Below are 59,609 nucleotides of genomic sequence, written 5' to 3'. Positions count from 1 at the left end.
TTAGCCCAGCTTCCCCATTTTACAGCTGGGTACACAGAGTCTCCAAACCACAGTCCTGACTCGTCGGGAAAGCAGGAAGCCCTATTCAGTTCTTATCCAAGGGCACAAACACACCAGACTCCAGGCAAGACCGCTGAGCTTACAGCCCCCAAGGGAACCATCACTACCCTTACTTTACAGACTCATCCAGGGTCCCGAGCTGGGAGGCTGGACAGCGTCCCCCTCACAGCAAGCAGCACGGGGCACTGTGTCGTGAGCATGTGGCCTTTGCAGTCAGACTCAGGGAGGAGAGCTATGTCGCACCTGATAGGCATGTCTTTGTTGGCATGGGGCTGGCCACACCAGAGACCAGCCATGTGATTTAGGATGGCTGCTCTGGGTCACACGGCATTAGTTGGCTAGTAACCATGGGGGGGGAGCGCATCAACGAATCAATCGTGCGTACGGAATGGAACCCCAATAAAACCGTGGACACCCAAACTGGAGTGAAAATCCGGTTGGTGACATTCCATGCATTTTGTGACACATCAATGCCAGGTCATCACACATCCTTCTCATTTGGACCCCGAGACTCTGCCCCCTTCATCTTTTCCTTCGGCTGATTTTAATCCGTATCCTTTGCTGTAATACACCATAACTGTGACTATATCCGCTTTCAGTGAGTTGAGTCCTTCTAGCAAATTATCAAAACTAAGGGTGGTTTTGGGAACTCTCCAAACTGGCAGTTGGTTTCAGAAGTGAGGCATGTCTTGGGGAATGTGCCCTCAGACTTCTGGCTACCTCCAAGGAGCCACAGTGCCCTTTCATGCCCAGAGTCTGCCGTCTCCTGCAGTCATGTGGCAGTTTGTGGTCTTGTGTTCCACTTACTACTGCTCCATTGGCCAGAGCCGTCATGCGCAAGCGCAGAGACAGCAGGTGGGATGGAAAAAGGCACGGATATGGGGAGGTATGGATACAGGGCTGTGGCTGTGACAATCAGCAGACTTCCAGAATGGGGAAAGATTTCTTAACGTTCTGGGCTTTCAAAGGATGTTCTTTGGTCAGCCAGTCAATTCCCTTCCTCCCTGGTGGGCACAGGGGAGGGGATGGAGGTGGGCAGCTGGGAGAGGAGGGGCACGGAGGCTGAAGACCTCCTGGCATCCTCAGGGACCATCCGTGTTAGTGACAAAGGCCAGTGGGGCAGCTGTTGGAAGGACGGGCTGCCAGTCGCGCTGCCCCTGCACCTGGGGAGAGAAGCCACCTTTCTTCGACCTTCAGAAGCAGGCCTGGGCACGGAAGGGACAGACCCTCACTTCCTCTCCTCTACCCTGCCAGCTGCTCTGAGCTTGGGCTGCTTTTCCCAAAGCAGAGACCCTGGACCAGGCAGCTTTCCAAGCCTCAGTCTCCCTGTCTGCAGAGGGAGGAGTCATACTTCCCTCCAGGGTGGGTGCCAGGACTATGCTGGGAAGGGGGTGTTCACAGCTGTAAGCCAGCTTCCTGCCCTTCCTATAACCTGTCCCCATGTAGCCTGCCCAAGTCCCCTTGGGGGGCTGTCACTCACCCCACAGCCACAATGTCTCCATCTTGCCTGGGTAGAGGCCGACCACTGCCTCCCCATGTGGTCCTCAGACTCAAAGCTGGGCTCGGATAAACCTCACACAGGGCAGCTTCACGGGTGTGTGTGTAGGGGTGGAGGGTCCAGGAAGGCAGGATAAGCCAGCGTCTCCCTCCCCAGGATGGGCTGCCTCTCCCAGGAATCCCCTGATTCGTACTGCTCCCCTTGGCTCCTGAGGGAAATGTCATCCCACCCTCCTCAAGGTTGCTAGGAGCATGGGCAGGAAGGGCTGTGTCCTCAGCCGTGAGCTTCTGAGCAACTTGGTCTCTGCAAGGGAACCTGACCTGCCATTCCCCTGCTGGCCCCTCCCAGGCTCCCAGGGCCTCAGGACCAAGTCCAAGTTCGCCCACATCTGCCCTCTCCACCCAGTCTCTCCCAGAGGTGATGGGCGGGCAGGGGTCAGGAAAGGAGCAAAGTGGAGGCTTCTGGAAGCCAAGCCATGACAGTGCTATCACGGCAGGGCCCTTGGTGGGTGCTCCATGGGTGTTTTTAGAACTCTCTTACAGAGTTCCCCTGGCTGGGAGAGGCCCGCCCTAGCTACCAGCTCACAGCCACCCAGACACACAGCCATAATCACTCCCTTGTTTACAGATGGGGAAACTGAGGCTTGCCCCAGCTCACCAGCCAGGATGGGCTGGCTGGGGCCCTCAGCCCAGGGACCCTTTCCTCCCCAGATAGCCCAGATGGCTCTGCAGAGTTGGCGGGGAGCATGGGGGAGCAGAAGGCCCTACCATGCTACCTCCTTGTCTGCCCAGGGCTGAGGTCCCAGCTCCGTGGGCACACTCGGCTCTGCAGACACCCTCCACCTTCCTGCTTCACCGGGGGCCCCAGAATGCACTGGGCTCACTGAGGAGGGATGGCTGGGGACGCCCCCACCGGAGGCTGCTGTCCTTCTCGTGGCCAGGAGCCGGCCGGCCCCTCTTTCCAGGGTCCTGGGATGCCTTGAGCGCTCTATTTGCTGCTGGGTGGCTGGCGGGGGCTGGCTCCACTGGGCTCCAGTGGGCACCAAGGGACAGGCAGCACTCACAGGGTTCTTCACTGGCCTGTGAGCCATGTGCACCAGTCACCCCTCCCCCCCAGCTGCCAGTGGGTCCTTCCACCTCTGAAATGCAAATCTGATCCTATCATTCTCCTGCCAGCAGCTTTCCCTGTTCCCACTGCTGCCAGGGTGAACCAGACGCCTCAGCGGAATGTGCAAACCCCGCACTCGGCTCTCCTTCCCTCCTGAGACCTGTGGGCCCCAGACTCCATGCTGTCCCTGGGGTGGGGACTAATGGTCCCATGGACAGGAAGACCCCACCGCCCCACCCGTTCAGTCCCAGCCCCTATTTCCCTCCTCTGGGGGGCAGGGACAGCGTGTTCCTGAGCCCCTGTCCACTGTCCCCCAGTGCTTGGTGCCCCTGGGCCTCTCCTGCCTAGGCCCTTGCCACCTTGGCAGGGAGCACTCAGGCCGAGGCCCCCTGCGGTCCCTCCCATGTGGCAGGTGGATGTTTCCGTGGGTGACGGAATTCACTCCAGTCTGCACGGAGCTCAGCCTAGGGGAGAGACAGACTCACAAATAGATGAAACAAACCTTGGGATCCTCATGCACAAACGCCTTCTCTCTCAGTGCCTGGTACACAGCAGACGTGCAGGAAATATTAAAACAGACGAAATGAACTCATTTTGTGAGCACACAAAGAAAAGAAGGGCTGATCCCAGAGCTTTTCAGTAGCGAGGCCATGTGGGCTGGCTTGCTGAAAGGACATTCCTGGCGGGGGAACAGCTTGTGCAAGGGGCCAGCTGGAGGTGGGGAAGGCCTGGTGTTTCTGGAAAGGGCTGCAGTGGTCAGTGGTCGCTGGCCGGGCTGCGTGTGGCTGGAGGGGAGGGCTGGGGTCAGGGCAGGCCAGGGGCCCAGCTGGGGCACACAGGAAATCCAAGTGCTACGTGGAACCTATGAATTTGTTGAGCGAGGAGAGAAGGTGTGTGCTCACGTCACAGTGGGTCTTAAGAAAGGAGCACAGCAGCAGGGTGGGAAGCAAGGACCGAAAGGCCTGCCCCTGGAGTCAGGGCTGCCAGGAAGGGGATGAGAAACCAACAGGGAGAGTGCTGGTTGGCCCACTGGACCTATCTCCTCTTCTTCCTTAGTCACAGACCCTCCCACTTTTATCAAGTCTATGGCCACCTAGAATAAAAGGCAACACAGTTTAGGCTCCCTTGCAGCTGGATGTGCAAGTGACTACTTGTGACCAATGGGATACAAGAGGAAGTGTCCTCAGGTGAGGGGACATCCCCCCTCCGTCCGGTCCTGCTGGCTGGAATGTGCATGTTGTGACGAGCTCAGGAGCCATTCTGTACCATGAAGCGTTGTGTTCAGGAGAGTGAAACAACAGTAAGAGCACAAGCCTTTGAAAATTGTGGGAGCACCGTGCCTTTGCCATACGGTTTCCCTCTGGACTTTGGAAATCTCTAACTAGTCTGGGTTACTGTTATTCGGGGTGTTCTGGTACTCCAGCCAGTCCTAAACCTGACAAATGGAGAGATGGGAAGGAGAACTCAGATGTTGAGGACGCTACTGAGACAGAATAAACAGAACTTGGTTCCTAATTTGCTGGGAAGACGGTGGGGAAGGGGAGAAAGCGGTACCAAGGCTGCCTCTGGGAGCCTACCTTGAGAGGCTGGTGGAAGCCTTTGCTCAACATGTGTCACACGCTTTCTGTGTGTTGGACACCGTTTGCTATGGAAGCATACAGGTGACTCACATGATGCACACTTTCTTCTAGGAGCTCATGGTCCAGCAGAGGAGTGACGACACAATGGACAAGCTCTGACGGAGAGAGGTGAACACTCAGCCTTTCATTTATCCATTCTGCACAGTTACTGCGCACCTGCCGTGTCCCAGGCACTGTGTTAGGTCTTGGGACCAGCAATGAGCATCACAAACCAGCGGGAGCTGAACTCAGGGAGTCTGACGGGGCAGTGAGACGACCGTCTGCAGTCCAAGAACCATGAAAACAGGACGCAGGAGACAGAGGGTCTAAGAGACACAGCTGACGGCAGACAGACCACTCAGCTCGTCAGAACCACTGAGGGGACAGAAAACATCTCGGCACAGGCCCTTGTGCTGTAGGACTTGAGTGGGAACCAGCAACACAAACTTGCAGTGGAAACCAGTGAGCACAGCTGTTGGAAATCCCTCCAGGCTCCTTCTTCTCCTACGTTCAAGGGGGATTAAATAAATGTAATATTTAAAATCAAAATAGCGTGTACCTGCTTCTCTTCACATGGTCGGACACTTATTTCTGGTGGCATTTACCTCCTCTCTTCCACCTGTATGCAAACTCAGACAGAGGCTTCTGCAACATTAACCGAATATCCACAGTGGTATTTCTAGGTAAAGGGGTGGTGGATGACGTGTGGCTGCTGTAAACTTTTCTATTTTTGAAATGTGTTAGATGTGGAGGAAGTGGTCTGAGGGGCAGGATCCTGGTGAGGTGGGAGGAAAGGTGGGAGTGGGGGTGCCGAAGCCTCAAGTCAGGGGTGTTTCAGAGGCTGGGAACGGGATGGGGGCATAGGAGGGGGGAGCCCGGCCTTTGCTTCACTCTGGGACAGTTCAAATACAAGAGCAGGGTTTCTCCACAAAGTGATCCCTTGGGAAAGAGGGCGCTGCCTTCCACACAAGTCCTTGCACAGTGCCTCACACCACGGCTCTCAGGTGACAGCCACACACTGTTGGGGGAGACGCCTGGAAGCCAGAAGCGATGCTGATGGACACTATGGGCCAGAATCACTGAAAAACGGAACTACGTTTGCCCTTTATCCGGGACTAGAGCTTCAGCCTCACCACCTCACATTGGGTGTCACTGACTCAGCCTTTGGAAAACCGTGCATAAATGCCGCCCTGGTAACTGTGCAGTAGGGACACAGACACCCAGGGCGGGCCCCAGCAGAACCTGACGTGTACCGTCCTCGGCACTTGGGAAGACACGCTTCCTAAGACAGCATATCGTAGATGGAGTTTTACATCACCGATGAGTCTCAAACCAAGTAGCTGGAAGTCAGGTTACATGCCTTGGATGATTCAAAAAGGGGCAACGTGGAGACTGATGTGAACTCAGGAAACAGATAAACTATATATGCCATTTAAAATTTGTGTGTTAGCAGGAGCAGCGCCTTGGGGCACACACACCCCTGCCACACTGGCCTCCCTGGGGGCCTGGGAGGAGAAAGCCACCACACGGGCTCCCTGACTGGCAGCCCGAGGTCTTGGCACACCTCAGGCCCTGTCCTTTGAATCCCAGGCTTTCTGGGGCTTAATTAGCGAACAGCTCAAGGACACCCCTCACCCTATTCAGAAAGGATACGGCACCATGGAGACTTCCTGCAGATCCCTCAGGCAGCCACCTCTAATGGAGCCTTCATTCTGGGAGGCCGGGCTCCCAGGATATTAATGGAACATGCTGGCCACAGGCCATTAGCTGGCACCCAAGCCAGGAACCGTGGACTTACTGCTCGTGCCCATTACTCATGCTCTAAACCCCACAGCAGTGCTAAAAGGAACCAGGGATTCGGATTCCGCCCCGTATTCCCTGGCGACTTTTGAGGAATCTCATTTACATCACGTGGGCCAGACCCCGGGGGGGGGGGGTAACTTAGATACCAGTTTTTAAGGAGACCGACATGCTCCTTGCAGACCAAGCTGGGTGCTGCTTTTACACCGACTTCCCAGAGCACCGAAAACCAGCGGCAGAAATGTGTGCATGTGTGTGTCCGACACGTACTTCTCTATTTACATGCTATGTACACCTTCCGTCCGGCATTCCTTTCGCTGAGTGGAGGCCCAAGGTTGGACCTTACCCTCTTCTCCTCCAGCCAGCTCCAGCTGAGACGCCCCCGCAGGCACTGCGTCTCCGCTCCTGGACCCCAGCCGCACAGAACTTGCACTGGGCTTGTGCTGAGGCGTCTGACGCACTCCACTCTGCAGCGTCACACACTCCGTGAGGCCCCACAGCCCCTGTATGTCAGTCTTCCAATGAAGCACTTGCCAGCACGACACGCGGTGATCAGGCAAAGATGGGCTCAGGCAAATGCTGGAGCCAGAAACAGGTCACAGATTCTTCCCAGAACTTAAGGGGCGGGCAAGCAGCCACGTGCAAACAAAGCCACAGACGCACCTTGCTCCATGCAAAATGCTGGAAAACGACACTTTCCTATAATAGCAAATACTGGATAGAGCAGAAAACAGATTTCCTAGAAATCAACTTTTTTTTTTGTCACTGGCATCTGTGTTGATTCCTAAGTTAATTATTCCTCCCCTGTTCCTTACATGAAAAGTAAATAGAATTTGGGGGAATATGTTCTCCCCAAAACACATACACATACTTTTGTTTCCTGATACTCAAGTCCTCACTCACACAAAGGAAGAGAAATTCGAGGGACGAGGTGTCAACAGATCCTGGCTACAAACTGAGGCCTGAGCCACCATGAAGCAGACTGCCAGGAGCCCAGGAAAGTGGTTTTCCGGAAAACAGATGAACTGACATGTGTGCCGCGTGACAGTCACCCACAGCTGGAAGTGACTAAGTGACTAGTTTATGGGCTCTTATACTTACAAAGGCCAGGGACGAGCAGTAGGGATACCTTGTCCCTCCCCAAAGGCTCATGTACGAATGATGTTCGGTTAGAATACTTCTAAATGTGGCCAATCCCTCTCCTGAACTACCTGGGGGTTTCGGGGTTCAACTCCCAGACGCTGCCCTTTTTCTGGCAGTGATCGGCTGCTCTTAGCCCTCGGGTACCCGGCAGGGGTGTGTGTGCCAATTGTCCGGTCCTCCCCGGGCCACAGGAGAGCAGACACTGCTTCCAAAACTGCAGGAGGTTTTGAAGGAGCTTAGGTGGGTTCTAATGGGACCTCACTTCACTCAGATCTTGAAGGCTAGTGGGCTTTCCGCAGGGTGTTCATTTCTTAGCCAGAAGGCCAAGCTCTGCGCTCCTCTGGGTGGAGCTGAGCTAGGTGGGCCTACCTTTCCTCATGCCAGGGTGAAGGTTTCTGGTCTAACAGCTGAGAGCACAGTCCTTACTTCCTCCTCAGGAGACAAAACAGACCTTCAGCAGACAACACAGCCAGCGGTGAGGCTGGGCCCTATCTGTTGTGAGTCCCTCACCACACACATGGGCCAGCAAACCAAAGCCCTGCTTTGTCCCCCTCAGCCCGCTGCCCATTGGAGGCCTGGGGCCCTGCGGACGGGCCCCTCCTCCCACCCTGGGGACACTGCCCAGCTCTCCGGGCTCACACTCCACAGACGCCTGCAGACAGCTCCCTGTGCACCAGCTGTACCTGGCCTGCCCCGCGACCACCCTCACATCTGCCGCAGCCTCCCCGTTTGTCTGCGGAGCCCTTTGGTCTCCCAGGCCCAGGTCTGTGTCCGAGGGTGGCAGGGCCGCTGCACTGCCTGGACTCACACGTGATTGGCACGCCTTCAGAAAGGTGACACAAGTCTGCTCCTGTCCTGGGTGAAAGGAGCAGCATCCTATGAAGGCCCGATGGCCAGGACACATCGGCCTCCTGTGGGGCTCGAGGGGGCAGTGCCCCTGAAGCCCGTGGTCAGCACCTCCTCTGGAGGGAAGAGTGGGCGGCACAGCCCCACCAGCCGTCAGGAGCTGGCAGCTCGGGAGCCCTTCCTCCCAGGGGCCGAGTCCAGCAGAGCTGGCCCACAGGTGTGGTGCTGCCCCCCGCCCGCCACAGCCCAGCCAGGTCCTGACTACACGGTACTGCTAGTTTAGGGTATTTGGGGTGGAGACAGGGTGTGCTCGCAGAGCTGGGCCACCTACATGGCCTTGCAGCAAACAGCTTTGCTGCTGTGAAGTTCAGGAGCTGTAGTGAACATCAAGGCAGAGCAAACCACGCGAGCCTCTCCACCCAGAGCGCAGGGCCTGTGCCTTTGGGGCACTTAACGCCTGAGGTCATGGTCTTTCTCCTGGGTCACTTCTGCTGGTTCAGTCTTCCCAGGGATGTCAGTCCTGCTACTGCCTGAAGCTCTGCCCCCAGGCTCACCCACACGGCCCCTGGCAGACGCCATGCCCCAGCTCAGCTTCACCTGGGAGGCCTGAGGGCAGCATGGGGCCAGTCTGGCAGGCACAGTGGAAGGTGGTTTCTCTAGGCCCATGCCCCACTCCTGCCCTTCCCTGCGCCACTGCCCCCTAGAGCCCCAGCCGAGCCCCGGGCCTTGCAAGCACGCCTGGCACCGGGCATTCTCCAGGGAACAAATGCTGTGTGTGAGGGTCACAGAGCCACAGAGCAGGCTGTCCCTGCAAAGGGCACTGCACACTGGATATCGGTTGGAGTCAGGGCTTGAGGTACGTCATTTGCTGAGGTAGCTTCAGGACTGTTTGCTTTTAATTGGTCAGCAGTGGACCCAGGGTCACGGCCCAGGAAATATCCACAATGCTCAGGGGCACATTCTCGGACAACTCAGGGCCACAGCTCCTCTTGCTTTTCTCAGCTCTGCTCGCTAGCCTGGTCCCTACAGGTCATGGTACACGCACTGGACCTGGGTGCCACACACAGCCTGCCCCCGGCCCCTCCTGCACAAGGCCCTGCCCTTCAGGCCCAGGTGGGGCGCCCGGATGGTACTGTGTCCCTCCAGGACCCATCACCCAGAGCTCCTGGCTGGGAGCAGTGACGCAGAAATGCCCGCCTGAGGATGCGGGGCGGGAGGAGCAGCTGGGTTGCTGTCCGGGTTTGCCTGGCTCCTGTGGACCTTTAGCTCTGAGTCCAGCACGCAGAGCAGGATGGGTCAGGTCACCTGGGGACAGACCCAGCGATGACACAAGGCACGGGTGAGCAACGGATTCAGCCAAATCACCAATCAGTCCAGTGGGGGAAAGAAGGGCGTAAGAAAACTGATTTGGCAGCTCACAGACCAAATAAATTAAACCAGCCAGGCCCCAGGGCTCGATTTTCTTCCAGGTCAAGGCCAAGGTGGCCAGTCAGTTGCTGTAAGAACATGGCTTTGCAGGGCTCCCTAGCTGCCCTCCAATTCGGTGCGACATGTCTGTGTGGCACTGAAACCACCACGTGAACTGCAGCTGGAGATGAGGGGACGATACAACCACCCTCCCTCCCCAAAGACAAGGTGAAGGCACCCAGGACTCCTAACCAAACAAGCAGCGTGGACGAGGACACCGGGAGGAGATGAGGCGGTAGCAAGCAGGCACTGTTCTTTTCCTAACAAGATAGACTGCTTTCCCACTTTAGGGGCTCTGTCTTCCCGAACGTGCTTTGTCCTCTGAACCTAACCTTCCCCCGACAGCCCATCAGCACATGGACCGCACCCATAGCCATGTAGGCTGGGGGAGGCATTTTTCTTCACGGGCAGCGATGGAGCGATGACAATTTCATCCGAGTCGTCAGAGTTGACGTCTTCCGCATGTGGAGGCACCACGGGCTGCAGTCCCGAGGGAGGGGACTCGGCTGAAACGAACCAGAGAGAGGGAGAGCGGTCACACCACTGCCCAGGGCCGGGCCCCATTTCAGGGCTTCCTATTACGGATGCTGTGCCCCTCACCTCTCCCCTGGCAGGCACAGACCTTCAGAACTGGCTTCACACCAGCCACAAAGTCTCTCACTACTTCTTAGTCACACCTACCTCTCCAGTCTCCGAGCTCAGCTCTGAACAGTTTGGCCATTTCCAAAAAGCAAAACACCTGCCAAAGGTGAGGATTTGCCAGCTCCGCAGGGACTCGTGTCTGCAGTAGGAGTTTCTGAGTCGTCCTCACAGCAGCGTCCCGGGGGGCTGGGCCCACCTGGGGGCAGCTGAATTCTGTGCCAGTGGCCACCAGCTTCCTTGTGAGAACACACCCTCCCCAGGTGGCGGAGGCAGGACTCAACCAATGGCCACTTGTGAGCTTTCAAGCTGTTTCACCAGTAGGACCATTTCTGCTCCTTTCTTCCAGCGCAGCTAATCTGTTCCAGTCCTTCAGTCTACACTACAGTGAGATGCCACCTACAGACTGCATGGGGAAGGGTGACCCACATGCCTCCTTGGACCTGGGGCAGGGATGTGAGAGACAGGTCCTCACCACTAGCAGCCCCGGAGAAGGGCCTGGCTCTTACTGCTTCATAGAACGAAAGAAAAAAACTAACCAACCAATGATGTGAGATAAAAAAGGGAAGGAAGTTTACTCAGTGCTGCAGGTACTATAACTGCACTGGCTTTTTTTCTGTGACTTTCAAGAAAATTAATATTCAAGTGCAACTCTGTGACATTAAAAACATCAGTTTTCAAGGTTATCTTCAGGGTTTTTTTTTTTTCTCTTTAAAAACATTTTATGGTCAGATCAAACCGGGCTTGCTTTGCACTCTCACATGGACCCGTTTCTGGGGGTGAACACAAGGGAACGTGCTGTGCGGCTGCGATTGTAGACGAGGGCGAAGCTGAGCTTTAAAGTTACACATTTAACCAGAGGAGAGAAGGGCAGCGTCACGAACACATTAGCCCTGATCCAAGAATCGCAAGGCCGCCAAGTGTAGCAGCTGGTGAGATCTGCACGGGAACGGTTTTTCAGAGAAGAATGTAAAGCCTATGGGGAGTCTGGAAGTTCCAGCAGGGCCCCTCTGGCTTTGGGGCTTTGCACATCTTTCCTTTAAGTCCCAGAGCTGAGCTTTATAAACGGAGGTTTTGGACAGACTATCAAAGCTCAAAGCTTGCTAGCTCTGGCAGAGCTGGAAAAAGTGACCGACGTGGTAAAACACCATGGTGACCTCCGGGGGAGATGGGGAGTAACCTTAGCGTGTGCAGGTTCTCCCAGAATCACCCCACCAGGCCAAGGGAACTGGCCAGCGGACGCCCTCCTTCCTACACTGCGACCCCTCACTATGGCCCCCATGCCTCCCACTCACCAGGGCAGGGCCACAGGGCGCCCGGCGCCCCTGACACCCTCGGGGCTCCGTCCTCGTCCTCAGGAGCTGGTCCCTCTACCGTGTCCCCACTGCTCACTTCACTGTCTTCCGTATCTGAAACGACATACAAACTTGAAGCAGGCGGCCTACAGAAGTGGTGTTACCCATGGACAGGGCCCGTCACGTCCCCTCGCTTTGCTACCCTAGCATTTTTTGGTTCAAAAAACCTGCTTCCAGGTGAACATTAAACAATGTATACAAACGTCGAATCATTATGTTGTACACCTGAAACTAATATAATGTTATATTGTCAAATACAGCTCAAAACCCCCAAACAGCCTGCTTCCTTTTGAGGATTTTCCTTGATCTGAAGCTTGGCTCCCTACCTGCCCCGACCTCCTCTGGTTCCATCGTTGCGACCTAAGAACTCAGTACAGAAAAGCCTTTCACAGGAAACTCCACGCAAGCCTTGTGGCGCCAGCAGCCTGCACGGCACGTTCACAAACGAGACTACAAGGCCGGCCACACGCTCATCTTTAGCATTATAGCAACTACCCAAGCCCGCAGCCGCGTGGTCTCCTACGTACAGTACAAGGAGCAAAGGATCTGAAGGACGGTCACAGAATCATAGCTTTGGGGACTGAAAGCAACCCCCAAGCTGCCTCCCCAGGTCTCTGCCTCACAGGTGAGAAGACAAAGCCAGGCCGGTCAGTAGTCGGCAGAGGCTGGGACCACGACCGGTACAGCCCCGGCCATGCCAGTTTCTCCACTGACTGCTTTTAGACCTTAATGAAGCAGAAAAGGAATACGGGCAAAGTTTTGCTTAAAAAACTAGCCAGGAGGGAAAATATTGGCCCAGGGGAGGGAACCACCTATGCCAGCAGGAGCTGAGAATAAAGTCAAGACACAGAAGCCATGAAGGTCCAATGTGTGGCCTGTAGGTGACTGTGGGGTTACACTGATGTCACTGACACTGCGACTGTCTCCAGCCTGCGAGCTCCAGGGAGTCCCTTGACGCCCTTCTGTTTCCCTACAACCCAAAGGATGAGGGACAAAGCTGTCACTGGGAGGCTGAGCTGAGGTGTCTCCCGCTGAAGGCATTACTTAGTTTGCAGGTGGCCACAGGTGGGACCAGCCCCTCACACGCACTCACACGTCCCATGCTTCCGGGATGGTGGCAGCTCTTTTGGCTTAAACCTCAGAGGGCCAGCTGCGCCTCACACTAAAATCCAAAATGAAATGAAATTACCAGAAGCTGCAGGGAGGGGTGGCGAGGAGGGCTCGTTGCGTGCAGCTGGAGCAGACCACCTTCTAGCAGGATCCGCACTGGGGGTTCTTTGCCCGGTAGCCCTGAGGAAGACAGCGACTCTAGTGATCCCACCCGAAAGCCCTGAGACTCATAACTGGGCTCCCAGGTCTCCTGGGGCAGCGGCCCCGGTGGAGTGACCAGCTAAGCCCGGGGCCTCAGGCGTGCCCTCAGTCAGTCTCCTCGGGGCACTTGCCCCAGTCAGGCCTCAGATGCCTCCCTGCCCCCCGTTGTCCCTCGGCCGCCCTGTCCAAGCGGAAGTGCTCACGGCCACGTGCAGCTCTCCACCTCCTGGCCCTGGTTGACTGCCCCAGGGATGGACCCCTGACCACAGCCTATGGAACCAGGACCCTGTGGTTCTGACTTGGGCTTGCTGTCCTTCTGCAGGGAGAAGCTAGACCTAACAGCCACGGTGGCTGCCACTGTTCGCCATGTAGGCGGAGAAGCAGAAGTCTGTGAAGGCAAGAGAGAGGCAGAGGCTGGCGTGCAGAGCGACACCCGCGGGGGCCGGGAGGGGAGCCTGAGCCTCCTAGGGCAGCAGACGCTGTCTCTGTCCACTGCAGGCCCACAGTAGCCCTGCCCTCATGCCCAACATGGTCTCTCGGCCTCACCGTAAATCCCCCCCTTGGCCTGAGTTGACTGAAATGGGTTCTGAGTGTTTGCAGCCCAGAGAGCCCTGACTAACCCGGTAGACCTAGCAGGAGTGAGAGTGTCACTGTCGAGGGCTGCTGGCCACGCTGCCTGAGCACTGAGACAGCGTCGCACATGTACTTAGAAGGGGGCCGTGTGTGTGTGAGGACAAGCTGACCGCCATCTACAAAGTGACGATCTGAGGACCACACAGCACCCAGCCCTACTTGCTCCCTCCCCTAGGGTCATAGCTGTGGCCCACCACACGCCCAGGGTGCTGGATTCTCACAAGGTGCAGCCTGCTCTGCTGACACACTGAGGTCCCGGCTCCCATACCCTGCACCTGGGCGACGTGTCAGTGTCGGCATCTGACACAGAACACAGGGGGGGCTGCCAGTCAGCTTACCTGTGCCTGATCCGTGCCAGGTGTGCCCGGAAGATGGACTGGATGATGGTAATGGCCTCCTCTTGCCCTGGGTCACCCTCGGCCGGGACAACAGGGCTCAGGAGGCAGGGTGAGGGACAGCTCTGCTGCTGAACAACACAGGAAGGGAGCCGTTTGAGAACCCCGCCCACCCTCTACTGTGGCATGGCCGTCACCCTGGACCTCAGGCAGCCAGGTAAGGGCATAGTTCCATTTCAGGTGGCTCATCTCATTACTAACTACTTAGTCAGCATTTTCCTGATTGGAGGTTCTTAATTCTTAGACTCTAGAGTCTTCAAATGACCGTCTTGTGGTTTTCACAGAGGAGGGGGACTGATAGAGGAAGCTCGTATCTTTATTTTGAACTTTACGTCTTAATTGCAAGATGGATATGCTACTTGATATCCTGGCACCTTAAAGCAAGCAGGCCCCTGAGCTTAAGTCCACCCAGGTCGCACACCAACACACTGCTTTGTGACCTGAAGGTGCCAGTAGGGGGAAGGGTAGTGGGCACACCCACAGGGCAGGGCGTGAAGACGAAGACAGAGAAGGAGAAATTGGGGCAACTGTGAGGACTTGGGTGGGTCCCGCCCTCCCGCAGGGTTACCTGGCTGGGGAGGCTGGCAGATTCTGAACCATACACCTTGCTTGATAATAGCTCCACCCGTGCTCGATGTCCCCTGAAAGCTGCCTGCAGCACAGCAGCCACCTGGCAGGGAAAGAGGAGAGAAACGGATGTTAATTTCCCAGGAAAGCGGCAGGCAGGTACAGATTAGGGGAGATTCCAGAGGGAAAAGCTCTGGCAGCAGAGAAAGTGACTTCCCTTACTACTGCACGACCACAGAGAACTAAAGAACTTCTCACTCACGCAGACCCTCCGGCAACGAGAAAGATGCCAATCCTCCAGGGAGAGAAGGCACAGATGCCCGACCCCCCAGTAAACTGAGTCTTGGAACACAGATAAATCACGTGTTAAATGCGATTGGGTTCAACTGCTAACATTAGTCCCTATTTTACACATACTTAGATCTTCGTATTGGGCTAGTTTCTTCTATTTCATACACGTCTTCTAAAGTCAGGCAGGGTAGTAGTGCATGACCTCAGACTGTCACACAGGAGTTACTTATCCTTTGACCTTCATCTTAAGTGATTTTCTTAAGAACTACACATGGGTCCAAAAATCAATGCTCTGGGTTACAGGGCAGCACTTCTGTTTGAATGACCCTGCCTCTAGCCAGGGTTGAGAATATCACAGCTGGACAAAGACCTGAGCTCTCGTAATGCTTCAGGAGAACAACACGCAGGCACACCAGGTCCTGATGAGACACGCATTTTCTCAGAGGTCTACATGCACCCAAATCCCAGTCACAGGAAACCCTCTGTGTGTTCTTGAAGGAACACGACGTGAAGGTGAAGGAAACGACATGAACACGAGATTCAGAGACAAGTACAATGAAGGAAGCAACAACACACCCGTTATTAAGGACAAAAGAACCCACTAATGCACTGACTATTGGCACTGACCCAGGAGGTCCACGCCTGAATGACAGACAGTAGGGCGACTGCAGCAGCTGACACTGTACCAGCAGCAGCACGACACAGGGGTGCCATCCTCCTTCAGGCCACGCACAGGCCCATGCTGTCAACTGGGCACCCCAACAACCCTGCCTGCAGGTCTTACCATCATCTTGACCTCAGAAATAAGGAAACTGAGGCTCGGGGGGGACACCGGAAGAGAAAATGTGGCATATGGCAGACAGCCGTGCTGGCCACCTGGGTTATGACCATGTTATACCGTCCTCTGAGGAGGCCCGAATTCATTCATTCATTCACTCGTTCAAAAATACTTATGAAATGCTAGGCACCATTCTGGTAGCTAGGGACGTAGCGGCCAGAAGAAGACATGGTCCCAGCCTCCATGGCACTTACATTCTCACGGGAGAGACAAGCAATTAAAAAAAAGTGAAACATCAGGTAGGGGTAAATGCTCTGAAGAAATATAAAGTAGGGCAGGGGCTGGGGAGCGACGGGTGTGTGTGTGTGTCCAGTGGAGATGGGAATAAAGCGAGGGAGCAAGAGCCTTCGAGGCAGGGGAGCAGCAAGTGCAAAGGGCCTGGGGCAGGGACATGCCTGATGTTGCCAGGAGGCCAGGGACGCCTCCAGGCTGAGCAGGGCTGGACGGGTGGAAGCGTGGTGTGCAGGGTCCTCAGGGAGCAGCTCTGGGTTTTGTTCCAAGTGCAAGAGGAAGTCATTGCCGAGTGGGGTCATTTAACATTAAAAGCATTGCCCTTGCGGCTGCATGGGGACAGGCTGCAGGAGGGCAAAAGCAGAAGCAAAGGGACGCTTGAGGAGGTTACTGCAGGAGTCCAGGTGGCTCAGATCTGCACTGTCCCCAAGCCAGTAGTTCACTGTCATCTTTCGCACACCCTGCGTCCGCTCTAACTTCCACGGCCACTGAGGGGCTCCCTCATGCTCCTGTCGCATAGACCGACTCCCCTTTTCCTAAAGAAGCCTCAGTCTTTCGCGTGCCCAGGGCTCAGTGCGGGAATCTTCTGCGCTTCCTCTCATTTCTCAGTCCCGCGGGCTCCTCCTCATTGTAAGGCCCAGCTCCCGCGCCAGCCACCGTGGCAGGGACTTCCCAGCCTCCGCAGACAGGACAAGCAGGACCGACTGGCGGCCCCACAGCACTGTGTGTGCAGCCCTAAGCCACACCTTCCAGCTGAGCTGTCCTTACCTGTTTACCTGTTTGTCCCCATGTCCGTGTCCCGAGCGCCCGGCGGGTTGTTGACACACGTGATGCTCAATAAATGTGTTGAAAGGATGAATGAATGAATGAACAGGTGAATGAATGAATGAGTAACTGTGAAGGTGTGAAGTTATCTAACTATTTATTTGATGTTAATATCCTTATGTATTTTGAACTTAATGTTGAGGTCTGATCTGATTTCATGACAACAAGGACTTACTGCTGTTTCCTGAGATCTCCCTCCCCACACTCCATTCCAGAGTAAAAATACATATTTTGAAGTTGGTAAAATAAACCTTGCTCACCTCATCCAGAACAGCTTTTGTTTTCTGAAATAGAGAGGCAGATTATGAATTAACATAAGGATGAATTTTCCATAATACTGCCCATTTCTCAATCTTGCCCCTGCCAGCCACCAGGGATGGGAAGGAAGCGCCGCCCGCCGCTGTGCGACAAAGGACGAGTCAGCTGACCAGGCTTCCCACAGCACTGCCTTTGCACCCGGCAAATGGAACCCTGCCCCCTTCCAGGGCGCCGAAAGTTGAGCCTCACCTTTCTTCCCAGGACTCGGCACCCCCACTGTGGTTCCAGCTGCGGGTGTCTCTCTCCCCCTCAGCCCACATCACCTCCTTTTCTGCCCCATCTATTCTGTCCCTCCTACATTTTCCTGCATGTCAACTGCACCGACCTCAGAGCCCACCCGTCAAAGGGCTGCCACATGGGTGGGCCGAATGAAAAGATGAAGGACACAGTGGCTGGGGCCCCGCGGGTGCAGACCAGCAGCCGGCCTCTCGGGAGCCCTCCTCACCTGGTGCCTGTACGCCTTCCACCGCGCCTGCAGGAGCCTGGCTGCGGCCTGTCTCCGCCCCTCCGAGCAGGTGCAGGGGGCACTGGCTTCATCGGACTCAGAGGCCAGCTGAGAGGGAGTGTTGGCAGGATGGCAAGGTCGGGGCTGCTCCTGGGGCTGCAGGAAAGTGGAGGGTAAAGGGTGACTCAGTAGGGCAGGACAATGTTGTCATGGACGGTGGCAGGGGAACACTTGGCTCGATACAGGCTACACTTATCACACTGACTTTTAATTCAGAGGGAAAATCTGCCCACACTGCTCAGCACGGCAGGTGACAGAAGTGTCTGGAGAAACGACGCATAAACTCAGTTTTCAGTGACCTCTCTGAACTCTCTCCAGGGACGAGGGGAAGGTGACAGCACCTGTGGGGTCTCAGAGGCAGCTCGCCCAGTAACAGCTGTGTATTGCAAGAATTACCTGCTTTTCAGGAGTCCTTTCTTTGGTCGTTTTAGTCTAATGCTGTACACAAAAGTGTGACTTCTGGGTTTAAAGGTAGCAGATTTCTAGCTTGGTTTTAAGGTAGAAAGAAGCAAGAATTGCTACTGTAACCACCAAATTAACACTGATCTCTATTACTTAAGGGTCACGTTTATTATCTACAAGGACTCCTCTCAATAAAAATAAAAATATTGGACTCTTTTTCTCACATCAAAAAAAGCAAGCACAGGGCCGGCCCGGTGGCTCAGGCGGTTAGAGCTCCATTCTCCTAACTCCGAAGGCTGCCGGTTTGATTCCCACATGGGCCAGTGGGCTCTCAACCACAAGGTTGCCAGTTCGATTCCTCGAGTCCCACAAGGGATGGTGGGCTCTGCCCCCTGCAACTAAGATTGAACATGGCACCTTGAGCTGAGCTGCCGCTGAGCTCCCAGATGGCTCAGTTGGTTGGAGCGCATCCTCTCAACCATAAGGTTGCCGGTTCGACTCCCCCAGGGATGGTGGGCTGTGCCCCCTGCAACTAGAAAACGGCAACTGGACCTGGAGCTGAGCTGCTCCACAACTAAGACTGAAAGGACAACAACTTGAAGCTGAACGGCACCCTCCACAACTAGGGTTGAAAGGACAACAACTTGACTTGGAAAAAAGTCCTGGAAGTACACACTGTTCCCCAATAAAGTCCTGTTCCCCTTCCCCAATAAAATAAAAAATAAAAATAAAAAAAAAGCAAGCACAGTGGAGACCCACGCTTGGAGAGAGGCCCGAGACTGGCAAAAGTGCGTGCCCCACGGAACCGTAAAACCACTGCAAGTCCAGGATGCTTGCCCACCGACCGGCCAGTGCCCTGGGCACACCTGCATCGTCACCTGTCTCTTCTGGGTGCTGGCAGTCACTTCCCGCCACGTTCCCCATCACACAGCCTCTGTTACCCTGAAAAGGGCCTCGCCCTTCCCGCAGTCCTAAGACACCTCCAGGCCTCCGCTCCACTGAGGCGGGATGAGCCTCTCACCCACAGTGAGCAAATAGGTCAAATCAGTGACTGAGAAGATAGAGGAACATTTACTCAAGCTACTCTTGGCAGACAGCTGGAAGAATTTTAAACTTGGGCACACACACACAGTCCTCGAAACGACTGTTGAGAGCTGTTGAGAGCTGTCCATCACTCCATTTACACCTACAATCCATTGCTCACACTCCAGGCCTGCCAGCCGGCTCCCTAGGAGAAGTCTTTCCAACTCATCCCCTTCCTCTTCAAGTGGGAATCCTTTCAGGCAGGAAGACCCAGCACGAATACGTGCTTATTATAACAAACTGAGACAAGGCTAAGAGAAAGTAGAAAGCGCTCGTGGTCCCACCACACAGACGCAGCCGTCCTGGGGTGACCCCTGCAGACTTCCTACAGGTACGTGTTTTCCTCATAAAAGGGGCGGCACTGTGACCTCTGTGGGGGGAGGGACTAGTGCCCAGCAGACTGCAGGCCACAGGCATCTTCCATGTCAGTGAGGGGACATCAGTTCCACCCTTCGTGACGTAGGGTGACATGGCCTGACTGGATGCCCTGCCTGCAGTGGTAGCCGGCTCCATCTGGCGCCTGGTTTGCAGGGTGGGCAAGGCTGTGATGAGGGCCTCCACCAGGGGCTGGCAGGGCTTCCCTTGGCCCACTCTGAGTGGTCTGCCATTTGTCCCTGTCATTTATAGGGACACAAAGTCTTCAGGTTGTCTAAGATGCCAAAATGGGTGTAACTCTTACACCACGCCAGTCTCCTGAGCTCAGTCAGGACAAACGCAGAGGCTGACTGAGGACGGCACTCCTGAGGAGAGCTCTGTTGCGGCTACTGGCGTGGCCGCTCCGCCTCGCGGGGGCCAGGGAGGGTTCAAATCCCAAACTGCTGCGTTAGGGACAGCAGCGGCCCTGCGGTGAAGTTGCCAGACAAAGGAGGTGGCAGCAGCGTGGGCCAGGTGCTTGCGATGGTCAACGCGGGACACGGGACGAGTCCGGGGTCTGTGTCCAGCGACTGCACGGGACGAGGTCAGAGCTAGACGACCTCTCCTGTGTCTGCACATCCATGTGCTGACAAGATAACAGGACAACGTGTTTTTCTTCATTTGTCCACAGAAAATCCAAGCAGGCCAAGGGAGGGTGGAGTCTTCAATGTCCAATTCTGTGGGATGTGGAAACTATTTTTCCTCCGTAAGGGACAGTGACTTTGAGAGGAAAGCGTTAAGAACAGCAGACACATCTGTCCTTACTAAAGCGGTATCTCCAGGGCTCAGGGTGACCTGAAACACACTTGTCACACGTCGGCAGGCCCTGCCGTTTCACTGCCTGCGAGCGCCCCACTTGGGCAAAAGGATGTAACAACGCCCCCGAGTGCCACGTCGCCTAGAGAAGACATGCAGCTCTGCTCTGCCACGCGACATGCCCGTGCCGTCAGCAGGCGTGCGCCACACTTGGCCCAGGCGTGTCCACCTAGGGCAGGCAGTGGGGGTATCCAGGCGAGCAGGCGTCTCCTGCAAAGTGACCATCACACAGAATGGTGAATTCCCTGGACACTGGGACAGGGCTTCCGCAGCCTGGGAACAGGACCCACAGAACTGAGGAAAGCACCTGGAGACGCGTCCACACAGGTGACACGAAAGCACTTTACTGAACAAGCTGTCTCAGGGGGGAGAGACAGAGCCCCTGCCCAGCCCTCACTGCATGCCACCGCCACACAACCCTCAGGCTCCAGGGCCGCGCACGAGGCCGCCTTTCTTCTGCCGAAGTGGTGGTGCTGTGCTCCGTCTCGCCGTGTAACTACTGACGTGCTCACCTGCCTCTCCAAGGCCTCACTTAGCTCTCGTCCTTTTTCCCTTGTGCTACTGCGGAAGTACATGTAGCATCATATGCTCAAAGACGACGCTGGAAAACCAAGGCTCCTGCTAAACAAGCCAGCCTCGGAACACCGAAGCCAGTTCAGATTTAAAAAAACAAACCACTTTTACTTTCAACTGTGAGCAGATCACTCAACCCTGTGGGCTGTTAGCCTCCCTTCTGGTGGCCAGTGACAATCTCTGTCAGGCCACCTGCTACAGCAGCAAGTCCCTTTCTGAAGCAACAGGACTTCTTGGCTAAATGTGTGCCAGACAAGGCCCCTCCATCCTGGTGGGCCCCCCGGCACTCCTCACACCTCAGGAAGCAGAAAGGGTTACAGAAAAGGGGGCAGCAGGAGGCTGGACCACGTCTGGTCTCCCTGTCCCACACGTACATGACGGCTCCTCTGGGAGCAAACTGCAGCCGCAGGATTCTAACACCTCTGTTATTGGTGGTGTGAGCAGATATCAGAGTACACCTGCCATCTCAAGATTCTGTTACTTGGAAAAAAGGATTAGCGAGAAGGCACATTCAAGCCCATAGCCCAGTGCAGGGAGCACTGGGCCAGTGGGGACCAAAGGGCTCCCCTTAAGGTCACAAAGGCCACCTTCTTGTCCACATCAATAGGGAGAGCAAGGCGACAGGGACAGGGAGGATGGTCTGCCTAGATTCACCTCTTACCTGCCTGCAGGTCCTGCAGAAGGAACCTGCCATTCACTGAAGTCAACACTGACAATCAGGTCAGAACTTTGGGATTCAACACATACAATTTATAGAAATCAATTGTGACGACAGAAGGAAACTGGACTGTCGGTGTTGGAGTCAGGAAAATGTCTAGGTCTGGGGCCCATCGGCACCTTCACATCCCCGCCAAGACCAAGCACGCCTGAATCATACCTCAGGGGTCACTTCCATGAGGTCACTTTCCTCTTCTTTCTTAATTTCTTCTAGTTCTTGAAACTTCTTGGTAAGGGTTTGAATTTCCTCTCTAAAGTGGAAAGGGAAAAGATGACAGCAGATTTGTCATTGCGTTGAGTGAGATGTCTGTGCGTGACAGCGGGGACGGCAGCCTGCAGAGCTGGGAAGGACACTTCTCCCAGAGACATGGGGGCCCGACCGCCACCCCACTGCACCATGGGATGGCGCGTCTACTGTCTATCTCCTCGGCTGGATGGGATGAGGGTTTTGGGGCATGTGGTTAAAAACTGAAAAAATACTGACTGCACAAACAATGACAGGAAGGTCATTAGGGTTTTGTAATAAAACAACGAGAAAGGACGGAAATATAACTGATGTCCTCACTATAGGTTTTAAAGGCAAAGTAAAAATAATTCTTCACTGTCCACCTGCCCTTTCTGCTTTCTAGCCTTCTGACAAATTCTAGTGGCATTTCTCCTGAAAACAAAATGTTTGATTCATTTCAGTAATCTGTGTCTTATCAATTATCCTGAGTGCCACATATTTCTGCTCAGATGTCTAATCTACCTTTGGGGGGATTTTTTTTATTGATATAAAGTTCATAGAATATAAAACTCACCATTTTAAAGTGCACAATTGAGTGGGCTTTTCAGTATATTCACAGTTATGCACCATCAGATGCACTCCCGTCTAACTGGAGGACACTCCTGTCACCTGAAAGCAGCTCCCTACCTGTAAGTCCCTCCCGTGGCCCTCCCCAGCCCTGGGCAACCACTTGTGTACTTTCTGTCTCTGAATTTGCCTGGTCTGGACATTTCGGAATCACACACGATATGGCCTTTTCTGTCTGCTGCTGTCAGTCTGCGTAACGTGTCTGAGGCTCCTCCGTGCTGCAGCACCTCTCAATGCGCCCCTCCTTTTCCCTGCCTCGTGTGGGTACACCTCCGTTTCTTATCTGTTCATCAGCTGATGGACATCTGGGCTGTTTCCACTTTTTGACTGTTGTGGACAATGATATTATGAAGGTGCGTGGTAGGCAACTGTCCCAAGGAGGTCACTGACACCTGGGCTGAGTTTTTTTTGGCCAATATAGTTTTTTAATTTCATTATTTTTTTCAATTACAGTTGACATTCAATATGAATTTACATTAGTTTCAGGTGTACAGCACAGTGGTTAGACATTTGTATAATTTAAGAAGTGATCCCCTGGCTAGTCTAGTACCCACCAGGCACCGTACAGAGTTATTACCATATTATTGACTATATTCCTTATGCTTTACTTTATATCCCCATGACTATTTTGTAACTGCCAATCTGTGCTTCTTAATCCCCTCCCATTTTTCACCTAGTCCCCCTCTGGCAACCATCAGTTTGTTCTCTGTATCTATGAGTCTTTGTTTATTCGTTTATTTTGTTCTTTAGGTTCCACATATACGTGAAACCATGTGGCATTTGTCTCTCTTTGTCTGACTTATTTCACTTAGTGTAATGCCCTTGGGGTCCATCCACGTTTTCGCATGCCTGGGTGGAGTCTCGGGGCCAGTGGAGACCCAGCGGTGCACACGGCGGGGGGCGGGGGTGGGGTTGTGGTGGTGGTATGGACAAGGCAGCTGCCACGAGACCATCTTCTCTACCAATGGCCTAATTATGCACGGCTTTTCCTCAGAGTTTGGGGTTTTATTCTGAAGGAAACAGAACCACTGGAAGTTTCAGGATGAGGAATGACTGAACCAGAAAGGCGTTTTTTCACAAGCCGGTCCTGACACTGTGCTGAGAACAGGTGGGGGAGGGCAGGAGGAGCTGGAATTGTGTGCATCCTCTCTGCAAACTCTGACCCTTGGTTCACTTACCTCAAAGCCTCCTCTCTTTCTCTTCTTGCCTTCTCAGCTTCCTTCACATCTTCTAGCTCCTTCTGCAAGTCAGCCTTTGCTTGGAGCAGCTGCTTCACTTCCAGACTGAACACAGAACCAGAGACATTTGTGTTCATTAAAACAGAGGACCAGCTACAATGAGCATCACAGAGCAGGAAGCAATCTCAGGAAAAATAACGCAGTCCCACTCCCTCACTGTGGACAACGGACGGTGGACGGAGGACAGGGGCAGAGGAGAAAGGATGAGCCAGGAACAGACTGGAGCCCTGAGTCAGCTGTTACTGAGCCCCTGCTGTGTGCCAGCCACCATCAGGTACAGGGGACACAGTGGCGCGTGAAATCAGACTGGGGGAGGTCCCTGCGCTCACGGCCTCACCCAGCAGTCACACAGCAAGGTGCCTAATCCGAGTCCCAGCTGAGTGCTTGAAGGGCCCCCATGGACTAGACTGGTGCTGGCTTTGCTGAGGTCTGGAGGACAAGGGGCCTCTCAGGCACCTCCAACTGAACTGCTTCCAGATGGGCTTTTCTGTGTCCCACAGGTGACATGTGGCTCTGAAACAAGACCGCTGTCTGCAGCTCGGTTCCACTGCTTCCTGTCACGTGACTCTCCACAGGAACGAGCTCACACACCTTGAGTGGTCAGCAGAGCAGGGCACACAGTAAGGACTTAATAAGTGGAGCTATTATCAGGCCATGCGACAGCTTAAGACATCATCACAGACGTGACTCAGCTTTACAACTCTTCAGGAAACACTATAACTTTTACAAAGGACCTATCAACGCACGTAGACGCACTACTAGACTTCGACCGCAGGTGGGAGAACAGGCACAGGCGAAGGCCTTGGCCTTCTGCCGTAACGGGTCCCGGGGCAGGCAGAGCCCTTCTCAGGCCTAAGTGTGCACACGACACCAGGGTGGTCCCATCAAACACAGAGCTGAATTCTAGAGACCCAGGGCGGCTGAGATGCTGCATCTCCTACCAGCTCCCAGGTGGGCGCGGCCCGAGGTGGAATCTTCCCAGGCCACACTCTGAGCAGCAGGGTCTGAGTGGTAAACGTCTCAGAAGACCATGGCTTTTGCTTACAATCGAACAACCATGACTAGAGAAGCCCCAAGTAAACAGGGAGGAGGAGAAGGTGGGTGCATTTTAGGTGGGCTACAGATCAACACTCTAGAGAACAGAAAATAAGCAAAATCTTGAGGCTTTGCCTTTCGAACTCTTAGGATCACGCTGAAAATTTCACAACATTTATCTTATTTGATATACAAATTTGATACCATAAACATATTACTGAATCTTTAAATCACTCTGCATAAGATCTAACTGAGAGTCTATTTTACACAAATTAATGAAAGTAAATTCTTCTCTAAAAAAATTTGGAAATCCCTCTAGAATTCAGTACAGAGATTTAAAGGCCCCTCCCTTTAATGATATAACATGGCCATTTAATGTCTTCTTTTTACCACTAAAGCGGCCTTTATTTTACCACTGAAATATACATTTTAGAGTCATATAAAAAGTATTTGTGCAATTACTACCGTGAGCGGAGCATTTCGCCCAAATTGACAAGAACGGGGCAAGTCTAGCAGGAACACCTTTTCACAGGAAGCAAGGCCTCCTCCGGGGCCCGGGAAGTGCCCACTGCACACGGACCACGTACTCTCTTTCTTGCAGCTGCACCTGCAGGGCCTTCTGCTCGCCTTTCAGGCTCCTCACCACACCCCGGAGACGCTCGCTGTCCTCGTGGCACTCGGATCGTGGCTGCCTGTGCCCCGCGGGGCTGGAAGCAGAGTGACCGAGGGGGTCTGACCTGTCCACTTCTGAAGCGTGTGATCTGGGGCTTTCCATTGAGCTTATCTTCTGGAGGCAACACAGGCATTTGTTAGACATTTCTAGAGATCCCCACTGATGTCAGCATCGTCAGCCTAGAAAAGCTCAGCCCCACTGGGTCTCTGCACCTCCTCTAAGGGCCTTTCTTCTCTGACAACTTTGATTTTTAAACTACCCGCAATTTATAAAAACTTACTAAGTTTTCTGCTTGTAAATATGTAAAATTCTTTTTAAAAAAATGTTCTCTAGGTTTACTCAGCTCGGCCAAACAATGCGACAGCTCTGAGTATCTCACCAGCTACTCAAAAGGTACTGACACTTTGGCAACTGTCAGTAGAATCAGATTGATGACTAGTTTGCAAATTCACATGGGGGATATGAAGAAATGTTAATCTCTCAAATTTTCCGGTTGGCAAAATGTTGATGAACAGAATTTTCTGTGAACTCAAATAACATGCATTGTGAGAAGAACAATCTAGGAAACGAGGCAGGGTTTCTGAAAGGCTCTGGGATCACCTGCACCCCGTCCCCCCCCGCCCCCCGGCTGTAACTGGGGGGCAGGCACACGCCACGTTTGGGCCTTGTCCGCCCTTTAGCCTGCACTGTGCACCGTCTGCAGATAGCATTACCCCCACAGTCAATGACACCTCATTCACCCCTAAGTCCTGTGAGCAAAGCCCAGTCTCCCTCCCCCACCCCCAACAGATGCCCAGCTACTCATCAGGCACAGGCGGGCCCTGAAAAGGGCGGGTGATGCTAAGAGGCAAGCCACTCACCTTCTCCAGCTCTGCGATCCGTCTCAGCAGCCGCGGCTTACTCCACTCCGTGTAACCTAGAGGAAGCAAAGTGTTTTCATGACAGACACACTTCATGCCACCATTGTGACGGGCCACTTCAGCCGGAGGCCCATCCCAAGTGGCCTGATAGTTCCCCTTCCCCAGGCTGGCACCACTGTGATACCACCAGCAAAGCCTGAAGACCCACACCTGGAAGGTTCTTGTGCTCTAAAGGGCTTCTCAACAGCAAGTCTGTTCTCTCCCACTGTGGAGTCAGTGACACGAATGTCTCCTAAGGCCTCTGTGTGACATTCTTTCCTGTTCTACCCCTGTCAGCCTCTGGCTCCTGCAGTCCATTCACGTGGTTCTTCTCAAGGTCACCAGTGTCTCACTCTGCCGACTCCAAAGCTCAATTTCCCATCTTCATCATCCCAGGACCCAGCAGCATGCCCTTGCCCTTCACCTGCTCTCAAGACGCCTGTCACTCGCATGCCCATCACACACAGCCCCTCCCCTAAACCTGCTCCTCTTTCTGTCTCCCCACCTCAGGACAAGGGCACCTCTGCCCTTTCATGTGCTCAGATAAAAGCCTTGGAAGCTGACTCCTCCGCTCCCCTCAGAGGCTACGCCCTACCCCCAGCACCTATCCCGAACCTGGTCACCTCTCTCCACTGCGGTAGCACCCCGTCCAGGCCACCAGCAGCCTCTCCGAGGACTGCAGAAGCTTTCGTCCTCCAGGCCCCTTTTCTACCACAATCCACTCAGCACAGAGAAACCAGTGGGACACTTCCCACCTCTGCTCAGCAGCCGGGAGCCTCGGAGTGGCTCAAGTCCCTGTATTCCATCTGGCCCGGGACTGCTCTGTCCCCACCGCATCCCCACTGCTTCCATGCTGGGCACACTGCTGCCGGCTGGTCCCCAAACACGCCAGGCTCATGCGGGGCCTTCGCGCCCTCCCTCCGGGCACTGGCGTGGCTGTCCCTCCTCTCAGGCCAGTGCTCAGCTGTCACTGTCTCAGTGGCGCCCTCCCTGATGACCCTACTCAAAGGTGCACACCCTTCCCCCCCCCCGCTGCCGCCTTCCTCTTTTATTTTGCTCCCTAGCACTATCAGCACCTGGCCTGCACCTGACCTGTTGGCTTCTCTCTCCCTCCCTGACACGATGTCGCCTCCACGAGGGACGTCTGCGTGCTTTTGCTCACCACTCTTTCAGCACCCAGCAACTGCTCATTAGGTTCTGCACATTTTAGTGCAGGGGGGCCCAGTGGTACATGTCTGTGGCCAATGACGTTGGCCTTGGTGGCAGGGAGCGCGGGAGGGACCGCGTCCTCCAGAGAAGCAGGCCTGTCCCCTCGCGTCCCCCTCATGAGGTGGCTCTGGAAGTTACCCTTTGTCCTGGCGACGGTGGGCGAGTTGCTCAGCACTCGGTCCAGGTCCTCCTTCAGAGTCCGGTTCTCCTCCGTGAGCTCCTGAACGCTCCGCGACAAGCTCAGGAGGGCACTGCTCATTTTTTTCTGCCTTTTAAGGCCACTTTTCTTCTCCAGGGGAGGCCTAGAAACCATAAAACCAAAAGGCTAAGGTTTGGGTTTTGGAACTGATTTCACAAACGGCGTGCATGACGGCGGCGTATGGCCAGGGCTGCCTGCAGGTGAGTTCCGGAAGTCACACAGGGACACCGACCTGACCCACGTCAGCCATCTGCTGGCCTCCCAAACAGGGCTCCGTTCATACTCAATGATTAGTCATCTCAAGAGTTTCCTCTTGTTCCACAAGCAGCTGTGTAACAGCTTTGATCGTGCCTCTTATCCCAGAGTCTAAAACGCAGTTGCTCCTCATTATTCAGATCTGTGTTTGCACACGGGCCTACTCGCTACAGTCTGTGGGTAACCCCCCCCACACACACACTGTGGCACTAGTGTCGTGTTCACTCAAAGTCATGGGCAGAGGGCGAAAACTTAGAGTCACCCGATGGGCACGTTCCCAGCTCAGGCTGAACGAGCCACTGCCATGCCTTCCTGCTTCAGTTCTCGTACTGTCACTAAGGGTCATTTTCACGTTTTGTCCCTGAGTCTGCTGCCTGAAATGGCCGCCTCAGCGCAGAGCTGCCAGTGCTCAAGGAGGAGGAGATGCGGGTCAGATGCCCTCCGCCAGGCGGGACTCAGCGAGAGCCGGGAGCTCAATGTCAGCAATTCCACAGGACCGGGAGCGTCTCTAAACAGAAGCACCCCTGAGCACGGCTTCTGTGCTGGCCGGCTGATGGAAGCGTGACCAGAGGCTGTCGGGACCCTGCCTCTGTACCCCCAGACCACGGGCTGACACCCGGCAGCTGTGTCCGTGCAGACTGCAGGACCCTACTGCCAGCAGGGAGGACCGACTGGGAGTGCTATTTGTGCCTTTCCAGAAGAGTGTGCCAACCCATTTTAAACTGCTAGGGGGTGAGGGAAAAAGGGGAGGCCATGCCAGCACCTAAGTGCTCGACAAATGCTCACAATTTACTACAGCGGCAGCGACAAGACGAGTGTGACTGGGGCCATTCCTCCCACTGTTTGCTAGAGTCTTATGGTGTATGGGGCAGGGAGAAGGGGAACCCGACGTAAGCAGACTGGAGTGTCTCTCCTAATAAGCTCATTGGCAAGATGAACTTGTACTTGGTATTGGACGTCCTCCTAACAGGAAGACCTGCTTGGAAAACCAGTGCTTTCTAGTTGTGAGCCAGACGCTGTCCAGTACTACAAATGACGACTGCTGGCAGTCAGCATGTGGCAATTTTGTCACCATCGCACACAGAAACACATCGACTCTGACCCCTGAGGACGCGGACGGTGCTGGCACTGCTCCCAAGTTGGGGGCAGTGCGTGCAGCTTCCCCAGAGCGACTGCTCTACTCGGACAGTAATTTAACACAAGGACAAACATGAGCACCCAGATTATCGTACTTCCTTCCTGTCACTTCAGAAGTCGCCAAGAGAGTCTGGAGACGATGAATCTGCAAATACCAAATTAAAATGCATCAAAATACAAAACAAGCACAGAGATGACCTTCCTCTGAAAGAGCTGCTGTCAGGTGCGTGATTTCTGTCCCTGCGGCTGGAGGTAAGCGCTAGGTGTCGTGATTCACATTCAAGTTGAGAGAGCAGGGTCCCCACAGTGCCACCTAATGATCACCCAGACCACAGTTGACCCCGCACACCCTCTCTGACCCGACGCCCCATTCTGGGCAGAAGGGCACCCACCTCCTCGTAGTACGTCTCCATGGCAATCCTCATCTCTTCCAAGTTCGTGGTCTTCATATCAGTCTGCAGTTTGCTAAAAATCCAAGTTCAGAGTTAACACAGCACTGCCAGCATTCTCAGGGCAGAGAAAAGGAAGTGTCCCCAGGACATCAGAGAAGGACAGGCTTTGGAAGAGCTTTTGGAAGAGTCCTTTTGGCAGGGAGGGAAAGGCTGAGACGCCCTCGGCTCCTTTCCAGATGGACAAGAGAATTCCTCACACCCACAGGATCCTTTCCCAGGATGGACCAGCATTCCCCAGGTGAGGTGACAAATTACCTAATGACACTCTTTACTAAGTAAGAGGCTGTCTTTGAAACTGAGGTCATTGTGAAGAAAGACCTCTGGGGTAGAGAGGACAAACTTTGGGGGGAGGGGTTAAAAGAACAGTTGTATAAAGAAATAATTTTCTCCTTGTAATGACAGTAAAATTCTCCTTGTTCTCAATCTTTAGATAAAGGCTGTAACAGAGAAATGAAAGTAAAGTTACAGAGTTCAGGATTCTGAAACACAGAAGAAATCAGCAAATAATTTTTTTTAACTTGACAAGTTTAGCAAGAAACAAAGAAGGGGGAAACTACTGTATAAAGAGGAGACACGAGGCAACAGAAAGAACCTGACTCTCTTGAATGAGCTCAAACGCAGCTAAGACTCTGCCTTCTCACTAGAGCAGCAGGAACGGAGGAGGTGTGGCTGCACCCAGGGCAGTGCCAGAATGGAGCCCGACGGAGGGGCAGCTGGGGGACAAGTCTGAGCATCAGGGCTTCTTGTGTCAAGACGCACAAAATTCATGTTGGAGATAAAGAGTGATCCACAGGAGACCAAGGGCAGAAAGCATCTCTTAAATGTGACAGGAACAAGAAGAGATTAAAGGCAAGTGCTGTTCCTTAGTGGCATTTGGAAGAGGAGGCTAATATTTACTTTCTTCTTTTTTGCTAGAAAGATGACGTTGGGCCCAGGGACGTAGAACAGAAGGTGGCAGGTGGAACAAAGGCAGTCTGAGAAAACAAAGCCAATAGTGACACTGAAACGAGCCAGGCCGAGCGGGCGTGCGGGCCGGGGCTAGCGGCCTCAGTGGGCCAGAGAGCCCGCAGCCCGCAGCCCGCAGCCCGTGGCCGGCCTGCCGACCTCTCCGTACTGGATAGAGCTGTCCTTGTCCTTGCACTGCTGCTCCAGCTTCAGAACCCTCTGCTTTAGCCCATTCACGACCTGCCAACAGAACACCACATCCAGGTGACGTTTCCAGGTCCGTGGCCCCGCTCCCTCTGGAGACAGGACTGTCCCGATCCCCCGCTGAGCCAGCAGACACTGCACAGCCTCCCACCAGGGCACATTCATACTGTCCTCCCCGCTTAATTGCTGGCTTCTTTCTAGACTACAGCGCAGCGAGGACAGGAAGGGCTGCGTTTGCTCACCCCGCAGGTGCAGCGTGGTGAGCAAACCGGCGGGCAGGGCCGGCAGCTGGGCCTGCACGGAGCAGACATGCATCAGTGATGGGCACGCCCAGCAGCGCACAGCCTTCCCCACTCCACACCCAGCACACGGACAGCACGCTCCCCGGTTACTTTCCAGTAAGACACCACAATCGGTAGATACAAAACTACCAACCCTAATGTGTCCACATAGTCCCTGGGGGAGAGCAGGGCTGAAGGAGGCGTGCCTCCTCCCTGAGTGACCTTGGAAGATGATACCCTTACATTCCAAAAAGAACCTCCTTTTTTTTCTTTTTAAATTGGATTTTAAGGTAAGTTTAAAATAGAGTACTACATGAATATTTTCTTGTAAAAATAATTAAAACTTTACAGCTGAAACTATGCCCTTTGACCTTATCCCTCTCAAGTATTGGTGTCAACGTGATGTGTATCCTTTAGACTGCATTATATGCCTGCTCATGTGTGCACACCCTGAAATTCTGGAATTTTGCTGTTGTTTACTGAAACGCTCTCTGACCACACATGGCATTCCGCAGCTTGTTTTTGGCTCAGCAAACCATCTTGGTGACCCGATCCTGCTAATGCCATATCTACACTCTCCCACAGTTGGCCGCAGACGGCAGAGCGCCCCATTCTCTCACTGAGACATGTCAGCTGGACCCACTGGTGCTGTTACAAATGATCCCTTGATCGGAATCCTCGGGCAGCCCTCCTCGTGCACACGCACGAGTGTTTCCTGGGCGTAAAAGATGACAAGTGGGAATGTGCAGCCACAGGACACAGTCACTCGGAAGGGCGACTGGCAACAGAGTTGCATGTCTCGTGATCTAGAAGTTCCACTTTTAATCAACTTTAACAAAAAGCACATAGCAGCAGAACAACAAAAACAAAGAGCCCTTCCTATTTTCAGAACCCCACGTCCTCACCCAAATCATGTACACATCTCTGAACATAGCGCTATGGTTTTATATTCTTTGTTCTTTAAAAAGTTTTTCCTGAAAATGTTTCGATGCAGTGGGATTCCAATATGAATGGCTTCTCCTCAATTCTCCTCCCAAACTGGGCAGCTATAAATACCTTGCACACAGGCTTTTTCTCTTGGATTTCCTGGGACCCGGTCCTAAATGCAGCATGACAAGTAGTGGCACGAGTTCAGCCCACTGCTGCTGCATGTCACGCAGACCTAAAACACAGCGTCTGGTTCTGAGAGCCCCATGCGTCCTCAGCCCTGCCCACAGTGTTTACTCTGCTACTTGAAGCCGTGAGGTTTCACATGCCTTCGAAGCGACAGGGGCCCAAGCAGACAGCAGCCCGGCCCCACAGGGCTCATGGTCATTCACTGTGGTCCCAATTTGGGCGAGTCTCTGAACCTCAGCTCCCTGATTATACAAATGGGGACTGAAGTCCCCTATTGACAAAAGTCAAATGAGATCACGTACGTGCGCAAACTGCGATGTTTGAGTCACTATTACGTAAAAACCATTTTCTGTGGAAACACTGATTCCTTCTCAAGCACCTAGGAGTCTGCCTGCTGCCGCCGTCCTCACAGAACTGCTTCAGTCACTCAGAGCTTTTCTTCGTTACGGATTAGCACAGTCTGTATACGCTGGACAGCAAACTCTTGTACTCATCATAATGCCCTTCCCCTCCCATTATATTGATCATTTCCATCGTAGTCTAATGGGTTTCTATTATAAATTTTATGTTATCAAACCCATTAATCACATCATTAATGCTATTTTATCCTTTGTGTTCAATAATCTTGAAACTGCATCCCTTCCGGGCTTCTTTTAGCATTTCACATTGAAACAATGTACCTCCCTGACTCACATGAGCTTTACTGTGATACAGTTTTCTCCAACTGCTAGTTTGTTGCCATAGCACTAATTGTATCATGGCTCCATTTCCCATCATTCTGTTTCACTCACTCTGTACGTTTTATTAAATCATCTGGGAGAGATGTCTGTATGTGTTTTAAGGTCTTTGTTCTACTGCTTTGTTTCTGTTTTAAATCAATTTGGCTTGTTACCCATGTGCTCCTTTAGGCGTGATGGGGGAGCCCCCGCTGTGACTATTTTTTTCTGCCATAGATTTCTGGCCTATGGGAAGCCTGCTCAGTCCCCTCCCTCCCCCTCAGAGCCCCTGCAGCATCTTCTCGTAACCCCCTGGCTCCGTGGAGAGTGGTTGGGGGAAACCCTGAGCCCTTCCTCTATATCTATTACTTCTCTTGTGTGACGGCTTTAGGAAACAGACTTCTCTCACCGCAGACTGGTTTTAAGGTAAGATTTCAGTGAAAAGGTCATCTGTCCTGCCGGAGATCATACTCACCCAGCCAGTATCAGGCCTTTTCTCTGCCAGAGTCCGAACAAACTCCGGGCCCTGCAGTAAGCAGATCGAGAGGTGAAAACACGGTTTGCCTCCGCCCTGTCTGGCTGTGCTGTTGGGCCTGCGGCTCCCACACCCACAGCCAGGGCACCGCCACGGCAAGACCAATGACTTACTCGGGACGGGTCCAAAAGCTGCTCTATCTGCCGGTCCTTCCTGCTGTTTTCCTCCTCTAGGCGCCGAAGCTTCGTCCTCATCAGGTCCGCATCACTTTTCTGCATGTGTAGTGACTGAAGAAAGAAAGGCCAACACCCATACACCACGTGCACACAAACATGCAGGGGAGACACTGAGTCAGAGAAGGCTCAAAGCCGCCTGGTTGCCAGGTGGGTCACTGTACGTGGTGGTGGGCTGCAGAGGACCTAGACGTCACATGAAGGAGCACCGAACGGTACCACTGGCATTTAATGGGTGGGACCAGGGTGAGAGCCCGTTGAAGTGCAGGACCATCCATTCAATGAGGAACTCTCCCACCCAAAAACCCATGGGCACCCTCACGGAGAAACACTGCCAACAGCAATTCTGGAAGGTACCAATGTCACGTGTTCTCTTCCATGTCCATGTGAGAAGCCATTGTTGTCACACCACCTATCACTAACATTCATCAAACCCTAACGTCCATTTAAAATTCTTTTCCCAGCGAAGGCTCAGCTGTAGTTCCCAACATTTATTTGTGGATGAACTTTTCACCAACCTGAAGTGAACTAGAAAGAAAAAGGCTCTGTGGTCTGTTTTTCAGATAAATAAGCTTATTCAATTTCTATAACTATCCTGTGTTTTGAAATTATATCCTTCCTACTATTTTGACTTAATAGTCCTTTTATGACGATGGTCATGGTACGGCGTTTGTCATTTTTTTCAATGTCCTCACTTGAGAAAGCTTTCCCCAGTCTGTGATGCCCCACAGCCACGAGGCGTGAGGTTAGCACAGCGCCCACAAGCCTCGGACGGGGGACGCCCGCACAGGCCGTCAGCTGGTGCCACAGCTGCCCCGCTCCCAGCATCAGCCTGCGTCTGAACCACGGTTACCTTGGAAAACTCTGTCTCTTTCAAGAGATTCCTGGTGCTCAGAAGAGAGACAGTGTCTGAACAAACCAGCCAACACTGGAAAGACGATTCAAAGTGTGCATCCCATGGAGGGAGGCCTGGCACATCAGCCACACGTCCGCAGCTGGCAAGACTGCTGGTGTCGTGATGGAGCAGGAAAGACACCTGGCACTCAGTGCGTGTTTAGTGAGTAAGTCAGATAATGCACAGGGAAGATAAGAAAGCAAGTCCATCTAAAATCCCTGGACATTGTCTGTAAAACATAAGAAGACCTAAACAGATGGCGAGAAGAAGGTAGGCTAGCTAGGGACCTCAGGACCCGACGAATGACATGCAGAGATTCCCCCCGTTTCCTTTTTGCCTCACATGTGCTGGGCTGGGTACTGGAGAAGCCAACAGTCTGGACAAGCCAATGGTCACAGACAAGAAAAGCCTCCTCTCTGTAGCAAGAAAGAGGCAGCCAGACAAGGCAGACAACGTACAGGCAAGAACCACAGACACCGTGGGAAACACTGTGGCCCCCAATGCAGCCAGCAAAGGCTGAGTAGGGAGCCTAGACCCCCACCTGCCAGGCTGCAGCACCCTGCTCCCTCCTCCTGCGGAGAGGGGCGGGGTAGTCAGAGGAAGCCGACTGGAGGGTCAGGACTTAACATCGTTCAGTGGTAATGAGGCCACACACACGAAATAAAACAGAAGACTTAAATCCTAACATACCGATAATTACATTAAAGGTAAACGATCTGAACAAGCCAAATAGAAGACAGAGATTGGCCAAGCAGATTAAAGAACGAGCCCAACCATCTGCTGTCTACACAAACCCATTTTAAACATAGTGAGATGGGTAGGTCAAAGTGAAAGGACGGAAAGAGAGACGCCATCAAAACATTAGTCACAAGAATGTAGGAGTAGGGTATTAGAATCAGATAAAGCACGCTTCAGAGAATAGAAAATTACCAGAGCAGAGAGGGACATTACAAGATGATTGTAAGGGTCAATCCACCAAGAAGAGTGATCCCAAATGTGTAGCCACTAAACAACAAAGCTACAAAGAGAAAAACAAAGAAAACCCTGATAGAACTGAGAGGAGAGAGAAAAATGCACAAGTATAGTTGGAGACTTCAACACCTTTCTCTCAACAACAAATAAAACAGCTGGAGAGGAAATTGGTGGGATACCACCACCAACCAACAGGCTCTAACTGACACTTCTAGAACACTCCCCAAACAACAGAATACCCAGTCAGTTCAAATGCCCACGGAGCACACGCGAACACAGATCACATCCTGGGCCTCAGCAAACCTCAGCAAATTTAAAAGGAATGAAAATATACAGAGAGTGTTCTGTGGCTGCAGTAGACGCAAACCAGAAATCACCAACAATAACCTTAAACTCTTAGCAACTAAACAACGGATTCCCGATCATCAGGGAGTCAGTCTTAGGTGAAATAACATATCAAAAAACACAACGTATCAGAATTTGTAGAACACAGCTTAGCAGCGCTGGACGGATCTGAGGAGTGAAAAGAGAGCCAGCCACAAAAGGTCACGTATTGTATGATTTCGTTCACAGAACATCATCAAGATGCCACATTACAGGGATGGACAGCAGATCGTGGCTGCCAGAGAAGAGGGACAGCGTGGCTCACGGGGCAGCGAGAGGGAGACCACAAGCCTACATACGAGCACACATGCACACTGTCCCAGTGTCACTCCCGGGGCAGACGCTGCGCCACCGCCATGTAAGAGGGAAGCTTCGGGGGAGACTGGGTGAAGGCAGAGGCCGCTCTGATCCATCTCTGCGCCTTCCTGGGGTCTGTAAGTATTTCAAAGTAAGTTTCTGCCAACGGTCTACACTTCCTGCTCTCCTACTGGACGTCAGGCAACTGAAGCACTTTCATGGATTATTTTATTGAATTCTCACGGCCACCCTATGCAATTGTACTGTCATTATCCCCATTTTTCAATAGAAACTGAGACATTGCTTACCACAGGAAACCACTCTGATGGTCAGGACGCCAGAGCAACAGCGCACGACTAAACACGAAACCCCTTCTCTCGGCATTTAGAAGCCCAGGCTGATTCCACCCAAAATCCATGATGGTAAATCTGAATGAAGGCGGCCTAACTACCCAGAGACCCATTTCCGGCCCCAGGAGACTCCTTCCAGGAGTGCGATGACAGTTCCAGGGCTCTCAGTCCATTTGTACAGCCTCTAACTAAGACAAGAGTTCCCTGCAGTATCGCTGATAAGCCTCATCCAACTCTCGCCAGCCTCTCAGGACGGGGCACCAACTGGCCGCGCAGCACCTGCACGCTGGACAGCGCCTGTGGCTGAGTGGCCTGGGGGCCGACACAGGGCTGTCTTGCTCACACAGCTATTCCGGATGCCCCTCAGGAGAGACAGCCGCCGGGCTCCCTGCCGTGCTCTGGGTGTGCTGGCGGCCAGTGGCCTGCTTGACCTCTGCTGTCCAGACTGGCTGCGGTCCTCCAGACGGGCCTGACGGCGGAGGACGGCAGGTCTTTTAACTGACCACCAGTATGGAAGAGGATGGACCCTGTCATTTCACCAGGGGCCACAGGAATATGTATGACTATTAAGGACCAGGGTGATAACAGTGCTGATGGGGAAGATGATGAGATGACGACGTATTTCAGTGTGACTGACACCGTAGGGAACAGGAGACAGCAGGGGGTAGTAAAAAGAGCCTTGGCCTTGGGAAGCAGATGACTTCGTTGAAGTCTTGGTTCTGCTATTGATTAACCTTGGACAGACTACTAATGTCTCTGAGTCTTAAGGTCAGCAGCAGATAATAGTTGTCACCTAGCTCATGGAGCTCTTGTAGAGATCAGCTGACACAGGGCATGTGAAATGTGTCGTTAACACTAAAGAAATGCACAAGTGGGAAGTTACTGACAAAAGCAACATTGTGTGGCCACATCAAAGTGCTGAGTCTCAGGGTGCAAAGGGACCTTGAAGCTAGTCTCGTCCTCCCCCGTGTGTGCCGCTGTGCTGGAGAAGTACAGCACAGAAATAGCTGGTGCTGGGCCTTTCTTTAACCAGGGTCACCAGCCAGGTTTAAACTCACGTGTCACTCTAAAACGCATGTTCTTTCCACACGGATACATCCGGCACAGACCCTGACTTCTGTACCCATTATGTGCAAGGCTTCCACTGTTTAAGGTCAACAAAGGACAGACACACTACCTTCTTCAGCTCAATAATCTCGTCATACATGTCTTCTTTCTCTCTGTACACAGGGGTCCCAGGAACATGACCTGGAGGAAGACAGAAAGCCTCTTAAAAGATTATCTGAAAAGGAGAAAGAATTCTTGGCTATACATAAGAAAAACCTGAAAGTTAATAAAATTATCCTTAAAAAAAAACCCAGAAATATTGCAATGTTTTTAGCTCAATCGCGATACTGTCCCAAAAAGGTAACCAAAAATGGCAGTGATATGGAAAGAGGAGGAAGCAAGAGAACACACGTGAACACAGGGCAGAATTACAGTACAAGGATTACAGAGTCAAAAAGAGAAGTGATGTGTTTAGATTTTAAACAGCAAACAAAACAAACAGAGGGAAAAAGAAACAATGTTCAGAGCAGATGACAACACCCCTTCTGGTGTCCCAACTGCAGAGTGTGCACTGGTTTCAGTACGATGCCTAACACTCTAGGACTCTAACACATTTAAGCCTAAAACAGAACTCCTTGCCAGTAAATGCAGTAAGGTGATGACCCACGGGCTACAGAGAGGAGGGGTCACCAGGATTCCTACCGAGCGGGGAAAAGCCTTAGAAAGAAACAGGTGGGCAAAGACCAGACAGGAAGACAGAGACAAGAGAGGAAATTGATGCTTTCTGGTGAGATTTGGGCTTTTCACTACTAGTTGCAGTTGTCATTTCTAGTGTCCTTTCTACAGTAAGCATACAGAAGACTCTAACTTTGGCGAGGTAGGCACAGCCGAAGCCTAGGAACGCCACTTCCTAGGAAGGCACAATGGACTTTGCAGAGCCTCCGTCCTCAGGACACTCCGTTACCTCCTGCCGACGGAACTGCACAGGAAGCCCCAAACTCACTCCTTTCTGCTTTTCCTTAGTCACGGCCTCGTCACCCTCCACGTGCTCACCATTGCTGGCAGAGCGCCTGAGATTTGACCTCTTCGTTCTTAGACCTTCTGCCAGGTAGTCGGGAGTGCTGCTGGGGGGGTTGTTCCATGCACGCTCCAAGGTGAGGTCTGATCTCGGGGGGTGGGTCAGACTTCCTGGTGTGAATGTGCATGGATTTAATGACAGGAACAAGCGAGCAGTGAAAGGCTTTGCCTCTAACACTCAGCCTTCCTGGGGTGAAGAAAGCTGCCATGGACCAGTAGACGGTGGTAGTCAGTGGTGTGCTAATAAATACTCAGTAACTGAACTGGCTCCGAAAAGCAAGCAAAGCCCTCATTTGTAGCATTTCCCCACTTCCACAGTATAAGTAGTCCCACCACGTCCAATTTCAAGCTGCCACAAAATTCCTAAACATTTAACAGCTGGCTCTTGCAACCAGGATGGAACTGGACCCAACACAAGCGCTGCCAGCAGAGCTGAGCAACGTGAGACCCCAAAGGATAAAGTATCGCGCACACACACCATCCAAAACCACACTTACGTGTTACGTAAAGTGAGGAGGCTCAGCGTTTTGGAAAAGATTAAAAACAAGGTTATCCGCACAAGTCATATTGCACATCAGCACCTGCGATGTGTACAACCCTTCCGCAGAGTGGGAAAGGTCTCCACTGAGCAAGCACACACCTTGCTTTGCGCTTCCCAGCCACAGCTTCTGTGGGGTTAAGGACATTCTGTTGCCAAGGGGCACGCTCGCTGCTGCCTTCAGAGACCTCCAGGATGCCGCTTTCCTCGGCTTATGATATGGCGACTCTAGGAGCCAATATGTGCTTTTAGAGGAGCAAAATGTCAATGTCTTTCTGACCATGTCAGAAAGACAAAACAATAAAATATTCACAGGGGTATAACGACTCCTGATGAAAACATTCTGACAAAAATAAAGAACATAGTTATGATATGTATACATACACTTAGATTTGTTTTTACAATTTTGTTATAAAACATAATGGAAAATTTGTTTAAAAATATAAATTTATAACTCTACCAATATCACCATTCAGATATATATTTATACATAGTCGCAACCATACAAACAAATGTGTATCCAAAGGATACAAACATGTATCCTTATGTAAAGGATACATAATTCTGTATCCTTTACACTTAACACTCTTAATATGTTTTTCATGTTGCTACACAGTGAGTAAATAATAACATTTAGAACAATATGCAAACTATTTAGAAGAAACAAAAAATAATTATACCTTTCCAGGGCATTTTTGAGGTTGTCATCAAAATGAAGGAAACGCTTTACAAATATTTTTTAATCTGGGATTTCATCTCTTTAATTATGTAAGATATGACAAATTTATGGAAAACTGCATTATTTATAAAGCATGCTTATATTTCTTAAATAGCAAAGAAATTTACATCTGTAGAAGATCCTGAAAATCTAAGTCTAATATACTTAAGTTTTTAAATGTGTAAGGTTTTTCCATGGCTTTAAAATTTATGGAATTTTCCCATTGTAATTTAGAATGAGGAAGTAGACACATCAGACCCTGCCTGACCTGACACATTTTCACTCACGCAGGGCCACAGGACTCCACTTCTGGGGTATTCTGAAGGGCTTCCAAACTTTAAATATCCATTTAAGGGCTCATTTATGAAAGTAAATTAGTGACCAGAAAAAAACACACACCCACAAATGACATTTCCTCTTAAATGTATGTGATTTGTCACTGATTAGTAAAATTCCTCAGGAAAACATGAATGCACGTGGATACAACCTGGGAAGGCAGCGGGGAAAATGAAACAGGAAGGCGGAAATTTGGAGGTGGCTGATATTGCCTTAAAACAACAAATACTGACAGAAACATGGCCGCTTGCCTTGCCTTCCTCAGAGCGCTGTGGTGATAAGAACCTCAGGCCACTCCGGAAACTACAAAACCATAGGGAACCTGATGAGGCATTCCAGAAGACATTTACGTGAACAGGACAGACACGGTCCCCATGCTTGTGGCACTGAAATCCAGACAGAGCACATCTGCTGAACAAGTGTCATGAAGGACGTGACAAAGCAGGTGACAGGGTGCTATCTGGGCTGAGACCAGCCAGTATGAGAGGGTGAGCGGGTGTGAAAGAGGCACTGGTGCTCAGGGAGGAGACGCAGCACGTCTGGGTTGAGCAAGTCCCCGAGAACCAGCAGTGGCACAGGCCACCAGGGACGCCCAGCAGGGTGGGGGGAGCCACAGCCCTCAAGTTTTTCATGCTCCTGGGGTGGTGGCCATTCTCAATTACTTGAAACACATTCTGATATTTACAGAAATCAAGACAAAAATAAGTTGATTATTACTATTTTCAACACTTGATATGCTCGACTTTCAATAAGAACAATGAAAGACGGTCAAATATTTACCTTAGGTACCTTCTAGCCAAAAAGGACTTAAACAGCACGGTTCTAAAATGAGAAGGCTTAAAACACAGACACCCCACTTTCCCTTTACATCAGCTCTCAATTTTCTCCATGGAAGAAGAGGAAGGAATCAAACATCCAAATGGCTAGATGGTTTCTTTGTAACGTTCCTACTTACTTGTGATATAAAATACGCTTAGGCTAACGTGGAAGTTCACTGGTATTCTCTAAGTGTGTTATACACAACACAATGTGTCTGAAATATGTAGGTATTTGAAATGTATATACATATATAAATAAGGCAAGGAAGACCACAGGATTTTGGGTGGCAAAAGGAAGCCAAACGGGATGTAGTTTCTCGTAGACATTTGTACCGTAGGCGTGAAATTCACACGTGGATCCCTGTCGGGGCCCTGGTCAGACTTACTTGGCGACGTGGGGGGAGGTTTGTGGAAACTTTTCCTTTTTGCTTTCTGAAAGAAAGAAAACGAGGTAAAGCGTGTTGAGCCTTCTCGAGCAGCCCCAACGGCCCCAGTCATGAAACACAGGATGGTGGGGGTGTCAGGGCATGAGGGAGGGGGCCAGCTCAGCGGAGACAGAGCAACGTCTGAGCCCAGGAAGAAGCCCACGGGCGGAGCCATGCGCGGCTCCAGGCTGAGCCGGCTTCCCCCTTTGCCCACTCATCTCACCACACACAGAGGCTTTGGGCCCTAAATTCAGACTCAAGATACACACACACGTCCTCAGGCCAGCACCTGGAGCACCTGGTGCGACTGTCCCTTGGGGGACAAGTCCACTGAGGGGGGGCTGGCCAAGGAGCGGGCCTGTCTGGAATAATGCCCCAGACAACCAGGATGCCAAACACAGAGCCGGGCACCACCGGGCTCTCCCCCTCGTGCTCACGTGGCGGGAGGACACTGCCTTCCGCGCCTCGTGTCCTCATCTGCCTCACACCAGGCAGAGGCCCCCTCACTCCACTGCCAGCAGAAGCACTGGACTCTGCTCCACGCAGGCTGAACCTCACCCCAGACACCTTGGGCCAATGTCCTCACTGCACCTGACGCACAATTCTCAAGCCTGTGGTGGCCCTCACTTCAGACAATGGACCTGTGACAATTGCCCCGTGAGTGCACAGAGCTGGAGGGAGTGGAGGTTTGCAGGTGCCAGAGACCTCAGTGCAGATTGTGGTTTGGCTAAAACTCTCCACTCAGTTCACACGCAGTTAGCAGGCTTCGTTTTCTACCTAGAGAGGCCGAGTGGGGGCCCCAGTTAGCCTTTGGATCCCTGGGCCTGTCCACCCTACTATTTATTCTCCCTACACACCAGCACCCAGCGTGCCAGGCACTGGCCAGGACATTGTGACGCCATGCCAAAGGGTCACCTTGCTCCCACACAGTCGCTTCTGAGCCCTTCTCCCTTCCCTTCTGTATCAGATTTGGGGGCTGGGAAGCAGGGCCCAAACAAGATGCGGAGAGGAACTTGTCATCTGCCTCAAATGGACTCCGCTCAGGCCTAACTTCTGGATAAAAGCCTTAAAATTATAATCACAGTTATTCAAATCAACGAAACACTTGAGACTTTTCAAACACCAAGTAGCATCTGGACTTTGTGTTCCAGCTCTAAACAGAGCATTGGGGGGAACAGCCCGTTGCACTCTCGTGAGTCACGTGCGTGGGGAAGAACCACTAGGATGAGCTGCTGCCTCCGTCACGCTCACCGTCTCAACGTCAGAGTCGAAGGTAATCACAGACAGACAGTCATCTCCCTGTAAGAAGAGATGCAAACATTGGAACCTTGAGGCACCTGCTTGGCTCCCAACAGTCACCCTTTACAAGATGGAAACAGCCCATCCATGCTGCGGAGGCAGAAACCCAAACACCCGGCTCTGAGTGGATTCTAAACGTTGAAAGCAGGCTGTTGGGCGGCATCAGAAGGTGCGGGTGGGGACACAAAAGCAAAGAGTCCTCCTGCTGGAGCTGCTCCACGACTGTCACCCTGGAGGCACCTTTCCACACAGTCACTTGTACTTTCGATCAAGAAACAGTTCTTGATAAAACTATTTCACTTTTTACATGGTTTAAATGTTCTTATCGATCTTCACATCAAAGCACAAGGAGCCTGTGACTGTCCTGGTAAGAACAACTCCAAGTCATGTAAAGAAACGACATTCATTAATACCCGTGTCACTTGGGCTCATACAGCTTCCCACATCTTCTTCCAGTGACTGCCCCGGCCCAGCAAGGAAAACCAAGTACGTATCGGCCAATGTCAGTACCAGGTCCCTGGGCAAAACCGTCAACTCCTGAACTGTGACCGCAGCCTCCAAGCCACATGGCAAAGGGTAGAAATCGGGCCCAGGGGCTTAAACACAACCTTTGACCTCTGCTGAGCCAGGAGGAGCCCCAGTAGTTAGGCTAAAGGATGTAAACCCTTTGGCAGGGGTTGGCTCTGAAACCACTGGGGGTCACACCCAGGCTCCATTTCCCCCCGTGACTGTGCAGGCGCTGGGGGGAGCCCGTCACAGGTGCAGCCGTGGCGTGGTGAGGTCCCGGCAAGCGGTCGGTGCTGCGTGACGTTCACCAGGCAGCCCGGAGGCAGCGCCAGGCCAAGGGAGGGGGGACGGGGCAAGGCCCGCCCCGAGAGATTCCCGTCCCCGCTCTGCTCTGCACGGAGAGCTCTGTGGCCTGGGCCGCGCTGAGGGCTGGCCCCCGGGCCCGAGGGCGACTCCAGGCTCTTCCACAGAATTCCTCGAGACCCGGGCACGGGCGAGCCTGCTTCTGCGCCCTCGCAGCCTGGAGTGTGTCAGGGGCTTAACAAACGCTGTGTGTGTAAGAGCGTTTCTAACAGGAAAACGCGAACACGGCAGAGCAAAGGACGGAAATGGGTAAATAACACAGGGGAAGCCACAGGTTAGAGTTTTTAAAATCGGGCTCCGGAAAATATGGGGATGTGATAAAACGCCAACAGCAAGTTGCCATACAAACGTGGCCTCAGTTTTTAAAAGAGCGCGGGGAAAAGATGCACTGAGAAAAGATGGAAGGAAACGCAGCAAACGTGACTGCTTTTCTGGAGGCAGTTGGGTTACAGATCATTAATTTTCCACTGTCCCTAGTGGGCGTGGGTTCGTTTTGTAACCACAGCATGAGGAGTTCCTTTGCAAAGACGACGGCGCCTGACCGAGCCAGGGCAGAGCTGCGGGGGCAGCCGCCCCGCCCCCCCGGCCCCCGCCGCGCGCCCCACGCCCGGCGCCCCCCGCCCCCGCGCCTCCCCCCCGGCCCCCGCCCCGAGGCCCCCGCCCCCCGCCCCGCGCCCCCGCCCCACGACGGCCCAGCAGCCTCGGAGCCCCTGCCCCCGCCCCCCCCTCCCGCGCCCCCACCCCCCGGCCCCCGCCCGGCGCCCCCGCGCCCGGCCCACGACGGCCCAGCAGCCTCGGAGCCCGAGCCCCTGCCCCCCGCCCCCCCCCCGTCCCGCGCCCCCCCCCGCCCGCCCCGCCCCCCCCGCCCCGCGCCCGGCCCACGACGGCCCAGCAGCCTCGGAGCCCCTGCCCCCGCCCCCCCCGCACCCCGCCCCCCGCCCCCCGCCCCCGGCCCACGACGGCCCAGCAGCCTCGGAGCCCCTGCCCCCGCCCCCCCCCGTCCCGCGCCCCCGCCCCCACCTCCCGCCCCGCCCCCCCCGCCCCGCCCCCCCCGCCCCGCGCCCGGCCCACGACGGCCCAGCAGCCTCGGAGCCCCTGCCCCCGCCCCCGCCCCCACCCCCCGCCCCGCGCCCCCGCGCCCGGCCCACGACGGCCCAGCAGCCTCGGAGCCCCTGCCCCCGCCCCCCCCGTCCCGCGCCCCCGCCCCCCCCTCCCGCCCCGCCCCCCCCGCCCGGCCCACGACGGCCCAGCAGCCTCGGAGCCCCTGCCCCCGCCGGGCCCGCTCCCGGCGCTCCCACACCGCCTCCTGCAGGACGCGCCGCGCAGGCCCACGGCCCCGCGCGCACCGTCACTGCCGCGCAGCGTGTCCCCTCGCGGCCACGGCTCGGGGGTGGCCTGGCGCTCCCACCGCCGGAACGCGCCTAATTCTAACCCCCCCCCCCCACGCTCGGGGAGGAAGAGCGGAGAAGCCGCGCGTCCCGACCCGCAGGACGGCGGCTCCGGGCGCCTCTCCGACCCGCGCGGGCGACGCCGCTCCCAGAGCCTGGCCTTCCTCCCGGCCACCCGGGACGGCGAGCGGCTGGGCGGGCAGCGGCGGCGCCGGCACTCAGCCCCGGGAGGGGCCTGCGGGCCGCTCTTATGCGCCAACAATAACGGCAGCTGTCAGGGCAGCCGCCGGCCGTGGGCTCCTTCCTCCCGCGCGCTCCCGGCCGGCAGCCCCGGCCCGCTGCAGGGAGCGAGGAGGCCCGCACTTACCGTCTCCGAGGCCGGATCCCCGGTGTCCAGCGACATCGCGGCGGCGCGGCCAGGCCGCCTGTCGGCGCTGCAGGAGCGGCTGTCCGGCTCTGGGGTCCGCCGGCCGCCGGGCCGCCTGCAGCCTCCGGGTCAGCCCGCGCGCCCGCCGCGACCCCGTTGCCATGGCAACAGCGCCGGCCCTTAGAGCCCCGGATGAGGCGCCTGGCGAGCCGGGCCGACCGTGCGCATGCTCGGCACGGCCGCGGGCCCACCGGCTGTGCTCCCGGAGGTGCGGGGCGGAGTCCCCCCGCCTGAAACCGCGCAGCCCCGGCGCTTAACAGTTTACAGGTTCGCCCACGGCCTTCTCGTGTGGGCTCCGCGAGAAGGCCGTGAGCTCGTCATCAGAGCAGGACATCACTCAGGGATTCGGTTAGCGTTGGAAGCTGCAGGGCTCTGTGCGCTCGGTGTTGCAGACTGCCAGCTCCGGACGACCGGCGTCTTAGGCCCTAGGCTTCTGGTCTCGCCGCAGGACAATTAAAAACAACAAAACAGAAACCAAAGTCTGTACCGCACTCAAAGCTACTACGATCTTCAGGGGCGTGGGGCTCCAGGGATCATGTCTTAGTAGCAAATGGGATCTGCGCTTTGTTTTCATGCGGGTCGCCCAGGGCGTCACCTCGGTCCCCTCTCCCTGCCTCCTGTTCCCAGTCACGCGACATTCCGCGCCTAGACCGTAGCTTTCTGGGACAGGAGCTTTGTGTTCTTCACAGCTGTCTGTCACCGGGGCGGGTCCCGTACGTAGTAGGTGCTTCATCAACAGCTATTTCACGTCCAGCGAGTCATGTAACTTCTCTGTGCCTCTGTGTCAACTACAAAGTGGAGACAGGGGTTGTCGTGAGGACTAAATGAGTCAATGTCCCCAACGTGCTTAGACCAGTTGCCGCTGCCAGGATGAGTGCGACGTGATGGTGCTGTTTTTACGATGCGACCGAAGGCATGAGTCCTCCCACTGGGCAGCAGGCGTAGTAGGAAGGGTGCCGGGCAGGTTGTCGGGGCTCCAGCCCTGGCACCCACCTCCTCGGGGTCCAAGGCCCTCTTTTCCTCAGTATCCTCATCTGTATAAGAAAGGCCGTGAGCCACTGGGTGGTTTTCAGGCTGTCTCCCCAGGAGAAGGCCGGACTGAGCTGGCTGGTGGTCGGGAGCCCTGGACTCCTGGTCTGCAAAATGGGGCCGGTTTCAGGGCTCTTCTTGGCATCGACGGAGGTAACAGAACTAAAACTCAGTATGGTCCCTGCACATGGTAAGCGCCTCAAAAATAGAAGCTACCCGGTGACGCTCTGCAGGTAGTCCGACTACTGGAATGGCATTTAAAATAGTAAAATTGAGTTTGTTCTGAATTATCCACGTCACTCAGTGGCGCTCGTCCTCTGCTCTGTGAAGCCGGGTGCCTCAGTGGTGTCAGGTGGAGGCTGCTCCCCAAGTCCCGGTGCCTTACTTACACCGTGGGCCCAGCACCCTGAGGCACCCACGCCTCCCATGAGCTCGTTTGTAAAAGGGGACTCTCACCTGGCTACTCGCCTGCTCAGCCACTTGCACTTGCCCTCTCGAGGTGCTGTCCACGTGGCGATGAGCCTTTCATAACTAAAACACCTGTCACCCGTGCCTCTTGCTCCGCTCCCGTCCCTGGGTCTCTACAAACGCCCTGCCCCTTCTGCTTCTGTCGTTTACTTACTTTTCTCTCATTTAATTACACAGACTGTACATGTCCGTGAGCTTTCATCTGCCGTTCTGAATTCTGAAAGCCTCCGAAAACCTTTCATAATTTGTTGGCAAACCTGTCTTGACCTCAATTCATTTGTTATAAAAATGTGAGCTGAGGTTGTTCACACAGTGTTCATTCCACTTGGAGGATAGATCGCTGTGTTTCCCCGCAGAGCTAGTAATGCATTTGATCATGGGGGGCTCCTCCGACCCTGCGGGGGTTGTCATCGCATCCACAGCCCGTACATATCATGGAACTTTTCTAAAACCAGCACAACTCTGAGTTCTCAGCCATTGTCCCCAAAAGTTTCCGGTAAGAAATCGGGGACCTTATAACATGGTAGTTAGCACTGAACTCCAGAGCCAGACTGCCTGGGTCCAAATCCGAGCTGTCAGCCCCGTAGCTGTGAGCCTCAGCGGGGAGGCCTCTGTGCCTCAGTTTCCTCTCCGGAGGGGGCTGCACTGGCACCCACGCTCCCCGAGCTGCGGAAGCACCTGAGTCTCCACCAGGTGACGCACCTAGCACAGTGCTTTCCGGGAGGTTTTCCTCCCACAACTACCCGATGGGCCGGTGTCGACACCCCCGTTTTACGAGAAAAAGTCACGGTTCCGGGAAGGTTAACAGTGCAGTTCAAACCTTTTCACCCAAATAGTGTAAGGGGAGGCGGAGGTCAGGAAGGGTGGTTGTCCGAAGTGGCACCCCAATTAAAATCAAGGTGTTTAGAGTTCCCTTTTCATTGTATTACAACACCCATAGGAATTCTGCTTTCTATTTTCTTATACCTGGTGTTGACCCCAAGATCTTGCTGAAAAACGGACTCTCTGGAAAGCTGAGCCTGGTTTTCACCCCGGGCCTGGAGAGTCTCCCGGCGCAGCGTGAACGGCCCGGAGGCCCCAGCGCCCAGAGCTACGGCCTGCGCCTCAGCGACGACGACGCCCCTTTCTAGCACGTGTTTCCGTCCCGCCAGCGCAGACGCACGGCTCCGTGGCTGGGTAGGCCACGCCCCTTCCGGGCATGGCCCCACCTCTTCCTCGGGAAGCCCCGCCTTCCGGGCGGGACTCGTGGGCACGTACCACTGAGCGTCCGGGGGTGGGTGGCGCTGGGTTGCGGGGGCCAGTTTGGCTCCGGCTTGTCCCCACCCCTCTCCGCTTGAGTCCGTTCCCAGCGTCCGTGTCTCTGGGTTCCCGGAGTGGTTCCCTGGGCCCCCCCCAACCCGCTCTTCGGCCTGTGTCGCCCCCTTCATACCTGGTGGCGTGGCCCGGGGCGGGGACTGTGGCGGCGTGGGCGGAGCCGTGGCGGCGGACGGACGAGCAGCGGGTGAGGCGCGCGTGAGGGAGGGTCGCGATCGCCGTGGCCGGCGATCGGGGACACGGGCCCAGGGCGAGTGCGGGGGAGCGGCCGGGGACCGGCGTCCGCGGCGAGGGCTGCGTTCGGCCACCGGCCCGGGCTCGGCGTCCGCGGCGGGTCCCCAGGCCTGCAAGTGACGCGGCCTCCGGGAGCTCCTCCCGCAGGGACCTGGCCTCTCCCGGCGTGGCCGGCTGACGCCGGCCCAGGCAGACCCACTCCCGAGCCCGACGGTCGCCGGCCACCCACGCGCGCTCCGCGGCGCGCTCCCTCACCGCGGACCACGGGCTGTGGGCTTGCTTGTCCCCTGGGAGCGCTGCTCCCTACGTGTACACGGTGCCCGGCGCGGGGCTGTCGGCGGCAGACGCACCGACCCCGTGGGGACGGACGGACACTTCCAGCCCGACTGAGACTCTTCCCCCGCGCACGTGGCGGGGCCTGAGCGCGCTCGCAGCCCTGGCCCCGGCCCCCCGCAGCCGCGCTCGCGCCGCGCTCCCCCCGCCCACCCGAGTCCACGGCTGGCGGCTCTGAGCTCCGAGGGCCTGGTGCCTCGGGTCACAGCCCTGCCAGCCCTGTGCTGCCTCCGGGACGCCCGCAGCCCGACGCTTTGCCTCCAGCCTCGCAGTGCGCCGAGGGTCTGGTCCTGCAGCCCCGGCCCGAGCAGGCGCGCGGGCTGCTTGTGAGGCCTGCAGGTGGGGTCCAGCGCCCACGTTTCCTCCGCAGGAACCTGCGGTGTCGTCATGGACCCGGAGTGCTCCAAGCTGCTGCCCGCTCTCTGCGCGCTTCTGGCGGACCCCAGGCAGCCCGTGGCCGACGACACCTGTCTGGAGAAGCTGCTGGACTGGTTTAAGTCGGTGACCGAAGCCGGTAAGAGGGAGGGTGCGCAGGGCTCCTCTGCCTCGGGGGAGGGATGTGTGTCTGGTGTCACTCCCTTCACATCCTAAACGTTCCTCCTGACTAATCCGGGACCCATTGGCCACAGCCCGAGGGAGTGACCAGGACAGCGACAGCTTGAAGTCCTTAGCCTGTCCCAGCCACCGTTCAGGCTTCCTGCTGTCGAGTACATGCTGGGTGGCTCAGGGCACTACAAGCTGAGTTTTTTGTTCTCGATGCATTTTTTTTTTGTTTCTTTGTTAAGAAATCGGTTTCGTTTTCTCTCTGATTATGAAAGTAATACATGTATTTAAATAGAACTTGAACAACACAAAGGAGTAAAGAGGAGAATTAAACCACCGTCAACATTTTTATTTCCTTCCAGCCTTTATTCCTAACACATTATAAAGTTGTATTTTTCTTATAAAGATGAGATCACGCTGTAATACAACTTAGTGTCATGCCTTTTCTCTCTTACCATTAGAGTGGGTGTTTTCCATACGGAACACATTGATTTTATTGACTATATGTTAGTTGCTGTATTCTGTGTAATCACTCCACTATTGTTAGGTGGTGTTTCTAATGCTTTATTATTATAAATAATGCCATCATGCCTTTCCTTGTGCATAAATCTCGTTTGTTCTCTTGGCTGATAACTGCTTTAGGATAGGTGCCATGGCATTGATTTCTGCTATTTGTTACTTTGGTTTACGCTGTTCTTCTAATCTCTTTTGATTTGAATATCTAGATCTTTCTTCTTTTCCATTAATAGTACATGTATCGAAGGCTACACATTTCCCTCAAAGTATCATTTAGCTGCACCCTACAAGTTTTACTATGTAGTACTTTTGTTGTATTTAGTCCCAAGTATTTTTTATGCTTTTCATTATGATTTTTTTCTTTAATCATAAATTATTTACAAGGGTATATCTTTTAGGTTTGAAAAAGGGGTTTCTTTTCAGTCTTTCTTATTGATTTCTAATTTATTGCATCGGGATTAGAAAACCTCTGTATTTCAGTTTACGTAAGTGTTCTATCTATATAGTTTCCATCCTTAGTTCAAGTTTATGTTGCTCACGCCTGCTGTGTTTTTGCTAATTTGTTTTAATTGTTTCTCAGAGGTATGGGAAAATCTTACACTAAGATTGTGCATTCAACAATTTTTTTTTGAGATTCTTTTTTTCGTTTGATATATACTTTGAAGTTAGGTTAGGTATTTACAGGCTTAGGCTGTTATGTCTTCTGGGATTTGCCTCTTTGAACAAGGAGTTTTCTTCCTAAAGCACTGTTAATGCTTTTTGCTTTGAAGTTGGTTTTGTCTGATTTTACTCTTGCTTCACCAGCTTTTTTAAAATTAGAATTTGCCTGCTGTCTCTTTTCACCAGTCTACTCTGGGCTGGTCTGTGTTGTCACGCTTCATCGCTTCCTATAAACAGTATGTTGCTAGCCTTTGGCTCTTAATTTAATCCGAACAGCTCTTTTAACAATTTAATGTTTCATTTGTTGATCTTACTGTTACATTTGAACCTATTTTCACCATATCCTTTCATATTTTTTAAATTTCCCATGTCTGTCTTTGCTCCTTCATCATCTGCCCTCCACTGGATTGATAAAGCTTTCAGATTTTTAAACTCTTTCTTATGGCTTTGAAGTCATGCGTTCCACTTATGTTCTTTAGTGGTTATTCTTGCAGGCAAATTGGATAAAAAAGTCACAAGTTAAAGTCAGTGCCTTTTCACATTTGCCCATGAGCCTGTTGGTCTCCGTTTCTTGCCCCCCTCTTCTTCGCTTTGCTCGTTTCCTCCTTACTGAACCACAGCCTTCAGCAGTTCTCTCAGCACGAGCCCTCTACAGGAACTCTCCCAGCCTTTGCCAATTACCTTTTCCCCCATCGGTACTTTTGAACAACAGCATAGTTGAGCGTAGACATTTCAAATGCCCGGTCTGGGTGAAAATGCCTATTCCATTGGACTTTCTTGCACCAGGTACTCTCAGTTTAAGAAAACAGTATCCATATGAGAGGGGAAAAATGGTCTTCTGGTTGAATTTGCCTTTCTTTTTCCTAATCAGCAAGACAGAACATCTTTTCAGGTTTGTCGGCCATTTATATTTCCTGTCCATGTCCCTTACCTGCTGTTGAGGTGTTGGCTTTCTAGTTTGTTCCCTGCATTGTATTAAATTTATGAGTCCTTTGTTGTAAATGTTTTCTCCCAGTTAAACTGTTAATTCTAACAACTTGAAAGAAAGTTGGTCTGGGAGTTGCCAGAATAGTGGTCCTTTGGGGGACACGTCACGCTGTGCCCCTGGTGACATGTTCCCTGGCTGGGCCTGTCTCCAGGGTCCAGTGTCCTGCTGTTACAGGAGAATCCCTGCTTGGTAGAGCTGCTGTTCCAGGTGCTGAAACCCCAGGACCTGAGCTCCGGAGTCCTCTCCTTCTCACTCCGTCTTGCAGGGATTCTGGCAGCCCAGGAAAACTGCTTCCAGTATCTTCAGGTAAGCCTGGGCCTTCCCACCGAGTGGCCTGCTGAGAGGTGTGCAGCTTTTTTCTGCAGGTACATAAAGCAATGGTGGCTGTGACATTCTCTAAGTCTCTGTGTCATTTCCCCCTCCCCACCCCAGCTGTGTCTTGTATAAGGTTTTTATTCCTGAGTTTAAACTCACCAGGAATGAGATCAGGGTGAAGGGGCAAATCCTTGGAAATAAGACAGAGCTGGGGTTGACTCTGTTCTGACACTTACCCTCTGGCTGGACGTGCCCACGTTCATGTCCGCTGAGCCTCGGTTTCTTGCCCTGACAGAGGTGAGCATCATGCCTGTCTCTGGTGCCGGAGGATTCCCTGAGACCATGGGTCCTGTTGAATGAATGGCTGACTAACGACAGTTTCTCCTTAGCAGCAAGCCATGGGAACTTGGAGAATTCCCCGGAGCTGTGTGTCTTACAACTTTGTGCACCCCTGGCGGGCGCAGCTGGCCTTGTCAGCTGATCCCTGATGCAGCCTGTCTGGTCCTGCCAGTCACGGTGATGGCGTCTTGGCACCGTGCAGAGCCTCACCCAGTCGTGGAGGCGCACCCACTTGCTGCGAGCCCCGGGGCGGCTGTGTCAGAGCCACCTGTGGGGAGGACAGTACGGGTTCTCCTTGACTGAGCAGTTGCCCAGCCCAGCTTGCTGTGGGGCAGACTTTCCAGGTTGTCCTGTGGCACCTCGCTGCGCTGAAGTGTGTTTTAGGGTGTCACTGTGCCTGCCCTCCTCATGTGCCGTCATCCACCCTCACCTGTGGTGCTTTGCCGTTTGTCAAGCACTTGAGAGTTCATAAAGTCCCCTTCGTGCTATCCTAGGAGCTGTGGCCAACAAGCCCGCCGGGACTCTGTCTTCATTTCCCAGATAAGGAGACAGTGCAGGCCCTGTATAAAAATCTCACAAAGCTGGCAGACTCACACTAGACCCTGAGGTCACTGGCTGCTTGAGGGACCTGTCTCATCATCTGCTTCTCTCCGAGTAATGCCCAGTCACAAGCAGATAGCTTTTCCCAGCTGCGCTGGTACCCTGGGTGCTTCCCGATTCCCATCCTCCTTCCTCCTTCCTCTTCTCCTCCTGCTGAGGCCGGCCGTGGCTTTGGAGGCCTGAAAGTCTGCTGCTGCTGACTGCCCTCAGTCTAGTTTGGTCCCCTCTAGGCAGGGACAAGGAACATGGGCCAGCTGCAGGCTCTGAGCTGCAGGGCAAAGGTTGCTGACCTCTGTCCCAGGCCCCCAGCACTGGGCTGGCCTCCTATCTCCTTTCCACCTGCCACTTCAGACTGCTGGGTGGTCTGGGAGCCCCAAGGCTCCCTCGTGGCCTGCTGCTCAGCACTGGCCCTGCTGTCGGCAGTACAGTGTGTGGGCCAGGGCCTCGCAGACAGTCTGCTTGAGGTGGGGGTGGAGCCTTGGTATCCTCCCATCAGCTGTGAGCCGCCCCTGGGGGCCCCCTAAGTGAAGGCGGGTCCCACAGAGGGCTTCCCTGTGAGCGGCTGCCAGCAGCATCCCTCAGGCCTGTGGTCCTTGTACAGTTAGACTTCTGTCCTTCAGGGATTGAAGGTGCATCTCCAAGGCCCCATGGTCCCTGTCCTGGGCCTGAGGTGACTGGACGGTTTCTGTCCCTTGGGGGTAGGGCTGTTGCTGGGCAGGATACCCATGGCCTGGGCTGGGCTGAGCAGGGGCCTGTCATCGAGACAGACTAGGCTCAGAGCCAGTAACTACCCCAGTGGGGGCTCGCTCTGTGGAGGCAGTGCCAGGCTTTCCCACACACCAAGCCGAAGCCCAGTGGTGATGAAGAATCTTACGCAAACGGCAGGAAATTGTACCATGGACATCTGTACGGTGATGGGGGTTGAGTGGGGAGTTAGCCACTATCCGCTGGGGGCTCCCACGGTCGTAAGGGTTTGAATGTGTGGGGGTGGCAGGCCTGACACACCAGGTGTGCTGGGGCATTGGGTGAGGGACACCTGGAGGTGGGTGGTGCCCTGGTGGCCCCACATGCCAAGCTCAGGAGTTCAGTAGGCTGTGGAGACCCCTGGGGGTCCTTGGTCAGAGCTGGGTCTGTGGAGACGGAGCTGGTGGTGCTACTCTGGAGAACTGTGACGGGACTGATGAACCATTCTCCTGGGAGGCAGGTAGCGGCTCTGTGGCCACCATTGGCTGGCACTGGTGGCCACCTGCCACGGCTCAGGAGCACGGCTGCCGAGGGGCTCCCTGTTGGCTGCACATGGGAAAGTTCCCCAAACAAGTGCCTGGACAGCCCCAATGAGAGGAGAGTCGTCTCTGAGCGCCTGTGCCCTGGGAACATGCCCAAGTCACACTCCTCCCCCGCTTCCCAGCAGGGGGAGTTGCTGCGGGGGCTCTTCGGGGAGTCAGGCCCCCTGGGCCGAGCAGCCTGGACGGCCCCCACCGTGCGCAGTGGCTGGATCTGGGGCCTGCGCTCCCTGGCCCAACACCCCAGCGCCCTGCACTTCCTGGTGGGCTGCGGTGAGTGCCCCGCATGCCCCCTATCACCTTGCCTGTCTTCTCTTCTCCAGAAGTGGCTTGGGTGTCACGGGGCTTTCTGGGGGAACTAGGGGTTAGTGTCCTTGGGCACACAGGGGAGGTCCAGCAGCTGGGCTGGCTCTGAAAGGAATGGGGAAGCAGAGAAGGCTTCTGTGGGTTTAAAGCCGCAGTAGGAAACAGTGCTGATTGCCCGTGAAACTGCTGCTCCAAGTGTTTGGCTTCGGAGCAGAGGGCCGTGGCCTCTGAGGGCGCCTCCTGCAGGCCGTGCGCAAGCCCTTGCCCTGGGGTTCCGGCGTCTGCTGATTGAAGCCATGTCTCCGCTGAACCCTGTTCTCTCCCCTCCCCTCCCTGCTAGGTGCCCTGGGCACCATCTTCTCCTTGCAGGGAGACCCCAGCCTGTTTGTGGCCTCGGCGGCTGGGCAACTCCTGGCACACGTCCTGGCTCTGTGTATGCGAGGCCAGGCCGAGGAACACCCCGACCCGCAGGCTTCTGACTGGCCGACGTGTGCCCAGCAGATTGTGGACCACATAGAAGAGTCCCTGCACTCCGCCGACAGCCCGCAGGTCACGCAGGCCCTGAACGTCCTGAGTACCACGTTCGGGCACTGCCACAGCCCTTGGACACAAGCCCTCTGGGTGCGGCTGAGTCCCCTCGTGGCCTGTCTGCTCAAGAAAGACCCCGTCCCCGCCGCACACTCGCTGGTGGACCTCCTCCTCAGCGCGGCCCGGTCAGGTCCCCAGGGGCGCGGCTGGGCAGGGGCAGAGGGGGGGTGTGCTCATCTCCCTTGGGAGGCCCCAGGGCAGCGGTCACCCCTGGGGCCGCACCTCATTGGCTCCTCGAGCTCAGCCTCCAGTAGCAGGAACAGCATGGGGTCTGAAAGCCCCACACCTGGGAAGGACCTTTCTTGCCTGGTGGACACGCCCAGCCCTAGGGCAGCAGCCCCACTGGGCACTGTGTGGCCTTTGGTGGTGGGACAGGAATCACTTTCTTTTTCTGGCACCTTCTCTACAGTTCTCCTGTGCTGAGTTCTGACTGTGGCCTGTGGGAGACCTTGGCACAGACCCTGAGCCATCTGAGCTGCACGCAAGCAGGGCCTCTGGCTTTGGGGGTCCTGAAACTGCAGGCCTGGTGAGGATTGGGGTTCACTGTGTGCGGGGGCAGTGGAGAGGTCTCAGCCCAGGCCTCCGTGGTCAGGGGAGTACAGGGGGCTCCGGGAGCCAGAGCAGTCGCAGGGTGCCATCCGGGGTGATCGCCAGGCCAGGCCCTGGTGCAGGCGGCGGCTTCCGCATTCTTTAGTGAAGGATAACCTCTCCAACAACAGCCGTAGAGGCTCCACGCGTAAAACAGACTCTTGGAGCGTCTCTGCCTAGAGTTGGGCTGGGGTGGTACCTGGACTGGCTCACCCCACTGTCCTCTGGCCCATCCTTGTGGCCTCAGCCTGTGAACCCCGGACTGCTACCATGTGCACACCCTGGGGTGGGTACTACGGGCTGCGGGGTGGTTTGGGGGACCCAGGAGGCAGGAATGTCTGGACAGCTTCCTGGAGGGACAGGGATGTCCGCCCCCTGGAAGTGTGCATGGGGTCCCAAGAGGCGGGAAGGATGGGGGCGTCATTCCAGGGTTCTGTGTGGATGAGAACCGGTCGTGTTGGCCTGGGCCAGGGCTGAAAGTGGCCTCGGGACCCACTCCCTAGAGGGGTGGGAACAGCTATGACCCGCTCTGGTCTCCAGGGCCTCTGGGTGCTCAGAGAGGAAGTGGTCCAAGTGGGTGGAGGACCGAGGAGCCGGCCTAGAAGGAGGGCTCTGTGCTGGCTTAGCTCCCCCAGCCCAGCCCAGGTCCAAGCACGCGGCTAGCCCCCCTTCTAGATGTAGGAAAGGACATCTCGACCGAGCGGGAGATGGAGCGCCTGGGAATGCTCCCGCAGGTGGGGACTGCCCCGTGGCTCTGGGCTGGCACGCTCATTGGAGGGGCGGGGCTGTGGCCAGGCCCCCCCCCCCCCGGGCTGCTCCTGGGGCCTGGGGAGGCGCTTCTTAGTAGCCCCCATGGAGCGCCACGCCGTGGCCTGGGTGCCTCCCCTGCCTGCCAGGAAGCTGTTTGTCAAGGGGGTGCCCAGATGCCCGGTGCCGGCCCCTCTGCCCCAAACTTGCTGGGGCCACCAGTAGGAGGGCAGCCAGCTTGCCTCAGGTTGGGGAGCAGCATTCATCCCCTTCTCTGTCCTCAGTCCACAGACCCTGAGGGCCCAGGCCTTTGGTGTCCTCCTCCAGCCCCTGGCCTGTGTCCTGGAAGCCGCTGCTCAGGCCCCTGGGCTCCCAGGTACTCCTTGGGAAGGGTGGGGCGGCGCGGGAGGGTGGGACCCTGGTCAGGGCAGGCTGATGGGCAGCAGGAGACCGAGCTTGCTGCCCAACTTGGAATAAAGGTGGTGGGACGTGGGCTGCCGTCTTAGCTGTGACTGCTGCTCACGGCTTCACGTCCTGGTCCCAGAGGTAATGGGCAGCGTCACCCCAGTGGGCATCATGGTGGCCCCAGAGCAGCCGGCCTCTGTTCCCCCACTGCAAGCCTCGGGCCTGGGCCATGTAGTGGTCCCTGCGCCAGTCCCGTCTGCGCTCTGACGGACGGGCGGGTCTCCTCTGCGGTGACGTGACTTACTTCAGCCGCGCTGCAGGTGGGGGGTTAGCACAGGATTCAGCACTGGTGCCCACGTCGGACAGAGCTGAGCCTCCTGACCTACAGGCAGTGGGGAGGGCTGGGGCTCGATTGCTCGCAAGCCCTGCAGACAGGTTCTGACCCCAGTTCTGGCCAGCTGGACGTCACCCTGGGCAAGTCACCCAGTCCTAATGTCTTGACGGGTGGTGGCCAAGGGGGTGGTGACCGGGGGCCAGGCCGGTGGCTGTGCAGCAGATGGCCCACTGAGAGGAGCTGTTTCTTGTTCGACCAGCAGGCCTGCCGGCTGGGACCGCAGGGGGCTCCGCCGCGGTAGACGCGCTCCTGTCCTCCAGGTCGACCTGTGTGGGTCTCCTGTGCCAGACCCTGGCCCACGTGGAGCTGCTACAGCCCATGGTAGGTGTGGCCCTGGCTGGCGTCCACACCGGTGGCGTGCCTCACGGCCTTTGTTGACCCTGCTTTGTTCCCCAGCCCCAGCGTCCCTCACCCTGGCCCCAGGCGCCCCTGCTTGGAGCTGCGGTGGCAGTCCTGAGGTTCTGCAATGGCTCGGCAGCCCCCACCTCTGACATGGGGGGCCGCCTCTGTGTCATCCTGGTGGGTTGTGTCCGGGTGCAGCGAGCAGCCCTCGATTTCCTGGGGACCCTGGCTCAGGGATTAGGTGAGTGAGGAGGCATTCTCGCACAGCTCTGGCATTGGCCACGCCCCACAAGCCACACTTTCCTTGGTGCTCCCAGACGTCCTGGGACTGCTGTCTGCTGCGTGTTGTCTCTGGGGCGGGGCTTCAGCTGACCAGTGGGTTCTGCCCCTGCTGTCCTTGGATTGACGCAGTCCCTCCTGTGCCAGGGAGGCCCTGGAGTGGGACGTTGGGGTACTTCACCTACCCATGTCTGTCTCAGGCCCTCAAGAGTTGGTGACGCAGGTGTTTGCCGTCCTCCTGGAATACCTCAAGAGCCCTGACTCCAGCCCCACGGTACAGGCCCTGGGTGCGGGGAAGGTGGGGAGGGGGAGGCAGGTAGAGTTGGGGGAAAGCCCTTGCAGCCCTCATGGGAGCCAGAGGGGGCTTTGAGGGGCAGGACTGCGGGGTTTGGCCCAGGGCCTGTGCTGATGAAGACCGGTGCTGGGCCAAGGAAAGCCGGTGCCGTGCAGGCTTCTTAGGGGGGCTCTCGATGGGAGGCGTGAGTGGGAGCCAGGTGGCCCCTGCGCTTGGGCCCACACGCTCAGCAGTGTTCCCTGCAGACACAAACGTACCATCCTCACAGCTCCTGATTGAGTCAGGCCCTGGTGGGTACAGAGTTAATGCCACACGCTGCTGAGCCAGCGGTGGGGCTCTGGGTGACAGGCCTGCCCACTCGGGTTCCTGGGGTTTGGGGGGCAGAGTTTGTCATGTCTCAGGGCAGCAGTGCTGTCTCCCCAGCAGGGTGGGTCCTGACGAGGGCGGCTTCCTCTCTGTCTCACCGTCTGGGATGCCAGTTCTGCTTCCCGGTGCTTCTGCTTCATAGAAACGAGGCGTGGGTGCCCACCCCCCTACCCCCATCTCATACCCATGGCAGGGGCTGGAGCACAGAGAGGTGAACAGCGGCAGGCAGGCTGGACGGCCGCCCCTGCTGACCTGCAGCCCCACTCTGCCCACCCCAGGTTCTGAAGAAGGCCTTCCAGGCCACGCTCAGGTGGCTGCGGAGCTCACCCAAGCCTTCTGGCTGCTGCGACATGGAACCCCACAGCCAGCAGTTCGTCAGAGGTAACCCAGGCCTCCCAGGGGTAAAGCGAGGGGTGGCAGGGATGGAGGTGGTGGGGCAGGTGTGAGCCGGGCCACTCTGAACCGCCCTCCCGCCCCAGAGCTTCTCCCTGTGCTGCAGAAGCGCCTGTGCAGCCCCTGCTGGGAGGTGAGGGACTCGGGCCTCGAGTTCCTGACCCAGCTGACCATACGCTGGGGAGGTGAGTGCAGGGCACGGGCGCCTTGGCACATTGGGAGCCTGGGCCACCAAGACGGCCCTCTGGAGTGGGGGGAGCTGCGGGCTCCACCTGTGGTCACAGCTGGCTCTGGCATTTGGACCCCCAGGGCAGGCTGGCTTCAGACACACACTCCTGGCCTCAGAGGTGCCCGAGCTCGCCGAGCAGCTCCTGCGAGACCCTGAGAGTTACGTCCGTGCCAGTGCGGTGAATGCCATGGGGCAGCTTTCTAGCCAGGGGCTGCGCGCCACCCCCGCCAGCCCTGAGCACCCAGGAGGCCAGCAGGTAGGAGGCGGCACAGCCATGCAGGCAGGCCATCCCCAACAGCTGTTCTGATGCCCAGGGTGGGTGGTCTGGGTCAGGGCTCTGTCAGGCATGTTCCGGAATCTCCCACTCAGCCTCCCAGGACCCCTGTCATTGGGTGTGGTCACCCCCATCGGACAGTCGAGCCTTGGAGGGCTCCGTAGGACGCGTTGCCTGTAGGCGCGTTGTCGGGGGGCTCCCTCTGCTGTGCCCCGAGTCAGCAGGAGCCCCCCTCTCTCTTGTTCTCTCCTCTCTCCAGAAGAGCCTGCTCATGGACCTTCTGCATATCCTGTCCGCTGACTCGGAGGGCTTCCCCCGGAGGGCTGTCATGCAGGTCTTCACTGAGTGGCTGAGGGACGGCCACGCCGAAGTGGCCGAGGACCCAGAGCAGTTTGTGGCCAGGGTGCTCCAGGTGGCGAGCCAGGACCTGGACTGGGAGGTCCGGGCCCAGGGCCTGGAGCTGGCGCTGGTGTTCCTGGCTCAGACGCTGGGCCAGCCCGCCTCCCACTGTCCCTGTGCCATGGCCCCCCCGGAGGTGGCCCCACCTGGTCAGCTGGCCCAGGCCCT

At 55.0% G+C, this 59,609-nt stretch overlaps 2 protein-coding genes across 12 annotated transcripts in view; one reads left to right on the top strand and one right to left on the bottom strand.

The window, feature by feature from the left end:
• Positions 1 to 6,845: 6,845 nt before the first annotated feature.
• Positions 6,846 to 46,864, bottom strand: IQCE (IQ motif containing E). 11 transcript variants are annotated; one of them, XM_081035294.1, is made up of 23 exons: positions 45,155 to 46,864; positions 42,482 to 42,529; positions 41,192 to 41,237; positions 39,036 to 39,161; positions 38,372 to 38,506; positions 37,449 to 37,519; positions 33,314 to 33,427; positions 33,141 to 33,191; positions 30,518 to 30,588; positions 29,344 to 29,416; positions 29,047 to 29,096; positions 27,499 to 27,662; positions 26,113 to 26,168; positions 25,167 to 25,366; positions 23,485 to 23,589; positions 21,614 to 21,704; positions 17,389 to 17,544; positions 16,886 to 16,909; positions 14,442 to 14,543; positions 13,817 to 13,944; positions 12,724 to 12,824; positions 11,475 to 11,588; positions 6,846 to 10,046 (listed from the first exon to the last, which is right to left on the bottom strand). In XM_081035294.1, exons 1-23 carry the CDS (start codon positions 45,188 to 45,190, stop codon positions 9,868 to 9,870), a joined length of 2,241 nt encoding a protein of 746 aa, XP_080891420.1. In that variant the 5' UTR covers positions 45,191 to 46,864; the 3' UTR covers positions 6,846 to 9,867. The 11 variants fall into 11 exon arrangements, with proteins under 11 accessions (XP_080891420.1, XP_080891421.1, XP_080891424.1 ...); XM_081035295.1 differs by having other exon boundaries at positions 25,167 to 25,363; XM_081035298.1 differs by lacking the exon at positions 38,372 to 38,506.
• Positions 46,865 to 48,083: 1,219 nt separating this feature from the next.
• Positions 48,084 to 59,609, top strand: part of LOC308491603 (BRCA1-associated ATM activator 1-like) — a gene marked incomplete at its 3' end in the record, with an annotated part of 12,874 nt that continues 1,348 nt past the window's right edge. Inside the window, exons 1-14 of the mRNA XM_081035431.1 lie at positions 48,084 to 48,212; positions 48,963 to 49,106; positions 51,451 to 51,605; positions 53,962 to 54,109; positions 54,483 to 54,855; positions 55,140 to 55,256; positions 56,350 to 56,441; positions 57,067 to 57,185; positions 57,261 to 57,447; positions 57,686 to 57,759; positions 58,425 to 58,527; positions 58,626 to 58,724; positions 58,849 to 59,024; positions 59,302 to 59,604. Coding sequence (XP_080891557.1) covers positions 48,980 to 49,106; positions 51,451 to 51,605; positions 53,962 to 54,109; positions 54,483 to 54,855; positions 55,140 to 55,256; positions 56,350 to 56,441; positions 57,067 to 57,185; positions 57,261 to 57,447; positions 57,686 to 57,759; positions 58,425 to 58,527; positions 58,626 to 58,724; positions 58,849 to 59,024; positions 59,302 to 59,604 — 2,073 coding nt within the window. The 5' untranslated portion in view covers positions 48,084 to 48,212; positions 48,963 to 48,979. The remainder of the gene's footprint in view (positions 48,213 to 48,962; positions 49,107 to 51,450; positions 51,606 to 53,961; positions 54,110 to 54,482; positions 54,856 to 55,139; positions 55,257 to 56,349; positions 56,442 to 57,066; positions 57,186 to 57,260; positions 57,448 to 57,685; positions 57,760 to 58,424; positions 58,528 to 58,625; positions 58,725 to 58,848; positions 59,025 to 59,301; positions 59,605 to 59,609) is intronic.

This window comes from Rhinolophus hipposideros (genome assembly GCF_964194185.1).
Source record: "Rhinolophus hipposideros genome assembly, chromosome: 23".
In the NCBI taxonomy this organism is placed as follows: domain Eukaryota; kingdom Metazoa; phylum Chordata; class Mammalia; order Chiroptera; family Rhinolophidae; genus Rhinolophus; species Rhinolophus hipposideros.
The sequence above is the reverse complement of the archived record's forward strand: the minus strand, read 5'-3'. Positions and strand labels throughout refer to the sequence as shown.

Bases quoted from the DNA above. Each gene is read 5' to 3' on its own strand.
- IQCE (XM_081035289.1), bottom strand. From the start codon at position 41,405: ATGGCTCCGCCCGTGGGCTTCTTCCTGGGCTCAGACGTTGCTCTGTCT. The intron at 37,520-38,371 runs GTGAGCACGTGG...GTCTTCCTCCAG, and splicing joins CAGGCGCTCTGCCAGCAATG to GTCATGTTCCTGGGACCCCT. The intron at 30,589-33,140 runs GTGAGTATGATC...TTCTGTTGGCAG, and splicing joins AAAGGCCTGATACTGGCTGG to GTCGTGAATGGGCTAAAGCA.